General features: G+C 50.7%; 2 protein-coding genes across 4 annotated transcripts in view; both read left to right on the top strand.

Moving 5' to 3' along the window:
- The first annotated feature begins 14,713 nt into the window (after positions 1-14,713).
- On the top strand, positions 14,714-41,757 carry Slc13a2 (solute carrier family 13 member 2). The gene is made up of 12 exons (XM_059269554.1): positions 14,714-14,901; positions 31,772-31,900; positions 33,775-33,911; positions 34,006-34,205; positions 35,066-35,237; positions 35,358-35,480; positions 38,049-38,267; positions 38,459-38,547; positions 38,847-38,968; positions 39,835-39,996; positions 40,627-40,764; positions 41,225-41,757. The coding sequence occupies exons 1-12, from the start codon at positions 14,800-14,802 to the stop codon at positions 41,390-41,392; spliced, it is 1,761 nt and encodes a 586-aa protein (XP_059125537.1). The 5' UTR covers positions 14,714-14,799; the 3' UTR covers positions 41,393-41,757.
- A 23,909-nt stretch (positions 41,758-65,666) lies between these two features.
- Foxn1 (forkhead box N1) overlaps positions 65,667-66,358 on the top strand; it is a 14,065-nt gene continuing 13,373 nt past the window's right edge. For 2 of the 3 annotated variants that reach the window (XM_059269552.1, XM_059269551.1), the window contains exons 1-2: positions 65,667-65,789; positions 66,201-66,358. The exon at positions 66,201-66,358 is cut by the window's right edge and continues 304 nt beyond it. In XM_059269552.1, coding sequence (XP_059125535.1) covers positions 65,667-65,789; positions 66,201-66,358 — 281 coding nt within the window. The remainder of the gene's footprint in view (positions 65,790-66,200) is intronic. The other variant, XM_059269553.1, reaches the window with a different exon arrangement.

Genomic DNA, 66,358 nt, shown 5'->3' with positions numbered 1-66,358 from the left:
TGTTCCAGCTAGTCAACACTGAGAGGACCAGAGAATGAGTCTATGTGAGTGAGGCTGGTACCAAGTGCCAGGGTTTGAATGTCTCCTCTAAAACACATGCTGAGAGTCACTTCCAGAAATGCTGGGGTAGCTCAATAATAGAGTACTTGCCTAACACAGATGAGGCCCCAGGGTCAATTCCTAGCACTTCACAAGAAAGAAAGGAAAGGAAATAAGAAAGAGGGGGAAATAGGAAAGATAAGGGGAAAGAAAAGGGAGAAGGCATGGTAGTAGAACCTTTAATCCCAGCACTAGGGAGGCAGAGACAGGCAGATCTCCTGAGTCTGACGCCAGCCTGGTCTACACAGTGAGTTCCCAGCCAGCCAGGGTGAGCCAGCCATAGTGAGAGCCTGTCTTAAAAAAAAAATTGCAATAATTGTTCTTATGAAGGATTATGTGGTTTATTTTTGTTATTTTAAATTATATGCATGCATGTGTGTCTATTCATGGGGGTTAGGGTGGATGTGTGTGCATGTGCAAGTACAGTGGAGGTCAGAGGCGATTGATCCCCCTAGTGCTGGAGTTACAGGCAGTTGGGAGTCAGCAGATGTGGGTGCTGGGAACCAAACATACGGCACACACTATATGCAGAGCAAAAAGTGCTGTTAATCACTGAGCCATCTCTCCATTCCCTTTAAAGGCATTTCAATAGTGCCTTGCTATTCATAAAATGGTGTTTCAGGTGGGGAAAAATCTTTATATACGTCACTATCGTTATCCCGAAGCCAAGGTGCTGAGAAGGTAAACATGCTCTTAAAGCAGGTGTATGGCTTGCGTTGCCTGAGGAGTCCAGCAGGGGGCGTGATCCGGTGCCAGGCTGGGGTGTGGAACCCGCTGGGCGCAGAAGCCTCCCTGGTGTGTCCCAGCTGGGTCCCAATTGCGCTGGGCAGGGAGCTGTCCTACTGCATTCCTAGGAGAATGAGGTCTTATTTACATGCTGTGTAAAGCAAGGCCATATTCTGCCAGAAGGCCGCTGTTCTGGCCTTTTGCCTGCATTGGTGCCTCTTACCATCTCCAATGGGCCTCCCAGCCAGGAGTGGGAACTGACTCTCCCAGCTACCTTCTGGCTTCCGCATCGCCCAGGAGAGGCTGTAGGCATGGCGGAGAATGATGATCAAGTCTCCATTAGGCCACTGGCTAAGCAGGAGGCCCGGGGCGGTGAGGAAGCCGGGAAGAGGAAGCTTGACCAGGGGACACAGTCTACAGGAGTCGTAAAATAGAGAAGAGAGAGGGCTGCGAGTCCAGAATGTACAGCCTTGAGACTTCATCGTCCGGGCCCTGGCAGGAAATACAGCCTTGAGACTTCATCGTCCGGGCCCTGGCAGGAAATGCTCTCTGGCGTCATCCAGCAGCAGGATTCTAGAATTCTCAGAGCATATTCAGAGAGTGTAGTGTGTTAAGGGTGTCAAGGCTAGAGACAGACCCACAGATGAAAGAAGGCCCTCTACCCTAGACACCTATATGCTTTGCAAAATAAATAAGATGCTACACTTGGACCTTCACTCATTCTTTTCTTTATTTTTATACGTCTGTGTAGACTAGGCTGTCCTTGAACTCACACCAATCTCCTTGCCTCAGTCTCTCAAGAGCTGGAATTACCAATGTCAGCCACCATACCCAGTTTGGGCATCCTTTTTCTTTAACCATACTGTTTTAATTTCTTATGATGCCGGGGATTGAACACGGTGCTCCATGCCTCATAGGTAGGCACTCTAGCACCGACTTGTGTCTCTTGCCCTATTTTGACAATTGTTGAAGGAAGTAGGTCACTATGCATGTGTGTGTGGGTGGATGTTGCGTATAGGATAGTGGATGAGGAGGTCCAGTGTGTTTATCTGCTGGCCATGCACAGTGTGTCTGTCAGTTGGCACCCACATTCTCCAGACTCTGTTTCCAAGGGCACTGAGCTACGGCACACACTGAACCTCTACCAGAGAGGTGAATCAGAGCCCTGCTCTCTTCCCCAGGCTCTCACAGTCCCATTGGGGACCTGCCAGGGACAAATGTAACCAACCACCCAGAGGACAGTTTGTGCCAGAGATCAGAGCAGCCTGTATGTCCTAAACACTTCGGTCAAGATGAGCCAGAACGTCAGACAAGGCTGGCAGCCAAGGGTGCGCTCTTGGGGAAGGGGAGGTTTTCATGGCAGAAAGCAGGTGGGTAGTATATTCTAGAAGCCCAGGCCCTGTTCAACCCAGTGGTAATGAGCACGGGAGCCTGAGGGAGGCTGGAGGGGGCACACCTATGTAAACGGAAGCTTGAGAATAAAGGAGATGGAGGGAGGAAGAAGGGGCTGCCGTTGCCTGGGAACCTAGTGCGCGGGATGCTCTTCTTGCATCTTCTCACACAGGCAGCACACCTGCCCTAACATTTTTCTCATATTCATATTACCAATGAGGCTTCTGAGACTCCACAGAGCCAAGGTCAGAAGTGAGGACTTCAGCCCCGGACTCCCCATCCCAGCTTGGAATCTGCTCCTGGGCTACAAAGACTGAAGACCAGAGGCTCCTCACAGGACACGGCAGTGCAGAGAAGGGCCACTCCTCTCGGCAGCTTTCCAGGACCTGTCCTCACAGAGTGCAGTACTTGTCTTATCTCTGCCTCCACCCAGGGCAATCTGATCAAGGCCTGCTGTCATTAGGGGAAAGTCCCTCTACTCTTCATAAAACTTCAAGGTCAGAACTCTTTTTTTTTTTTTTTTTTTTGGCTTTTTCGAGACAGGGTTTCTCTGTGTAGTTTTGGTGCCTGTCCTGGATCTCGCTCTGTAGACCAGGCTGGCCTCGAACTCCCAGAGATACGCCTGGCTCTGCCTCCTGGGGATTAAAGGCATGCGCTACCACCACCCGGCCAAGGTCAGAACTTCTAATACCACAAGGGCAAAAGCAGACAGGATTCTGCTTACCTTGCCAACAGCTGATGATCTCATAGAGAAATAATTGAATTTCCAGGAAACATCAAGACTTTTTGTTTTGTATTTCCCTTCGAGGTAGGGTCTCAGTGTTTATAGCTCAAGCTAGCCTCAAACTCATAACCCTTCTGCCTCAGCTTTCTGAGCCCTGGGATCACAGATGGGCACCAACATGCCAGCCTAGCATATGTTTCTTATATTTTTGGTTGTGAGCCTAGCCTTTAACAGCTGAGCCATCTCTCCAGCCCTAGCATATGTTTCTTGATCGTGACAGTCAGAAGGCCCGGGAGAAGCTTGCATCCACCCAGTGCTGGCCTGAGAAACAAACAGGCAGGCAGACCGTTTCCACGGCATGACTGGTTCTTCCAATAGCCCAGTAGGCCTATCTCAAGCTTTTTTTTTTTTTTTTTCTTTTTTTTCTTTTCTTCTTTTTTGCAGTGCTGAAGATACCTTGGGTGTGGTAGACAGCGCTCTCTTTTGAGCTGCACCCCCAGTCCTCCGCCCTTGTCTTCTAACACTGTCAACTTTCTCACAGAGACAGAATCGGAACCCGGGAAGGCTGACTAGACCAGAGTCACACGCGCTTGCACAGACGAGCCTGCTTGATCCTGAAGCTCTGCTATTCCCTCGGTGAATGAGTGCTGGATGAGTGAACACATGAATGAGTAACTGTGCGGATGCCTAGTGAGCGGACCGAGTCCGGGCTCACAGACCCAAAGACTGAAAGGCAACATTAATCTTGTAAATCCTTTTCCGGCTCCCTGGCCTTTTCAGTGTGATAAGCTAGGTGGGATTAGGTTAAAATAAGTATCAAAGGCAAGTTTAAATGGGAAAACAGGTCTCAAAAGAGCCAGGCAGGTGTCTCTAAGGAAACAGAGAACAGAGTGAGACATCCGTGCAGAAGGGGAGGGAATGCTGGGTGTGTTGATGCACTCTGAGGCTGAGGCAGGAGGACTGAGAGTTGAGGCCTCTACAGTAAGAGCCTGTTAAAGAAAGGAAGAGAGGGCCGGGCAGCGGTGGCACACACCTTTAATCCCAGCACCTGGGAGGCAGAGTCAGGAGGATTTTTGTGAGTTCGAGGCCAGCCTGGTCTACAGAGCTAGTTCCAGGACAGGCTCCAAAGCTACACAGAGAAACCCTGTCTTAGGAAAGAAAAAAAAATGAAGAAAGAGAGCTGTTTTGGTGGAAGCACTACCTCAGCCCCTGGCACCCATATACCCAGAGACTGGAATGTTCTGGTGGAAGCTCTGCCTCAGCCCCTGGCACCCATATACCCAAAGAGACTGGAATGTTCTGGTAGAAGCTCCACCTCAACTCCTGTCCCCTATCTCTCTCTCCCCAATCCCGCCCCCCTCAAAACCTACCAAACAGCAGCCCCTCCCCTAGAGCTGCCCCCTCAAAGTCTACCAAAAGCCAGCTCCTCCCTGGAGCTGCCCAAGACCACACCTACAGGCTACTTAAGGCCTGGTAGCCATATTTGCCATGTGACTCTTCCTCTGCCTTTACAAGGGTCACCCTGGATTGCTTTGCTCTGTTCATTAAACCTGGATTTATTCCTTTGGTTTGATTTGACTTATTACATCGGCTGTGGCTGTGGTGGCAGTGGGTACCCAGCAACCGGGGATTCAAAACTTATCAAGGGCAAATCTTTGTTTGTATATCTGAGAAGAGGCTAATACCTAAACTATATGAAGAACCCCTACAGTTTAACATTAACAACAGAAATCTCTATGTATTTAATAACATTTCTCCAAGGAAGATACGCAAATGTCTCCAGCGGATATATGGAAGATTGTTCAACATCACTATTCATTAGAGAAATTGAAAGAAAACCACAATGAAATATTTCCCCATACACAGTAGGATGGCTCCTTAAAAAAAAAAAAAAAAGGGGGGGGGCTGGAGAGATGGCTCAGTGGTTAAGAGCACTGACTGCTCTTCCAGAGGTCCTGAGTTCAATTCCCAGCAACCACATGGTGGCTCACAACCATCTGTAATGGGATGTGGCGCCCTCTTCTGTATACATTATAAATAAATAAATCTTAAAAAAAAAAAAAGATCCATTTATATAAAATAAATAAATAAATAAATAAATAAATAAATAAATAAATAAATACAAGTCAAATTGGGGGTCTGGACAGGGTAAGAGCACTGGCTGCTTTTCCAGAGGACCCAAGTCAGGTGGTTCAGAACTGCCTGTAAGCTCCAGGGCATGTGAAACCCTCTTCTGACCTCCATGGGTACCTCACATACACATAAATAAAAATGTTTTTAAAATCAAATAACAAGGATGCTGCATTTGTGAGAATGTGGGGCTTTGGAACCCTGCATGCTGCTAAAGGAGTGTCAAGTGTCACAGCCACTGTGAAAAACAGCACTGTACATCTCCCAAAAGTAAACAAATAGCACATGCCTTTAATCTCAGCAACAGGGAGACTGAGGCAGGAGGATTGCTGTGAGTTGGAAGCCAGCCTGAGCTACATAGTGAGTTCTAGGACAGCCAGGGCTACATAGGAAGCCCTCTCAAAACAAAACAACAAAATATAAAATACAATTCCTGTAACCTGTACCCAGCTGTAACACTGTGTGTATGTATTATTTTCCCCTTGCTGTGACCAAATGTCTGAACAGTGACTTAAGGGAAGAAGGTTCAGTCCGTTAGGAGAGAAAGGCACGGAGCTGGGGGTGGCTGGCAGCAGTGTGAGGCTGCCACACCTCAGGGGAACAGACAGCCCAGGGCTGTTGGACAGTTCTAACCCTCTAGTCATACACACACAGCTACACCATCTCCCCAAACAGTCCTCTCGGCTAGAGACGAAATACTCAAGTGCATGAGCCTGCAGGGGGATCTCACATTCCAACTCTAGCGTCCTGATCCTGGCCCCAAGAGGCTCGTGGCCATCCCATTATGCAAAGTGCATCCAGCCCAATTTCAAAAGTCCCCACAGTCTCATAGTTCTAACACCGTTCCGAAGTCTAAAGTTGAAAGTCTCCTCGAAGACTCAAGACAATCTCTTAACTGCAGGCCCCTGCAAAATCAAAAGACAAATGATATACCTTTAAATGAAAGGTTTTCAGATGAGTTATACCCAGGAGCTTTCAATTGGAGTCTTGCCCTTAAGACACATTCCTGTTATCCCAGGACCGACTGGAAGGTTTCTCTTTAAGGGCACTAATCTCTTTAACATTTCAGCCTCTGTACACATTCTCTGTCTGTAGAAGGCACAGCGTAAAGAAAGCTTAGGAGGAACCAGGCTTGTTAAACTCTCGGGCCTATTTTCTTCAGTGGAAGGTAATGGCTGATGCCTGGTCATCCTGAAGGCTGGAGTGGATGTCATCCGGCAACCTGGTGATCGTTTTGCTATTCTATGGAGCCCACCTTCCGGAATCCCCCAATATCCTGAGCTTAGTCTTTCGGTGAACAGAACCCATCCTTAATGAAAGTGGTCCCATGTACTTTGTATCCTCCATCAATAGATTCCTATTACAACCCTTCCTCCCTAGGCCCTCAGCCTGAGCACTGTTTATTAACCAACAGAACTCTTTCTTATTGTAAAGGTGCTTTGCTACTTTGCTAGGGAGTTTCTATGTAGCAATGTCTAAAGCTTTGTTCTGATAATTGTCACATGGAACCTTTCCCAAAGTTTTATGGTGTTGAAGTGTGTAAGATAAATAAACACTGAATTCCAACCCTGGAAGTTTTTTTGTGCAGATTCAAGTTTCATTCTTTTTCACTTTGTGCATTCCGATTTTCCTGTAAGGCTTGCTGGGTCCCAACACCTGACTACAACATTAATCAAGTTAATCAGGTTCCTTCTCCTTTCCTTACCAAATCACACCCTTTTCACACCTTTCTGTTTCCTTTTGGAGACAGGGTCTTACTATGTATCCCTTTACTGGCCTGGAGTTCACTCTGTAGCCCAGGCTGGCCTCAAACTTACAGAAATCCACTGTCTCTGCCTCCCAAGTGCTGGGATTAAAGGCGTGCTCTACTATATTTGGCCTCTTTCTGTTTCTTTTCTTTCTTTTTTTTTTTTTTTTTTTTGTTTGTTTTTTGTTTTTTGTTTTTTGAGACAGGGTTTCCCTGTGTAGCTTTGCACCTTTTCCTGGAACTCACTCTGGAGCCCAGGCTGGCCTCGAACTCACAGAGATCTGTCTACCTCTGCCTCCCGAGTGCTGGGATTAAAGGCATGTGCCACCACTGCCTGGCTGTTTCATTTTTTTAATATCTCTCTCTCTCTCTCTCTCTCTCTCTCTCTCTCTCTCTCTCTCTCTCTAAACACAGTGAGTGATAACCATGCCACAGCCTGAATGTTATACTGTCATGAAATTTCTTCTGCTAAAGAAAAGAGTCCAAGCCGGGTGGTGGTGGTGGTGGCGGCAGCGGCGGCGGCGGCCTTTAATCCCAGCACTCAGGAGGCAGAGCCAGGCGGATCTCTGTGAGTTCGAGGCCAGCCTGGTCTCCAAAGTGAGTTCCAGGAAAGGCGCAAAGCTACACAGAGAAACCCTGTCTCGAAAAACCAAAAAAAAGAAAAAAAAAAAGAGTCCATTACTTTTGGATTTAGCCTCGCTCAGATTTTTAGGATATGAGCAGAATGTAGATAGATCCTTTGCCAGAATTTAACACGAGTGGACAATAGTCTGGGTCCTTGTCAGAATTTAGACAGAGTTCTTGTGAGCTGATTCTTCACTGTCTGCATACTATCAGTATTCTGGTCCTCTAAATTCCTACCAGAGGGCTGGAGAGATGGCTCAGAGGTTAAGAGCACTGCTTGTTCTTCCAAAGGTCCTGAGTTCAATTCCCAGCAACCACATGGTGGCTCACAACCATCTATAATGAGATCTGGTGCCCTCTTCTGGCCTGCAGGGATATGTGCAGGCAGAACACTGTACACATAATAAATAAATAAATCTTAAAAAAAAAAGACATTTGTTTATAAAAAATAAAAAAATAAAAAATAAAAAATAAAAAAAATAAAAATAAAAAAAAATTCCTACCAGAACTGCCCATTTAAGTTCTCCTTACAGAATCCCGGACATCTCCAGGTTCTCCCACACTCCTCTCAAGGTTGAGGAATCACAGGGTCTGGCTTCTCACAGCAATAACTCCACTTCTTGGTACCGATTTTCTGTATCAGTTATTTTTCTCAGTATTGTTACCAATCACCTGGCAAAAGACAGATAAAGAGAAGAAGGATTTATCTGGCTCACAGTTTGAGGGGACACAGTCCACCACGATGGTGAAGGTGTGGACGCAGGTGACTCCATATCAACAGGAACACAAGACACCTTAGTCTTATCTTGGTGGTCAATCAGGAACAGACAGTACAAACAGAAAGGGGACCTGCCTGAGGTACAGAGTGAGTTCAAATCCAGTGTGGGCAACTTAGTGAGACTCTGTCTCAAAAAAATAAAAATAAGAATAAAAAGGCGGGGGTGCAGCTGTTTTGCAGCGCTTGTCTATCGTGTACAAGGCCTTGGGATCAATCTCTAGCTTGATAAACCCTTTGGCCTCACCCCTACACCCTTACATTTGTCTGCCAGCCGAACCCCGTGTCTAAAAGGTCCTACAACCTCTCAAAACCGTGTCACCAGCAGGAAAACAAGTGTTCAAATACATGATGTCTGTAGAGGACTTTTTGCATTTAAATCATATCAACACAGCCTGAAATATTGAAAGCAGACTCTTACAGATGTCTGAATACTCATTATGATAGCCACGATGTTTACAATAGGCCAGAGGTGAAAAGAAGCACTCACTGGCAGATAGATGGATGAGTAGATATGGTGCAGATCTACAATGGGGCATTATTTGACCTTCAGAGCAAAAGACATCCTGAGACCTGGTACATCATGGATGAACCTGGAGACATCATGCTGAGGGCAATAAGCTGGTCAGCTAAAGATAACCACTGTATGATTGCATTCCTAGGGAGTGTCAAGAACTGTCAGACTCACAGAAACCAAAAGTAGAATGGCAGTTGCCAGGAAGTGAGGGAGGAAGAAATGGAGGCTTGTTAATAAGTGTAGAGTATCATGTTTGCAAAACGGAAAGGTTCTGAAGTTGGTTGTGCAACAATGTGAGTGTACCTAACACCTCTGCCCTGTACACAGAAAAGTGCTTAAGATAATAGGTTTTTTTGGAGAGGAATGGACTAGATGGGAAGAACTAGATTGAAGGGCTAAAAGAGAGTACTAGAGGAACAAGATGGAAGATGAGGAAGAGCCAGATGGGGAAGAACAAGACGAGAAAGGAGGAGATGGGAGAGGAGCTAAGATGGGAAGGAACTAGATGGATGAGAACCTAGATGGGGCGGAGCTAAGAAGAGAGAATTAAGATAGAACTTAGAGGGGACAACGGATAATGTAGAGAGAAATCAGGCAAGAAAGGAGCCAGGCATGAGAGCAGAATAGAAGCTGTGTAGAGAGAACTGACACAGAATAATAAAGTGTATGGACTAACAGAAAAAAAAAAAAAGATAATGGGTTTTTTTTTGTTGTTGTTGTTTTTTCGAGACAGAGTTTCTCTGTGTAACAGCCCTGCCTGTCCTGGAACTCGCTCTGTAGACCAGGCTGGGCTCAAACTAATAGAGATCCACCTGCCTCTGCCTCCCAAGTGCTGGGATTAAAGGCATGTGCCACCACCACCCGGCCAAGATAATAGTTTATATTATGCTTATCTTATCACAGTTTCAAAAACAGCCTGGCATAACAGACCTTATAATACAGAACTCTCAGATCTTCAGGAGGATCAGAAGTTCAGACCTACCTAGGCTACAGAGTGAGCACAAGACAAGCCTGAGTGACTTACTGAGAATCTGACTCTTAAAATTAAAACAAAACAGAAAAATGACAACAGAAGAGGATGTCGCTCAAAGGTAGAGTGTTACCGAGTGTGTGAAGGCCCTGGGTTGGATTCCCCAGAAACCCCAGCCCCCAAAGGAAAAGAGCTGGGCAGCGAGGCTTCAATGAGGAGGGGGAGCTGAAGGATGGCTCAGTCAGTCAAATGCTTACCGTGCAAGCACAAGGACTGAGTTCAGAACCCCAGCACCCACATGAAGAGCTAAATGTGGTGACACACAACTTATACTCTAAGTGCTGGGGATGCAGAGACAGGAGGATCCCTGGGCTTTGCTGACTACCTAGTTTATCCAAATCAGTGAGGGAACCTGTCTCCAGGTTCAGTGAGAGACCCTGTCTCAAAAACTACTGAGGAGAGTAATTGAGGAAGACACCTGACATCTACCTCTGGCCTCTACACAAACACATGGAAAGACAACTTGGGCCTTGCTTCCTGGCAATTCAGGGAGGTGGTCCTTGGGCTGATTGTATGTAGATGAGCCTTGGGTCCCTTTGAGAAATGAATCCAAGTTCACTGTGGTCTTGCTTCCAGAAATTACTTTCTCACTCCCCATGGGGATTTTGACAGAGGTAAAAAGTCATCCACTTCTTTTCTCTGTTGTGTGACCAACGACCCCAACATACCCTACCCAAGCTCCAGTATGTGCTAGAAAGAGGGCTTAGTTCTCCAGCTTGAACCTTAGGGATTATCTCGTGGGAATACTATCTTATTCAGCTATCATCTACCCATGCATTCAGTCAACATCCATCTGTTGGGTACCAGCTTTTGATGAAGCATGGTCTGGTAGAGGCCCCTCACAGCACATAAGAGAAGATGCAGTGCGGTATGATTGATACATACCTTGATGGAGCTGATCCAGGGCACTGAACAGGGGCCCTGCCTCACCCTGTCTGTGCTGAGGATTCACAAAGCAAGTTCAGTCTTCATCTGAGACTTGAAAGATCAACAAGACTGAACCAGTAAAGTAGGGAGGAGGAGACACAGACAATGTGCCTAAGCGACACAGAGCATGGGAACTTCCTGGAGACTAGGGAATACAGAGCCCTGCTAGGGATCTGAAAACAGAATCTGGTTTATTGAGTGAGAGGCAGGGATGATGAGGACCAAGCCTAGGAGCAAAGCCAGCAATGGGTCCCACAGGACCATTTAATCACCTTCAGAGCACTTTGTCAGGTGTAGGGTTAGGGGTGGATATGAATATTTATAAACTAAGTTGTGTGGACCCAGTGGGAGAGGCGAGAGAAGGTGTGAGGATGGTCAAGGATCCTCCGAGCTGTAGCTGGACACCCACGCCTCACTCCCTTCTCCCTACCCTCTCAGAGCAAGCTGGTCTGTGGGAAGACGCTTCTCTCAGTGAGGAAGTGGTTTTCCTGACAACAGCCCCAAGCAACCTCCCAGCTTCCCTGATCTGTGGTCCAGTCTTGGCCCTTGAGACCATACTTGCCCTCTTCTCTCAAGATGTGGTGGCTTCATCTGGCCTTCTCTGCTCTGGACTGCACAGTTCCATGTCCTATGAATCATTTCAAGTGTTGGTGTATCTAGCCTTCCCTACCATTCTCGGGGCTTCAATGGGACCTTTGAATGTCCTCCCCATACCTGTCCAGGTATGAACTTGCCAAGAACCACCTTTGCCTCCCCCCCCACCCCCCAGTCCAGATCTACCTCCAGCTTATCAGCCATTTACTTTTGAGGACATGCCATCTCTAACAATCTGTGCACATCTCCTATCCTCCTAGACTTTCAGCTGTCTCTGATGGCCTTCTCCAGAAGGCCACTGGGTAAAGCATGAGGCAGATGTTTCCTGATTCTGACTTTCCCCTAAGATAGGACACAAGGCTGGCCCAGGCAAGGCCCCCAGCAAAGACTGAAGAAGGCTGGTCTCCTACTTATATTGCCCATGATCCATCAGAAGTCATACAGAACATTTACTGAAGGAGGGCATGGTGGCGGGGCTTCGAAAATGAAAAAGGCCTTGCAGGTGGGGCCCTGGCTTAGTTGCTAAGCAAGGAGTGAGTTCTTGTGATATGTGTGACAGCTGGAGGCTTCCCACTACCCTTGGGACGCTGACTTTGAGATAAATTAATCATGGGGTTGAGGTGCCTAGATGCTTCTGATTCAGTCATTTCCCAGGACTGAACCTCAAAAAGAGCATCAGAGGAGGAGGCTGGAGAGATGGCTGAGTAGTTAAGAGCACTGGCTGCTCTTGCAGAGTTCCAGGGTTCAGTTTATAACCGTCCAGAACTCCAGTTCCAGGGAACCTGATGCTCTCTTCTGAAGAGCAGGCATGAACGTGAACAGACATGCATGCAGCAAAACGCTCATATGCCTGAAATAAATAAATCTAAAATAAATTTGTTTTTAAAAGACCAGCAGCAGCAGGACTGGAGAGATGGCTCATTCGGTAAGGAGCTTGCCACACAGCCACAAGCACCTGAGTTCACCCCAGCATCCCTCTAAATAATACTAATAGTAATCTGGGCTAGAGTACACACCTGTAACCCCAGTGTTGGAGTACAGAGGAGGATCTCAGGGACTCCCTGGCCAGTCAGACTAGCCTCGTCTTCAGCTCCAGACCAGTGAGAGACCCTGTCTTTAAAAACAAGATCGGAAAATAAATAAATAAATAAATAAATAAATAAAAACAAGATCGGACAGCTGCTAAGGAATGACATCTTGGGTTGATCTCTGGTCACATGTGTGTGAGCACTCACACACATCCACATGTCTATACACACATGCACACACATGCATGCATAACCACACACATACCAAAAGAAGAGGAGGAGGGATAGGAGGAGAAAAAGGGAAAGGATCAACCAAGGCCCCCAAAGTCCATGGCATGGAAGAGGATTATTGGGAGAAACAGTTTAAACAGTAGCCCACTATGGGAAATACTGAGTTCTGTCCCAGCTCCATCAAAGTAGTCCAAAACAATGGAGATAACTGAACCAAGGGCATAGGCAATACCAGAAAATGAACCTGACTTCCTTTATTCCCATGCTGGGTGACACCAGACAGTTGCCCTCACTGCTCTGAGCCTACGCTTTAGGCTGGTCTGGAGGAGAATTAGGATACAGATTTTACAAGTAGTAAATGTTGTTCTTGGTGGAAGAGAGCCCAGCCTGGTGGCTGTGGTGGCTCCTCCAGAGCCCTGGGCCATGGGAGAGGCTTCCTTCTAGGAGAACTAGAATCAGGGTATTGTCCTGCGCATCTGAAACTCTTTGTCTGCGGTCTGCCTGCTCTTGCTCACTTTGGCAGCTCTGCAGGAGTAACCAGGTCTGGGAGCTGGCTGCTGTTTGTGTTACTGTAACTTCTCATCCGTCCTGGCTCTGCAACCCGGACCCATTCACACCTCTGCAATCATCTTGCAAGGCATTGGGGGTGTCTCTTACACAGACCCCCCCCCCAACTGGGTCCAGGAGTGCGTTGGTGGCCTAACAGCCTGAAAACATGACTGACAGCTGTCAATCCCATCCTCTGAGTGCACCGTGTGGCTTTACTGTCCTCAGCTCTACACACATGTCTTTGTCAGACTGTGTCCCCACCTAAAACAGTCTCTCTGGCACCCTACCTTCTTAGCCTGGCACCCACAGGTCACCATACTGTGATGTGATCAGAAATACCCATCAAACACCTACTGTGTGCAGTGTGGGGCCAGGAGGGATAAGGGCACATGAGAGACATTTCCACTAGATGCTGCACACTGCAGTGTGCACCCCAGCACTCCCCGCCAGCACACCCACTGCCTGCTCACCACCATCTAAGTCCCACTTTGCTCTTCCCTGCTGTGTCCTGTGCCCCTCCTCCTCCTGCCCTGTGACCACACTCTAGAGCCTGGACCCACACGGGCTCTCCCCGAGGCATCCTTGTTGGGATGTCTCCAGTGCTCACTCTTTTCCCAAGCTTCCACACTGGGTTGGCACCCCGCACCTTGGGGCACTTACAGAACATATTTGAAGTCTGCCTGGCTCTGTGTCTTCAGGCCTCAGTATTCCCACTTATAAAATGGAACAGTAACCACCTAGTGGTGGGAACTAAATGCTGGGGACATCAGGCCCTCATGTGCAGCATGTTAATCTCTGTATCCTCAACACCAAACAGTGCCCATGACTGGTGCCAAAGGCTTTGTGGGGTAGATATCTGGCTGATGTGTGAAATGGCTGAATATGTAAATAGAATATGAAGCAATATTTGCTGTTTTCCCATGGCAGTTAGGGGGTGGGGACCAGGAAGATTCTGAAAGAAACTAATCTTTATTGTCTACCTATCACACATCAATGCTCAGCATACACAAGAAAAGATTACTGCAGAATGAGAAAGCGGCTGGCGGCTAGAGTAAGTCAGTGGGCCAGTCTCGTGCAAGGGTACGAAGAACTTGTGACTTTGACAGACTCCTTGATAACTACAAGGAGGGGACATGCTTGCTTGCTAGCTAGCCAGATGCCCCTAGGCCTCCCAGGACCGATCTTAGGCTTTGGAACTCCTGAGGACGGGATGCCTGGGTAGGCAGGGTAGGGGCAACGCCCAGCTCCAAGGGTCATGTGTCAACTGCTCAGCTGGAGAACTTGGCTTTGGGTATCCAAAGGCTAGAGGTGGGCTGGGCTGGAGGGAGCGCTTGGCTCCTGTCCTGTACAGCCCCGGCTGGGGGCTCTTCAAGCCCAGTGCCCCCAGCAGCCTCTGTGCCCAGCAGGAGTGAAGTCTGGGCAGCTTTCCTCCGGTAACCTGAAGCTTTTTGTTCTTGTCTTTCCTTCCCTGGCCGCGCTAAGTCTTCCTGGTTGTTACGCCTCCTGACGTCCCCTCCTCCTTACTCCCACCTCCTGATTCCAAAAACACTCTGATTGCCAGGGTGGGTCAATGGTTAACACTCAGCTGCCTTTATATAAGCTGCCCCAGGCCACCTACTGTTCACAGCCTCTTCAGTCCTTCAGTTTCCGAGACTCCTGGAGGCAGCTGCTGTGACAGCCTCAGCCCCGACCGGCCGGTCCGCACTATGGCCACCTGCTGGCAGGGCCTATGGGCCTATCGCTTCTACTTGATTGCATTATGTCTGCCCATTTTCCTGTTACCTCTGCCAATCATTGTCCAAACTAAGGTAAGGACTGCTGGGTCTCCCTTGGCATAGGTAACTCTAGGGGCGGCAGGGAGAGATCACTGGGGCCAAAGTGGGGGTATCCTTAGGATTCCCTTTTCACTTCCTCTCCCCAAAAAGTGAGGCCACCGCCTCCTGGTCTTCCCGGGAGCCAAGGGTGGTTTCTGCAGGGCATTCAGCACCCAAAGTCCCTGTGCCAATTGCTCGGGGACATTGGAGCCCGCTGGCTTGAGGACCGAAAGGCAGTTGCCTAAAGGAAATGCAGGATCGGACGGATGAGTTTCTCTAACTACTGTGTGTTCACTCAGCCTGAGCTCAGTGCCAGCCAGGGACAGGAAGAGGCAAGAGCTTTTGAGAAGGAGACTAGGAGAGAGCTGGCCTCAGGCAGTTATGCCTTCCCAGGTAGAAATAGAATAAGTAACTGACCTGTAAACAAGAAATCCATAATTTTTAGTGAAATGATCCCGGAGCTTAGGGAAGGAAGCCCCCAAGAGGGTCTCATACCTTAACTTTGCAGTCTAGCTGCCTTTGCAAACGGCATGGATTGGAAAAGGCAGAGCTGGAGGTGTGGCCCTGTCTCTAAGGCTGATATTGAATCTTGGCCCTGGACCATCCCACACCCCCAGGACTGCCCAATGAACCACTACTTACTGCTACAGATAGGGAAATCAAGGAAGGCCTTTAGGTTATGTTATCTCTGAGGAAGGAGGCCCAGGATATGGCCCCTAACACCTGCCTAGTCATAAAGCCTGACTGATTTTTGAGATGACCTTCTCAGACCAAAACCAGTGGCGTCTCTATGCCGGGAATCTATCAACTAGATTCCAGACAGGCTGGGACATGTGTGACAGCACCACCATCCTGAGAGAAGCACACACAGCTTGGAAAGAGGGTCACATGGTGGAGAAAGCCCGAGTGGGTGTGGGAAGCTGTGTCTCTTGGTGGAAATGCAGTGTGTTAGGAACTCCAGAGTTTGCCCACTGTTCCTGGCTGGCCCTGCCACCTGCCTCTGGCACACAGCCTCTGCGTACCCTCTCCTGACTCAATCGACGATCCTGAGAGGCCAGGCCCACCTCTGGGTCTTGGGTCCCCACCCCACTCAGGAATTCTATTTCTATATGATCAATTTTGCCTTCCCTGCTTGACCGAGCCATCAGCATATAAATAAGCTATTATGTGTCTCATGTGGAACAAACAAGACCTTTTCCTTCAGCTCCCATTTACTCCTTCTCTGGTCCCGCCTTCCTCCTCTATGCCGTTCCTAACAGCAAGCCTCAGTGTGCCTGCATGCATACCCATGTGCTTTCTCCCATCTCCTCTGACTCTGCTGTTCAAATTCCCATCAGCTTCCAGGGTCCCAACCCAAAGCCCATTCTTACCTTTCTCAACCTTGCAGCAGGATTTGTCCCAGCTGGTCACACCCTCTTTACCATGTTGTCTTCACTTGACTTCGAGGACACCTCATTCTGCCTTCCCCACATGCCATTCCCGGGCTCCTTCTCCATCAGATTCTCTCTCTGCGGGTTTCCCAGCACCCCTCCTGTGCCCCTCCCCCCTGCACCCCTCCCTACTCCGGGCCAGGTAATTGTATGCTGCCTCATGATTTGAAAAGCATCTCCCTAGCCGGGTGTGGTAGTGCGTACCTCTAATCTCAGCCAGGCCGAAACAGCAGGATCATGAGCTCAAAACCAGCCTGAGTGGTGAGAACTTGCCTCAAAAACAAAACAAGAACCCCACCCACCACCCCTAAGTGTCTCTGTGCCCACAAGTCCTGGAGGATCCTACTCCAGCCTCTACAATTGTATTAGCCCGTTAGCTCGGTCCACACGGATATTTCTCTGTATGAAGCCTGTGCTTCCCCCCATCCAACTCGAAGCTCAGACTGCCATCTCCAGAAGACTCTTCCCACCATCTTACTGAGAAATGTGTCAACTTACTTCCTTTCAATGCCAGCCGTGACTCAGGTCATTCTGGATGGTCACTTTCCTCCATCTGCTCACACACCAGCAGGGCCTGTGCACTCACTGTCCCCTCAACACGCGATAAATGTTTCCAATTTATGATCGGACCGAGTGCCAGTAAACTCACCCTAGGTTGATACTTTTATAAGTGGAAAACACACTGAGTGTGCCCACTAACACCCACCCACTAACCACAGCCTTGCAATGCAGCTTGGGGATAGGCATGGTTTGTAGCTCTTCCTTACTCTGCCCAGCAGCTGTGGTTTGCTACCACCACCCCATATCACCTCAGATGATCTTACTTACCACAAGTCACCAGCCTGGGGAAAGATCAGGACGTCACCTTTGCACCTCCCTAAAAATCAGGAAATCATAGGTGGAACTGTCAGAAGTCTGGGAGACCTGTGTTCTGAATGGCAACAGTCCCCACCCGGGCAGACTCTCTACTCTGTCTTTTCTCACCTGTCCCTGGCTGCCTGACATCACCCACCACCCTACTGTCAGGGGGATCCCCAAGACCTCCTGCCAACTCCATACTGCCTTCCCATTAAACTTAGAAATCAAGTTTACTTAACTTAAGATGCCCAGTCCCCGAGGCTCCACACCGGCAGACCAGTCACCCAGACTCCTTTCCCTGCATCTCACCTCTACTACCTGGGGCTTCTCTCTGTTTGGGCTCTTCTCCCAGAAGCATTCTTCTCCTTTACAGTTCCACTTAAATTTGTTTCAGAAGCCCTCTGTCCCACACTAGTCATTCTGGCATTTTATTTACAGAGCAATCCCTGTTTAAAAGAATGTGTCTGGGGCTGGGGATGTGGCTCCGTGGGTAGAGAGTGCTTGCCTAACATGTATGAAGCCCTGGGTTAGTCCCCAGCACTGCAGAAACGGCATGGTGGCACATTCCTGCAATCACAGCGGTTGGGACATGGACGATCAGAAGCTCAGGGTCATCCTTAGCTACACAATGAGTTTAAAGCTAGCCTGGGATTTATGAGGTCATGTCTCAAAAAAACAAAAACAAAAAACAAACAAACAAACAAAAAACTTGTATATTGGTTTACTTTCTTCCTGTTTTTTGAGGCTGGGGCTTTGGCTTACTCTCTGCAGACTCCCATGGCCAGGTGTATCCAAGATGCCCAGAAAATACTTGTTAGGTAAATAAATGAAGGGATGTGGGCAAAGGGAAAACATTTCCTGAATTCCTATTGAGCCTTACTCTCTGTAATTAGCCCATGAACTTAAAACTTAGCCTCTGAGCCGAGGCAGGTCCAAGCCCCTCCCCGCCACACCAAGGCTGCACAAGGTGCCACACCGCAGGCACCGGGCTCCCAAAAGCCTGCCCATGCACCAAGGATGGATCCTGATCCCCCCCCTCTGCCTGGGTGTCCCCCAAACAGTTTAGGCTAAAGAAGCTCTGCTGACTCCCCATGGGAGACCTTGATTTGGAGAATGTGGGGATGGGGTGTGGCTTGGGAGGGAGGGCTGGGGGTGGGAGGAGGGAGGAGGTGGGATCTGTGGGTGGTATGAAGGGTGAATAGAAAATTTCTTAATAAAAATTAATAAATTAATAAATAAAAGAAAAAAATAAATATTAAATATAGTACTTGACATAATCCAAGTACTTTCCAGAAAAAAAAAATTAGCCTCCTAACTCTGGCTCCTCACATGGGAAGGAGAGCCCCCACCAAAGCTCAGCCCTCTGTAATTTATTTATTATATTATTATATTATTATTATATAGCTAATATTTATTGGATGTGTTTTATGCACTTGGCACAGGCATCAGGCCTCGAAGCCTTAGCGCCCTTGTTTCCCACGGAGGCCTCTGCTCAATTGTGATGTTGCTGCTACTGTCTCCATTCCACAGACATGTAAACTGAGGCCCAGAGGGAGGATGTAACTTGCTTTTAATGCCATCTAGAAAAAAAAAGTGGAGGCAGTAATCTTGGGGTCTCTGCCTGAAGCTGTCTGGGGAGGCGAGGGGGCCCCCTTACATCCCCTCTCAAGCCTTTCTCATTCATGACCAGCCGGCCAAGTGTTCCACGTTCCCTCTGTCACCAACATTTGGGACACCCTTGCTTTTTCCCAAGGGCAACTGGACAAAAACACAGATGTGCTGCCCCTGACCTAGCTAGGGTCCCGAGGAGAAGATAGGTGTTTGTGCCACACAGATGTAGCGAGGGGGCTGAAGCATTCAGAGCAGGCAGTGGCTTCTCCTAAGGAGTTGAGGTGGACTGAGTAACCCTGAAGGCCGGGGGAAACCACAGCTGCCAGAGGCCCACAGAGGGCAGGCAGCGGGGAAGCACGAGGCCAGCAGTAGCCATTATGGAAAAGAGTGACCCCCTTAACTGCTGTCCCCTTAGACAGTGCCAGCTGACGGCATACAGCGCGGCATTTGTCCAGCCCTGCAGGCACAAGCACCACTGTACGGCAGAAATCCCATGCCCACTCATCTCTTCCCTTGTGGGTGAGCCTCGTACTCAGTGCTGTGGGGCAAGTACCATTTGTGTGTTCTGGAGAGAGGATGTGGGGGAGTTGCCATTCCTATAGGGGTGACGTGGGGACACACATAAGAATGTGCGCTGCCCAAGCTGTGGGAGCAGTATGGCAGGTATCTCCATATACGACCTGGGGAGGAGCTGCCCTCAGGACAGGGCTCAAGTAGGGCCTCCCGGGGAGTGGACAGTTACCCTAGGACCAGAGTGGCTGTAAGAGCCAGCTCAACCCAGCTCTGGGTGAAGAGTTGTCCAGGCCGAACCTGCAGCAGGTGCAAAGGGTTCACACAGGGGTGAGCTTGGCTCACGCAGGGGTGAGCTTGGCAAGCTGACGGGGCAAACAGCAGTGCTGAGCTAGGGGCCCGCGCCGTTACAACTTCATGACAGTCAAGTTCAGAAAGGAGGGGAGAGGGCAGCCTATGGCAGCCCTGTGAGCTGGGGAAGAAATGAGGACTTTGTGCTTCCGGCAATAAGGGGTAAATAGCGTGCTCATGTCTCTATAAACGTCAATCAAAAATGCAAAAGTCTCTTGGAGCTCAAAAAGATCATCTGTAGAAAACAGTAATGATGCCATGTTGGCCAGAGATCAGCTGAGATGGACATGTCTGTGTTAAAAATGGAAGAGAGCAGCGTTTCTTTTTTTCAAAAATTATATTTATGATATTCATTAATTACATTAATTGTATTGATTTATTATATTCATGATATTATGTCCTGATACTACTGTCCATTTGTGGGGGTTTTCCATCACACAAAACAGAGATTCTGTACTTAGTAAATCATTGGAAAGCAGCGTTTCTTAATCGTGGGCACAGGACGCACAGTCCTGTGCACTTTAGAACTGGTGATAAGCATCCTCAGGACAAGCGGAAGCCCAAAGATAGAGGACATCTGTACAAGGAATTTAGACCCTCTATCTTGAGAGACCAGGATGCAGAGAACAAAGCATGACTTTTGGAGCCAGGGAGATAACAGAGGGCACTTCAGAGCATGTGTGGAGTATATGCTATCACATTATCTACAGACCTTCTGATCACCAACGCTAGGAGGAGATACAACAGCCAGCATCATATTATCCCATCTCTAGGGCTCCATAAACCCCACATGGCTTCCTGTCTGCCACTGGCTCCCAGAGAACATAGAAGGCCTTGGGCCCTGTGTGGACTCACACTTTCCCACAGCTGCTCAGATGAGCTGTTGGCCCCACCAGGGCCTCAGATGCTCCTGTCTATGAAACAGAGAAGTGTGTTTTGTCACATAGCCCCAAGTGGTGAGCTGTGGTCCCCAGGTGCAGCAGAGAGTGGCACCTGGGATGTATGGAGATAGGTTTCACATGGAAGGATGAGTGAAAGGGGACTCCCCACCCCCCAAAAAGCCAGGAGGTCCCTGAAATAGAGACAGGAAGTACTCTGACGTAAGACTTTACACCCTGATTATTAAAGCATGACCTGGGTCACCAGCACCCCTAGGAGCATCGTGGGAAGGAAGGCAGAGTCTTCAATGGTAAAACCTTGTTACAGTGCAGATGGGCCCCTCGGCTTCTGTGAGGACCAAATTCGCAGAGGACTGTGGGAACGCCAGTTCCCGTCACTCAGCTTGACTGAGTCCACTCTTCTGTAGATACAGCAGGGCCTAGGTCCAGGAGCAAACTGTGATGTCAGGAGTTGTCCCCAAAGCTTTGTTCACAATCCTGTGACAGACACTGTGAATCCTGTGACACTGCGAATCCTGTGACACTGTGAATCCTGTGACACTGCGAATCCACTGTTTCAGCCTGATGTGCCAGGAGTCCCAGCTACTTGGCAGACCGAGGCAGGAGGATTATTTGAGTCTAGTTCAAGGCCATCTTGGGTAATGATAGTGAGACCTGGACATGGAGAAAGGGAAAGAGGAAGAGAAGGAGAGAGGGGAGGAAAAGAGAAAGAGATATCTCTGACAAAGGCACAGCTGTATTTAAGATTTTGCTAAGTGATTGACTAAGACTTCGTGATTGTGAAGAGTTGGAATGTAGCCGATCAAGAATTACGGAATTAGCCGGGCGGTGGTGGCGCATGCCTTTAATCCCAGCACTCGGAGGCAGAGCCAGGCGGATCTCTGTGAGTTCGAGGCCAGCCTGGGCTACCAAGTGAGTTCCAGGAAAGGCGCAAAGCTACACAGAGAAACCCTGTCTCAAAAAAAAAAAAAAAAAGAATTACGGAATTATCTGTAGTTCCCTTAGTGGCCATTTCCTACCTGCATCAGCATCTGACTTAACATCTTCTCAATGGCTAGGTAGAGCTGAGGGAATGGAGTTCCAGGTCAGCCTGGTCTACAGAGGGAGTTCCAGGAACAGCCAGGGCTACATAGTGAGACCTTGTCTCAAAAACACCAAGAAAAATAAAAGTGACCTCTCCCAAACCTTCCCCTGGCCAAGGATGCTCACACCTGGCCAAGAATGCTCACACCTGGAACAACAGATCCTTTTTTTTTGGGGGGGGGGGGGGTGAAAGAGCTTTGTTTTGGAAATGCGGGGGTGGGGGAATGGGTGTGGGGTTGTAGAGAGAGAAGAAGGCTGCAGACTCTCCCTCGGTCCTCAGAAGGTAGTGTGAAGAAGCCATTCAAAGAGGAACCAAGTAAATGGCACTTGCCCAAACGCGAACCATCAGAGGCTGTAGCTGCCGTTTTGGCAGAGCCTCAAAGGCAGGCTGGGGCACCGGAGGCTTTGGAGTGGATGGTGGCTTCAGGTGTCCCTAACGGAGGCTGCTGGCATGGGGAGGGTCTAGAAGAGGTCCGGCTGGTCTGGAATTGGAAGCAGGAGGCAGGAAAAGGACACACTCCTGCTGCGAGTTGAAGGAATTGGGGGGAGGGTAGGGGTCTGAGCCAGGTGGATCAGAGACAAATTTTCAAAGCTGAACTGGCCATTGTCCCGTTTGAGATTTTCATCTATGCAGTCATCAAAGGTATTGGGCAATTAACATCTGCCTGTTATGCCTGGGAAAGATCACACACACACACACACACACACACACACACACACACACACGAGGTTCTTTCCTCATTTCAGTAGAGTTGGCTTTCTTCACAGTCCTGGGTTATTTTACTCAGTACATTTTAAAAGCTTAGTCTGAGGAAATGCAAGGCTTCTTCAGGCTGTGACGGGGTCCTGATTCCTGCACAGGGTAAGAAGCCCCCAGAGGTTCCCATATGTGGGTACAAATGCTCTCACACACCCCACCTTAGCACCCACGTGGCCTTCCTTCGTTCCCTCCTCCTTTCCTTCATCGTCTTCTTTTTCTTCTTGGGCTGAGACAGAGCCCAGAACCTCTCGTGTACTAAGCACAGATTCCGAGTGTACTAAGCACAGATTCCGAGTGTACTAAGCACAGATTCCGCTGCCAGACTTCCCCCAGCCTGTGTACAATCATCTAATTAAAACACTGGGCTGGCTGGCGCTCCACTCTCCCTCCTTCAGTCCTTCAAAGGCCTCCCATTTCCATGGGACTGTCTTCTAGTTAAAATCCTAGATCTCTCTTAAGGCAGACAGGATTCCTTTCAAGTGTACACACCTTCAGGAACCTGACCTTTCTGCCTCATCTCAACCCCTCTGTACTTACTCTCCCCACACCACGATGGCCCACCAACCAAACTGCTACACATTCCTCAGCACCCGCTCAGCATCTCCTCCCTGGAAGTCTTCTCCAGTCTAGCAGTATGGGACTCAGGAAAGGTCATTTCCCCTTGGGACCCTCACTCTTCTGGTCTCTCCTTTGCCACCGAAATGTCCCAGCTTGCTCCGAGCCCTGAGAATGTCCCTGCACCCTGCCAGCAACACCCTCATTTTCTGGAGTTCAGGGACAGTGGAAATGGCTCGCTGTAAGCCTACCATCTCCACCCCAAGTTAACCTTCAATCACCAGGAGGAACAAGCTGAGGCACCTTTGAGACTGTGGGCATTTGCTCCTGCCTCAGAGCCATGCGCTGTGCTGGGTCTGTGATGGGTAAAGGCCATCATGTCCACAGCCCTTGCCCTTCCCTGCTTTTGCTATTCCCCAGGGTCCAGAGTCTGCCCTGGCTTCTCTGGCGCCCTCATTTCCACGTGTGCCTCAGATAGCCACCTGATTCTCTGGAAGTCCAACGCTACTCTCTAATGAACCCTGCCCACTCACTGTTCACTAGGTACATCCCATTTCCACACATCCATACCTGCTACCCACTTCCTCCTTAGCCTATTCCCACCAGGACAAAATGTTTCTTTTCTTCCTATAAAGGAGACACACGTACATATGGCTGGAGATGCTTCATGGTGTTTTTTAGGGTAAAAAATAACCCAAGAGAGGTTAAGTGACTCGTTCAAAGACACACGATGTTAAAGCCGGGTCTGGAGACTTGGGTTCTTTTCACTGTGAAAGCAGTAAGCCTCCAACCTTGGCTCCTCTAAGGAGTTAGTCTTTCTGCTCACTGCTGACTTGGCAGGCCAGCCCACCTAGCCAGCCCACACAGACTCCCTGGAGGCCAAGCTGGGCATGAATCATATCTTTTGAGGTGGTGCATTTGTTCATTCTTTTGGCAGAAACAGATGTGGACAGTTTATGGTCCGATGACAAAGATTAATACTCTTTTATTTCCTAAAACTAAATGTTGCCAAGCAAGGTGGCACAGATGTGTGATCCCAGCGCCTGAGAGGCAGAGAACAAGAGATCCCATCAGGGCCCATAGAGTGAGCCTCAGTCTCAAAAAAGATGGGAAGGGGCTCCCCTTAGGTGGGAATACCCAGCTAAGGTCTAGGAATGGACTGTCAACAAGGCAAAATGGGGAGGAAAAGGAAATTCAAAGAGAGGGACTTGTGTGCAAAGGTCTCTGTGACCAGATAGGGTACTTGAGGAAATCGAGGGAGACCAATGTCTGGCCAAACTGGAGCAGAGTGGGCAAGATAGGAGTGTTGTGTGTAAGGCATCCAGACCCAGGTGTGGGGCTCAGTGAACTTGGGCGGGCAGAGCATGCCCCCCAGCACTGAACCCTTCCCCAAACAACAAAAAATAGTTACTAAGACAAGAATACATTGCTTTAGTGGCAGTGAGGACCCAGAACTGGGAACAGCTCCCCTCCTGGCCCGAGAAAGAAGATAGAAAGGGCTCAGTACAAAACTCTCTGATGTTTACTGAGCCCTGGGCCCATCGACAACCCTAGTACAGGCTCTGCCTTCACTGAAATGGGAACTGTGCCCCTGGGATCTGTGCCACATAGCAGCCCCAGGGGGCTGCCAGAGACCAGGATGTAAGCCACTGGAGCATCATGTCAGGCTGCCCGGTCACAGTTCTCATCTGTGAGACAATGAGCTCTAGTGTGGCTTGGAATCCCTGGATTCCCCATTCCTGGAGCTGGGGGTGCTGACCTGGAATCAGACATGCTGTGGGGCAGAGGAAAAAGTCCCACCAGTGTCCCTAGCATTGCCCAAAGGGTGGCACCTAACCACAAAACCTCACAGAACCCTGGCAGCACACCAGCTCCAAGCTGGACCCTCCCACCTTTAACAGTGCATCAAGGTGCCGTCAGGCCTCCCTCACTTCTATGTTTCCCAGAATATTACTTGCAAAGGAAAGCAATTAGGAATCCAGGTTTCCAGGAAAACCCCATTGCAGTTTAAAAATAGGTGTTTCCTTGTTGGTGCCTTAGAGAAACATGTAGCATAGAGACTATTGTCATTCCCGAACAGTGACGGTGTAAACAGTATGCTGAGATGGACTGGGAGGTAACTGCTAGAATTGATGTGGGCAGGCAGCCAGTGTCTGATAGCTACAATCCAGTATTTGTAACAGAGCCAGGCCTGGTGGCACATGCCTATTCCCAGATACTTGGGAAGCTGAAGTGAGAGGGTCATTTGAGTCCCAGAGTTTGAGGCCACCATGGACAATTTATTGAGACTCTGTCTCAAAAGCAAAATATCTGTAACAAAGTCACCCAAAAATAGTGACAACGGGGAGCTGGAGAGACCGCTCAGTATGTAAAGAGATTACAGCATAAACATGAGTTAGATCCCCAGTGTCTGGGTTTAAAAACAAGTGCAGTGGCACACATCTGTAATCCTGAGTTTAAAAACAAGTGCAGTGGCACACATCTGTAATCTTGAGTTTAAAAACAAGTGCAGTGGCACACATCTGTAATCCTGAGTTTTAAAAACAAGTGCAGTGGCACACATCTGTAATCTTAACACCTGTGATCTCAACACCTGTGATCCCAACAACACCTGTGATCCCAACAACACCTGTGATCCCAACAACACCTGTGATCTCAACACCTGTGATCTCAACACCTGTGATCTCAACAACACCTGTGATCCCAACAACACCTGTGATCTCAACACCTGTGATCCCAACACCTGTGATCTCAACACCTGTGATCTCAACACCTGTGATTCCAACAACACCTGTGATTCCAACAACACCTGTGATCCCAACAACACCTGTGATCTCAACACCTGTGATCCCAATAATACCTGTGATTCCAACAATACCTGTGATCCCAACACCTGTGATCTCAACACCTGTGATCCCAACACCTGTGATCCCAACACCTGTGATCCTAACAACACCTATGATCCCAACAACACCTGTGATCCCAGCAACACCTGTGATCCCAACAACACCTGTGATCTCAACACCTGTGATCTCAACAACACCTGTGATCCCAGCACCTGTGATCTCAACACCTGTGATCCCAACACCTGTAATCCCAACAATACCTGTGATCCCAACACCTGTGATCCCAACAACACCTGTGATCCCAACAACATCTGTAATCTCAACACCTGTGATCCCAACAACACCTGTGATCCCAACAACACCTGTGATCCCAACAATACCTGTGATCTCAACACCTGTGATCTCAACACCTGTGATCCCAACACCTGTGATCCCAACAACACCTGTGATCCCAACAACACCTGTGATCCCAACAACACCTGTGATCTCAACACCTGTGATCCCAACAATACCTGTGATCCCAACAACACCTGTGATCTCAACAACACCTGTGATCTCAACACCTGTGATCCCAACACCTGTGATCCCAACACCTGTGATCTCAACAACACCTGTGATCCCAGCAACACCTGTGATCCCAGCACCTGTGATCTCAACACCTGTGATCTCAACAACACCTGTGATCCCAACAACACCTGTGATCTCAACACCTGTGATCTCAACAACACCTGTGATCCCAGCACCTGTGATCTCAACACCTGTGATCTCAACACCTGTGATCCCAACACCTGTAATCCTAACAACACCTATGATCCCAACAACACCTGTGATCTCAACACCTGTGATCTCAACAACACCTGTGATCCCAGCACCTGTGATCTCAACAACACCTATGATCTCAACACCTGTGATTCCAACAACACCTGTGATCTCAACACCTGTGATCTCAACAACACCTGTGATCCCAACAACACCTGTGATCTCAACAGTGTGGAGCTGGAGACAGGATCCCTGAGGTTAGGTGCCTGGCCAGTCCAGCTGAGTCAGCAAGGTCCAGGTTCAATGAGAGACCCTGTCTGAGAGAAACCTAAGGCACAGAACAACTGAAGAAGACATTCAATCACACACACACACACACACACACACACATACACGAACTTATGCACACAAAAAGTGAAAATAGTGCAGGTAAGTCTCAGCTTCATAAACCTGTTTTCCTTTTGTTGTTGTTTTGTTTTGAAACAAGGTTTCTGTGTGTAGTCCTGGCTGTTCTGGAACTTGCTCTGTAGACCAGGCTGGTCTCAGATTCACAGAGATCCGCCTACCTCTACCTCCCGAGTGCTGGGATTAAAGGCTTGTGCCGCCACCGCCTGACCATAAACTTGTTTTTAGTTGAAGCACTTACAAGCTAACACGGACAACTGTCTTACCTATCTCAGACATGCGCAGAACACGTCATTTGTCTACATGGGTAAATTCATCCAACACAAGCTTACATTTTTGTTGTTGGATTTTGAGTTATTTTATATTTATGTGTCTGTTTATATATTGTGTGTATGCACACATGTGTGCGGTGGTACACGTGGAGGTCAGGGAACGATTTGTGGGAACTGGCTCTCTCTTTCCACCATGTGGATTCCAGGTTTCGAACTCAGATCATCAGGCTTGACATCGAGTGCTTTCACCCACTCGGCCATCTCTCTGGCCCTGTTTGACTGTTTGTTTTCATTTTTGTTTTGCTTTAAGTAAAGGTCTCATGTAGCCCAGGCTTGCCTGGAACTCCCTATGTAGCTGAGTATGGCCTTAAAATCCTGACCCTTCTGCCTACCACACAAGTACTAGGCTTAGACACATGCACCGCCACACTGGCACAAAGTCTACGTGGTAAAATGTGTTGGTATGGGAGGGTATGGTAAAGTATGGTAAGGTTTGGTAAGGTGTGGTAAGTAAGGTAGGGTAAGGTATGGTAAGTATGATAAGGTGTGGTAAAGAATGATAAGGTGTGGCAAAGTATGGTAAGGTGTGGTAAGGTATGGTACAGTATGGTAAAGTGTGGCAAAGTATGGTAAGGTGTAATAAGGGATGGTAAAATATGGTAAGGTATGGTAAAACATGGTAAGGTGTGGTAAAGTATGGTGAGGTGTGGCAAAATATGGTAAGATGTGGTAATGTATGGTAAGGGATGGTAAGGTAGAGCAAAGTATGGTAAGGTGGGGCAAAGTATGGTAAGGTATTGTAAGATGTGGCAAGGTATGATGATGTCTGGTAAGGTGTTATAAGGTCTCGAAAGGTATGGCAATTCATGGTAAGGTGTAGTAAGGTATAATAATGTGTAGTAAGGTATGGTTTCTAGTGAATGCTTATCAGTTTGAACATTATGATACAGAGAGCCCATAATGGAGCCATCTGTGAGCCAGGACAATCTATGCTGACCTTGCTGCCTATGCTCATAATCGTCATAAGATGCTCCCAGAGAGACAGCATAGTTCTCCCATCTAAGTTTGTGGAGCCCCAGGATTCCACATCCCAGCTGAGAACCCATAATCCAGGAGGAACAAGCGAGCAAGGTTCACTATGCTTTGGCAGACTGCTAGGGAGGTGGATCAGGGACACAGGTCTAAAGCCACCAGGGCCAAGGTGGGGCTTTGAGAACAGATACACTGGCACAGCCATCAAGGGTGAGGGTGGGAGCCATGCGGTAAACATACAGGTGCCCTGAGCTCTCCAGGCTGCACCTTGACAGTGTGCTCACGAGGTCTCAAAAATGAAGCACCTCACCTGGGTGTGGTGGCATACACCAGAAGGCTTAGGCGGGAGGGTGGCATGGCCCTGGAGTATGCCTCAGCCTCCCAAATGCTGAGATTACAGGCACGAGGCAACCCCATACTGGGTGAGGGCTTGGGGATTAGTTCAGTTGGTGAAGGTCTTACCACACAAGCATGAAGACACAAATTTGATCCCTAGCACCCACATAAAAATCCAGGCATGGGCTGGTGAGATGGCTCAGTGGTTAAGGGCACTGGCTGCTCTTCCAGAGGTCCTGAGTTCAATTCTCAGCAACCACATGGTGGCTCACCACCATCCGTAATGAGATCAGATTTCCCCTTCTGACTGCAGGCATACATGCAGGCAGGACACTGTATTATACATGATAAATAAATAAACCTTAAAAAAGAAACAAATCCAGGCATCGTGGCACATGCTAGTAACCCAAGTGCTGGGAAGTGGAGATGGGATCCCTGGGGCTCATTGGACAGCCAGCCAAGCCTACAGGTAAGCTGCAGGCCCATGAGAAAACCAGGCTCAAAAAAAAAGGTAGATGGCTCCTGAGGAACAACACTGGATGTTGACCTCTAGCCTTCACACACACACACACACACACACACACACACACACCCCAAAGCGAAGCCCCTTGTTAAATCCAGGCAATAGGAGGTGGCCAGCCCTGAGAAGGTGGTGATTTGGTTTCAGAACTCCAGTTCATGCCTCTACCTCTCCAGTCACAGGGTGTCTGAGCTTCCTTCAAAGGGGAAGAACTGAGCATAGGTGGAGTGTAAAATTGACCCTCAAGACCCAGATGGCCTGGTTTGCCTACTTACTATTTGCGTGACTTTAACATGTTGACCTAATTAATCTGCATCTTTCTCTTTTCTTTCTTTCTTTTTGTTTTTTGTTTGTTTATTTGTTTGGGGGGGTTGTTTTGGTTTGGTTTGGTTTGGTTTTTGGTTTTTTTGAGACAGGGTTTTTCTGTGGAGCCTTGACTGTCTTGGGACTTACTCTGTAGACCAGGCTGGCCTTGAACTCAGAGATCTGCCTGCCTCTGCCTCCCAAGCACTAGGATTAAGGGTGTCCACCACCACTGACTGGCTGCATCTGTATCTTTTCATCTGGGACCTCAAGGAACAACTGAATGTTACTGAAAAGCATTCAAAACCCACAGGTCATGGGGCTTGGCAGGAAGACAACTTGGGATGCTCCCAGGGCAGTCTTCTGGAATCCGCAGTGGTGACCCCTAACCTCCTTCTGTCTCTGGCCAGACAGTTCTAGGGTTGGAGCCACAAGAGTCCAGAGGGGATGGCCTGCCCTTAGTCCAAGGGGTGGGTAGGCAGTTGTCTGTCCGGGGCAAGTACAGTGGAGCAAGAAAAAACTGGCACCAGCAGAAACCAGCTGGTCGAAAAAGGAGGTGGATCTCTGGTCAAGGGTCATGGGGACCTACCCCTGAGCTAACGAGTTCAGGTCCAGTGCTAGAAGGGGTAGAGGTTGAGTGTTCAATCAGTACCTGGCATCACTAAATAAATGAGAGCTTGCCCAGAAACAATCAAGAGCATGGCACACGGTGCAGCTCCAAGAGCGAGCACCTTCCTATCTATTCCCAAGGGCGTGTTGTCTGGAGCCCTTGGCCTTATGCAATCCTGCCACTCAACCCGAGTGCCTGTCCTAACTCTGCCACTCCTTAGCTCTCCTGAGACCTTGAGCAAGCCACTTGCTCTCGGGCACATCCATAAAGTGAGACCACCACACCCACCTTAATGGTGCTTATGTTTTCAACCCAGAAGTCCTAAAGTTGCTCAATAACAACTTCCTCTTCCCTCGGTCCTCTCCTCCTCACTCTCCAAGAAACTCTCTCCCAGCATCAGAGTACCAAGGCTGCGGGGTGCTAAGGGCGAGCCTAGTGAAAAAGGAAGGCAAACAGTTGGGTGGATAAGAGAGGAGGGTCCTGGCCCACAGCCTATAAACGCCCCTGCTGTTCCTTCCTCAGCAAACAGTCTGGGCAGGCACACCTGCCCAGAGGCCTCCCTCTGGCTAATCATTCCCTGGCCCTGGGAGGGGCTTTGCCTAGGAGGCTGGACCCCTGATGTCTTGGGCCCATGTCTCACCTCCTTCTAGTCTAGGCTTGAGGTCAGGACCTGTGGGCCTAAAGAAGGAAAGGGGGGAATTTCTGGTACCCAAAGTCTGTGTCTCAGAGTCAACCCAAATTCTTTGCACAATGCAAGGACAAGAGAAGCTCTTAAATAAACTGGAAAATTGAACTGTGCCTTGGTTTGTGTGCTGAGCAGCCCAAGCAAGAGGCAGATCTTCCTCCCAAAACTCCAGTCGATTCCTTCCCTTGGACAAGATTAGCTTCAAAACTGAGGCTCCAAAGATCCAGATGCCACCAAGCTGACCCTGTCATGGGGTAGAACTCAGAGGCAGAAGGCTTGCCTAGCGTGCACGAGGCCCCAAGTTCAACTCCGACCCAAGAACCACTAAGTAAAGAAATAAACATGAGATGAAGAGGATCAAGGTCCTGGGCGGGATGCTTTCCTCCCGCAACCCTCTTCTCAGCTGCCTCCCCGGGACCCCTGGAGTCTTCTTGAGCTACACGAGGCCTGTTAAAATGCCCAGGCCCCAAGCTCAAAGACAAGAGGACACTTTGTCTTGTTTTGTTTGGCACGGGGTCTCATTGGTAGCACACACCTTTAATCCCAGCTCGTAGGAGGCAGAAGCAAGGAGAGCTCTGTGAGTTTAAGACCAGCCTGGTCTACATAGTGAGCTCCAGGCTAGCCAGTGCTACACAGGGAGACTCTATTTCAAAACAAATAACAACAAAGATGAATGAACCCAAGCTCGAGACAGCATCTCATGGCTAGTCTGGGCTGTCCTCAAACTTGCTGTGTAGCCAAGGATGAGTTTGAACTCCTGAACAGCTTGCCTCTACCTCCTGAATGCTGGGTCTTACAGGCTAGGTGGTGTTTGAGATTATATACAATGCACTATGCATGCTAGAACACTCTACCAACTGAGCCACATCCCTAGCTTCTCTTTGTTTATTTCCATTTTGAGTTGGGGACCTTGGACTTGGGAACCAAGCATTCCCAAGTTCTCCTCATGCTGGTACAGATGGCCTGCTTTCTCTGGAGGGCAGAAGGGAATGCAGCTGCACCTTCTAACCTCTCTCTGCCTCTCTCCCCCTGCCCACAGGAAGCCTACTGTGCTTACTCCATCATCCTCATGGCACTGTTGTGGTGTACCGAGGCCCTGCCCTTGGCTGTCACCGCCCTATTCCCCATCATCCTCTTCCCCCTGATGGGTATCATGGATGCCTCTGAGGTGAGTACCCCCATCCACAGGTGGAAAGGCTACAGGGAAGGAGGGAATCTTCCCTAGAGCCTTGGAACCAAGGAAGCCACTTCACAAGGTCATGGAAGAAGGCACAGGGTGTAGGAAACAATCAGCGAGGAAGCAGAGAGTATTCTAGAAACACGTGTGGTTGCTGTGAGAGTTCCTTCACAATAGGAGGGATGAGCCTTGCCAGACAGGTACAAAGCCTGCAACAAGTTGGCGATGAAAGCCAACGGAAGAACTCCCCCAACAGCTGGTCCCGCTAGCACATTGCTGCAAGCCTGGCACTGGGAGGCTGAAACAGGTCTTAAGTTCAAGACCAACCTGGGATACCTAGGTAGACCCTGTCAAAAGCAAACAAAAAGATAAACTGCCATCTGTCTCTGTATCCACAGAGACAAAGTGAGGGTTTTTTCTAAGACACCCTTTAGATGTCAAGATCCCAGGATTCTCAGTTCTCTTACTTAAGATGTATAGTGTCTTCATAGAGCCTCAAACACCCTCCTTGTGATACCCAAATGAGTAAATCAATGCTATAATGTATTGTTTAGAAAACAGGACTGAGGAGGTGCCACTTGCTGCCTGGCCTCACACTGTGAGTTCAATGCCTGGGATCCACTTAGTGGAGGAAGAGACCGACTCCTGCAAGATATCTTCTGACCTCCACACTCTAGCCATGGTACAGGTACACACACACACCATACACACACACACACACACACACACACACACACACACACACACACACACGTAAATAAATGTAAAACAAATTTTAAAGAAAATAACGAAGAGGAAAGTCTGTACACATTCAGTATAGATACAATTTCTGCCTGAGTGTTTTCTGTACAAGGGTGCCTCGTCCATGAGGGCAGACCCCATATACAAAAGTCTAACAGAGGGCCAGCTATATATATAGATAGATAGAGAGAGAGATAGATATAGATATAGATAGATAGATAGATAGATAGATAGATAGATAGATAGATAGATAGATATTTAAAGATTTATGTATTGGATGTGTGTATTTCATCTGTGTGTATGTATGTATGTGCATCACATTTGTGCCTGGTACCCTCAGAGATCAGAAGAGGAGACTGGGTCCCCTGGAACTGGGGTTAAAGATGGTTGTGAGCTGTGGTGTGGGCACTGAGAACCAAATTCAGGTCCTCTGGAAGAGCAGTGAGTGCTCTTAACTGCTGAGCCGACCCTCCAGCCCCCGACCATATACTTCTAATGTAATGGCTCTTAAGTTTGAACCGCACCAGAGCGCCCTGGACTGAGGAGCAAAACAGACAGACAGGCCTACCTCTGGGCTGACTCGGATCTAAAGGGGTTTTCATCTCCATCCTAACCCCCCTCTTTCCTTTTCCTCCTCTTCCCCCTCCCCCATTCTTTCTCTTCTTTTTTGCTTCCTCTTCCTCATCTTCTTCCTTCTCTTATTCTTCCTCCTTCATTTTAACACTGGGTGTTGCCGTGTAGCCCAGGCTAGCCCAGAATTCTTCCTGTTCCTGGGGTCTCAGCAGAGCTCCCAGGCCTAGCTGAGCATTTTGTTTATAACAAGTCTGAGGTGATGGGGATGATACTGGTAGAGACCACACATACTGTCCAGAAAGAGCAGGGAACTAGTTCTCTTCCAAGCACCTGGATTCAGGCTACAGCCTCCCAGTCTTGGAGAGGACAAAAGTGGTGAGCTTGGCGGGAACCTGGCTCCTGTGGAGTGACTGATTGCCCAAAGGCCATTTCCATTTGGTTCTGAGATCCCCGGGGAATACCAGTTTGTGAGGATGTCGTGACTGCTCCGCTTAAGCTTGGTGGTATCAGGGAGGAGACCCCAGCGTCTCAGATACACCCTCACTCCCCAGGTCTGCGTAGAGTACTTCAAGGACACCAACATACTGTTCTTCGGGGGGCTGATGGTGGCCATTGCCGTGGAACATTGGAACCTGCACAAACGCATCGCCCTCCGAGTGCTCCTTATCATTGGAGTGCGCCCTGCCCTGTGAGTCCGTGTGATTCTGGGTGGGAGAAACATACCGGCATCCCATGTCTTGAAGGAAGCTGGAATGGCGGTGTGTCTGTCTGTTTGCCTCTAGGCTGCTTCTGGGCTTCATGCTGGTCACAGCCTTCCTCTCCATGTGGATTAGCAACACGGCCACCACAGCCATGATGTTGCCCATCGGGCACGCGGTTCTGGAGCAGCTTCATGGCTCACAGAAGGAAGTGGAGGAAGGCACTGATAACCCTGCCTTTGAGCTCCAGGAAGCAAGTCCCCAGAAGGAGGTGACTAAACTTGGTAAGAGACCTGAAGCAGATCCCACCCCCAGACCTGAAGTAGACCTTGCCCCCAGACATGACTGCTATTCCCAGAGGCCCATGGGGAAAAAGACAGGCAAGTGATCAACAACCCATCCAGGTCTTCCTGAGGCTCCCCCACATTTAAAATGCCAGTGGAGTCTGCTGAGATATGTCAGGAGGTAATGGTGCCTGCCACCAAGCTTAAAGATCTGAGTTTGAGCCCCAGGACCTACATGATGGAAAGAGAGAACTGACTCCTGAAAGTTGTCCTCTGACTTCCATATGTGCGTGTGGTGTGTGTGTGTGTGTGTGTGTGTGTGTGTGTGTGTGTGTGTGTGTGCATGTGTGTAGTAGTAGTAGTAGTAGTAGTAATGTTTCAAAAATATTAAATGCCAAAATCCATGGGCTAGGGATGTAGCATGTGTGAGACCCTGGATTTTATCCTCAGCACCACAAAATAGTAATAATAACAGCAACAACAGTAATAAAGACTGACCACAAAGCTAGGCATCCTGTGCTAGCACATCCTTCATTCCTAGCAATCCAAGAGTTTGGTGAGAAGTGGGCTGAAGTCTGGGGAACAGGAAATGCTCTGGGCTTCATCCCTCCTGCTTGATCTAGGTAACCCTCTTCGCTTCTCTATGCCTCAGTTTCCCAAGAGAAGTTGAACCAGATTGTGTCTGAGAACACTCCCAACCCAAAGCTCCAGAGAATGCCGGAATCTGGGCACAGTCTCTGTCCCCCTGGCAACTCAAGTCCATCTGTTCACTGCCCAGGGGCCCTGGAGGCCACAGGACCCAGCCAGGATTCCTGCAGTTAGCCTTGCACCTGTCCCCATGTGCTTTCCCTTGTTCATAGATAATGGACAGGCTGTATCTGCCTCTTCGGAGTCAAGAGTGCAGAAGACCCAGGACCATCTCCGCTTCAGCCAGGGCCTGAGCCTGTGCATTTGTTACTCGGCCAGCATCGGGGGCATCGCTACCCTGACGGGCACCACCCCTAACCTGGTGCTCCAAGGCCAGGTCAACTCGTGAGTGCCTGAACTGGGGGAGGGCATGATGAATGGGGACTTGCACTCTTGCTCAGGGGAAAATGGGACCAGGCAGTTTCAGGGACGATGTCACACAACAGCCCATGTCCTCTTCATCAGGCTCTTCCCCCAAAATGGCAACGTGGTGAACTTTGCTTCCTGGTTCGGTTTTGCCTTCCCCACCATGATCATCTTGCTGATGTTGGCTTGGGTATGGCTGCAGGTCCTCTTCCTGGGTTTCAAGTAAGTGGTGCCATAGGTAAGAGAAGCCCAGTTCTCCTGCCTGTACCCCTGGGAGCCTCTGGCTCATCCAAACAAGGTGGGGACCATGCCATGAGAAGCCCTCTCTCTCTAATGGCTTGGCCTCCCATGCCAGGGAATGGGCAAGCTGAGTCTGGAGGAATGGTGAATTCTGGGATTGAAAATCATGTCTCTGTGTGTGTGTGTGTGTGTGTGTGTGTGTGTGTGTGTGTGTGTGTTCTTATGTATGGACAGGTGCATGTGCACATGTTTATATGAGTGTGTAGGATGACTAGAGGTTGACATTAGCTGTCTTCAATCATTTCCCCCCTTATTTTTTGAGACAGGGTCTCTCAATGAACCTAGAACTCATTCAGGTTTCAATGACTAGCCAATGAGCCCCAGGGACCCTTTGGTCTCTGCACCCCTGGTGCCATTTTTTATGTACAAGGGCTGGGGCCTGAACTCAGATCTTGACGCTTACATGGCAAGCATCTTACTGACTAAACCGTCTTTCCAGCCCTGAAAACCACATCTCCTATTCCCCCCACCCCTAACCCCACCAGTCAGGCACCTTCCCATAATGCTCCATGGTCCTAGGATGGGCACTTGGGGATTCCACACAGTCAGTTAGAGAAGCATTTGAGGTGATCCTTCTGTTTGCCTGTTCACGGACTGGACACCAGGACTCCTACACCTTAGGCAGTCTCTATCCTTGCCCTGATGAGTGGTGATGCAGTGGGAGCCATAAGGGAGGGGAGCACAGGGAGCAGGCATTCCAGAAGTTCCTGGACATGGATCTGAGTCGATTCTTGCAGGACTGATAGCAGCCAGGTATAGAAGTGGGGGAAGGCATCCAGGCAGGAGAGGCATGAAGCACAGAGGCCAGAAAGACCTGGGTGTGTCTGAAAATGCTGCTTCCCGGGGGTTGAAGTGCAAAGAGAAAAATGAAATGCAAGAGGCTGTCAGGGGACAATCACAGAGGACTTTGTGTGTCACATAGAATTGGGACCTTGTCCTTGAGGCCAAGATAAGGAGGTAAATTTTATTCTACATGCAACCCTGAGTTACTCCTCCTTCCAGTTTGGAGACCTATGTTGAGAAGGATTAGGTAACTGGTACATACCTGTCATCTCAATACCTGGGGAGCTGAGGCAGGAGGATTGTGAGTTCAAGGCCAGCCTGGGTTACATAAAGTCCTGTCTTAAAAACCTAAAATGAGCCGGGCGGCAGTGGCTCATGCCTTTAATCCCAGCACTCAGGAGGCAGAGCCAGGCAGATCTCTGTGTGTTCAAGGCCAGCCTGGTCTACAGAGCGAGATCCAGGACAGGCACCAAAGCTACACAGAGAAACACTGTCTCAAAAAAACAAAAACAAAACAACAAACAAACAAACAAAAAACCCTGGAGTTGGGGATTTAGCTCAGTGGTAGAACACTTGCCTAGCAAGCACAAGGCCCTGGGTTCAGTCCTCAGCTCCGGAAAATAAAATAAAATAAAATAAATAAATAATTTTTTTAAAAAAACCCTAAAATGAAGTAAATAGTCAGAGACTCTGCTAAGGCTCAGCTGAACTCAAGTCTGTAATCACTTAGTGATGTCAACTGGGCACACAGACCAGAGTGGTGATCTGAGTGTTACTGGGGTGTGAGCCATTCTTCATCCATCCTTCCCAGGCAGAGGGGGCCACAGCAAGCTGTTAAGCTGTACTTTGAACAGATCACTTGGGCAGGTGCAGGAAGGCTGGATTGAGGTTGGGAAGTGGTGTGAGGCAAGGGAGGAGTTGGTGAAGTCAGCACAGGATTGGATACTGTGAGGAGTCAGGGATGTGTGGAACATGGTCTTTGCCCAGAGAAACTCACAGACCAGCGGGTGATAAGATTTATCCACGTGGAAAGCTAAATGCCAGTAGGAGTTAAAGCAACAGCACAAGGAGGCGGGCGAAGCCTTCTGAAAGGCTAAGGACTATGAAGGTTTTGCTGAGGCTGGCAGGGATACCCAGGGAGGGAAGGGAGCAGTTTCTGGAACATTAATGAGAGGGGAAGCTCAGAATCAGGACCTGAAGGACACTCGAGTCTGGGCCACACATCCTTTTCACTCTGGGCAGAAAGGTCTCAGCACAAGAGACCCTTCAGAGGAAGGGTGATCACGGGGAAGATGAAGAAAATCTAGCTTTCTTGTTGAAGGAAAAAAACCCCATAATCCCAAGCCGGGAATGGTGGCACACACCTATAACCCCAGCGCTCAGGAGGCTGAGACAGGAGGATCAGAAGATGGAGATCAGCTCAGGCTAAAAACAAAACAAAGGCTTAGAAATGCAAGACAGTAGAGAGTTTACCTAGCATGCATGAAACCTGGGTTTGGCTCCAGTCCCACATAATCTGGGCATGATAATGTAAGCCTGGAAATCAAGGTCAGCCTGGGCTATGTGAGACCCTGTTGGGGTGGGGAGTGGGGAGGTACCATGCCATGATGCCTCTCTGGGTCTTGGACTCTTTTCTAGAGCTTAGGGTTTTGCCCCATGCTGGGTACAGACCCTTCACACACTGCCCCCCCCCCATTCTGCCTGCAGCTTCCGGAAGAACTTTGGCTTTGGGGAAGGGGAGGAAGAGCAAAAGCGAGCAGCCATCCAGGTCATCAAAACTCAGCACAAGCTGCTGGGCCCCATGAGTTTTGCAGAAATCACCGTCACTGTCCTCTTTATTATTCTGGTGGTGCTCTGGTTCACCAGAGAGCCAGGCTTCTTCCCAGGCTGGGGTGACACGCTTTTTGCCAACGAAAATGGGCAAAGGTGAGACCTGCCACTGGGCAGGAGGGGAGACTCCCCGGGACTCCACACTAGAGAGCAAGGAAAGGAAGGCAGAAGAGGGGAAGAGAGTTGAGAGGGACAGGATGTCTCCCCTGGGGCCTCTCACCAGGCATGCTGACGGCAGGGATCCTTCTCTGTCCTCTACTCAGTCTTCCTTCCTACCCCTCCCACAGCATGGCATCAGATGGGACAGTGGCCATCTTCATCAGCCTGGTTATGTTCATCATGCCCTCCAAGATTCCAGGACTGACCCAGGACCCAAGTAAGCACCTGACCCGGGGCTGGGAAGGGTCTCCGGCGGCCCCTGCCTGCAGGTATATAGTCTACTGCCTTCTACCACATCGGCAGGAGCTAGCAAAGCCTAGAGGGTTGGGGGTGACCTGCCAAGACACAGGGACTCGGGGACAGAGTTGGGATACTACAGGGATGGAGACTGAGGGACACCCTTCTACCTGCTTAATAGGAACCCACTTGATAGGAACCCACTCAGGAAGACCTCAAGTGGCGGGGAGGGAAAGCCTTTTGACTTTTGGTGACCACCCTTGTCTGCTTGGGGAGTAGAAAAACCAGGGAAGCTGAAGGCTCCTCCTGCCATCCTCACCTGGAAGACAGTGAACGATAAGATGCCCTGGAATATCGTGATCTTGCTGGGTGGGGGCTTTGCCCTGGCCAAAGGCAGTGAGGTGAGAGCCTGTCTGAGGGAAACCCTGGGATAGTCCCACACCAGCCTTAGGTACCTTTCCCCAGTTGGGTTCTTGAAGCCCAAAGAAGAATAGGCCTTTCTCAGCGATGCACCCCACCCGCACACCAGCCACGTATTCCTGAAGCCAATGCGATAAGCCTGAGCACCCCCAATGCTAGCATCGGCTTAAAGCAGTACCGGATGCAGCCTCCAGGGGGCGCAAGATAACAGTCTTCCAGGAACTGGAGCGTCTTCCTCTTGACCCTCCATCCAAAAGAGCTGAAATTCCGGATCCTGCTGAGCTAAGGGTTGATGCAGGAGACGCCTGGGTCTGTGGTTAGTGTACCCACAGACTGTGCCAGACACTTTGCTTGATGTGGAGGAGACAGGAACTCAGCGCTGGGCATAGCATTAGTATCAGGTCCCACAGCCTGGCATGACAGTGCTCAGGGACGGACCGGGGGCTCTTCCTGCCCTGGGATTCACCTGTTTTCCCAAGAGCCTCTTCCCTGTCTCTTCAAGTCCCACCACCACCACCAAAAGCAAGGTCCCTTCAGCCCTAACGCTTAGCAGGGAGAGGGCTCAGGCGACCCAGGAGCTTCAAGAGAGTCAGGAAAGCAAGGTGGTCACACCACAAATGGCCAGGTTTCCCTCTAGAACTTCTGCCCCCCCCCCCATGCCATCCTACTGGTTCCAAGGAGCAACAGCGAGGCCCCTTGGACCTAGCTGGGTACTGACTTCCTTCAGAGTTGTTTGACTCGAAGGCCACGAAGCGCGGGCAGGGCCAGGGCCTCCCAGAGTTCCAGCTGAGGACCTGGGGACCCCGGGCCATTCTGCCGCATCAATGTCACCCCCTCCCGCCATCAGCGATCAGGGCTGTCTGAGTGGCTGGGAGACAAACTGACCCCGCTGGAGCGCATACCGCCGTCGGCCACAGCGGTCATCCTCTGTCTGTTGATTGCCGTCTTCACCGAATGCACCAGTAACGTGGCCACCACCACGCTCTTCCTACCCATCCTGGCCTCCATGGTGAGCTGACACGGCAGCTTCCTCCAGGAAGCCCTCCTGCCTGTTCTCTACCCGCCCCCCCCCCCCCAACTAGTCAGAGTGGCTGGTCTAAACCTCCTCTCCCGCATGGAGAGACAGTACACACACACACCCAAAGTTCCCCCTTCTCCAGATGTTGAGCTCTTAGGTCCCAAAGCCTTCTGGCCTCTGAGTCACCTGTCCCAAGTGACATCACTCTCTGAGTATCCCAGTGGGGCTGGCTGGAGGCCTCACCCACCTCCCCACCCAATCCCTGTTCTGGTCATTCCAGATGTGATGGGGGTAAAATTGCTCCCTGGAGCGTCCCCGGCCCCTTCCTCCTCAGGTGTGTTCCCACAGCCTTTGATGACACCTCCCGAGCCCCTTTGAGATTGGTTTTATGGGCCCCTCCCCTCACTACACCCCACAGGGCAGGGCAGCACATTCATCTCCTCCAAGAGGTCAAGGGGCCCTCTCCAGGTCACCCAGAGCACTCTGCCCAGGAACTGGGTTCATGACCAGAAGGGGGAGGGGCGGAGCAGCCCCCTACAAAGTGAAGAAACTGAGGAACTGGGACCCGGCCTCCTCCCTGAGCTTGGACCGGGATCGATTGTACCCACTGTCACCCTCCAGGCACAGGCCATCTGCCTTCACCCTCTCTATGTCATGCTGCCCTGCACCCTGGCCGCCTCCCTGGCTTTCATGCTACCCGTGGCCACGCCGCCCAACGCCATTGTCTTCTCCTTTGGAGGCCTCAAAGTGTCCGATATGGTGAGTGGCAAGCAGGTCGGAGTGCCCCAGCCCTCCACCTGCCCTGTCTCAAGGTACTGTAAAGCAGCTGAAGGACACTGAGGTTCCCAGAGAAGAGCTGGCCCTGAGGGTGGGAGACAGCAGGAGCTGTCATCTTTGTGTTCTACAATCCCAGGTCACAAATGAAGGGAGGGGACATTCGGAAGTTCGGGGACGGGGGGCGCGCGGGGGGGGGGGCAGCATCCCCACTTAATGAAATTGCCTAAGAGAAAACAAGGCTCAAAGGCCCAGAAGCTTATAAGGAACCCCCACTTTCCCTGTTAGGATGGGCAGTCAGATAAGTGACAAAGACATTGCCTAACACTGCAGTTTAGACTGAAGGCTGGACCTTCCCAAGGAGGGCTTTGCTGATGGGAGGGGTCCTGAGCACCCTGACAGCTGAGGAGAGGCCTCTGATTCACTTTGGTTTGCCTCGCCCTAGGCCCGTGCCGGATTCCTGCTCAATATCATCGGGGTGCTGGCGATCACACTGTCCATCAACAGCTGGAGTATCCCCATCTTCCACCTGGACACGTTCCCCTCCTGGGCCCACTCCAACACAAGCCAGTGCCTTCTCAGCCCGTCCAACTCCACCGTACCAGGCCTCTAGACTAGGCTACCACCTAGCTCTGCTGGGGAAAGCCCACCGGTGCCACTCCTCAGAGCCAGGAGAGGGCGCCTCAAACGCCAAGGCCCGGGCCAGTGTTGGAGAGTCGGCCGGCGCATGTGCAATCGTGTGTTCCTGTGTCTGCAAAGATCGTGTGTGTGCTCTCTCTCTCTCTCGGGTACAGAGGAAGATGCTCGTGTTTCCGTGGGCTGTGCGGGACGCGCGTGTGTGGTATGGCCTAAGGGCGCCTCGGGGGTTTTATGCATGGTGACAGCGCCCACCCTCTGTCTCCCAGCTAGGCCTCCAGACCTCTTTGCACTGTATTTATTGAAACTCTGGGCTGGAGGCGCCTGGGAGCCGGAACTCCAAGGTTCATTAAAGACTTTTTCAGTAGAGTCCTGGTGATTTTTCCCGGCGCTCAGGGCCTGGAAGCAGAGGTCGCGCACCCCTGCCAGGCCGTTTGGAGTGGGCGCAGCCACCCAGCAAAGCTGCAGTGACTTCACCAGCGGCTAATTGGGAGCTGCCAGTCTCTGCGTGCCTTTGGGAAAACCGGCCTCCCCGTTCCCAGAGCACTCCCTGGACATTTACATAAAACCCTCTGCCCCTGCCAATTCCTCACCGACCCTTCCTCCGGCTGGAAAAACCGGTCCCACTAGACCGGAGGAGACAGGCTGACCCATACCGGGTGCTCAGAAAGATGGACCCTCATCCAAAATGGCAGCCCACAGGAAGCTAGATAAGACACATAGGCATATAGGAACAGGGCTCAAACCTGCTGTGGCCTTCAGAGTCCAGAGCCAGACAGTATACAGCATCTGCCTCCTTTCCCCATCCCACGCCACACTCTCATAGACCCCAGATACCAGTATCTGGCAAGGTGGGGATGGATGATACCACATCACCAGCCATTCTAGCATCAACACCTCTCCTAGGTTGGAAGTCCATCTCTGTGTCTGTCCTAAGTCTCTCAGTGTGGATGGTGCCATGTAAGCCTGGGATTCATTTGGGGAGTTTCCTAAGGCTTACCCAATTCCCTTCTGCAGCAGAGGGAGAGAGAGAGAGAGAGAGAGAGAGAGAGAGAGAGAGAGAGAGAGAGAGAGAGAGAGAGAGAGGGAGGGAGGGAGGGAGGGAGGGAGGGAGGGAGAGAGAGAGAGAGAGAGAAAGATATTTGCAATCTGCCTTGTGTTCAAATGCAAAGGAGGTACCAGCTGTGAAAACAGAAAAGATTTCATTCTCTTCACCATCTTTACAGAGCTGGGGACCCGACCCATAGGGAGAGCAGCCAGGAAAGAATATGGCCATCTCCGGGAGACATGGATCCTGACAGAACATGCCAGGGGGAGTGAGGTGTGTTAAGAGAGGCTCTGCCCCCAAACTGCCCCTGCAAGCTGGCATTCCTCACACATGAAGTACAGCCATAAACCACGTGAGCCCCCCCACACACACACAAGGTCTCAGGGGACAGTCCCCAACAATGTAATGGGTTCCCAGGAGGGCAGTGAGAAGGATCTTCTCTGCTACTATGGGTACCTGAAGCCCAGCCCTGGCTGCGGAAGGCCTTACAGGACACAGGACACTGCCTGCTCATTGGTTTGAGTTTTGAGACAGTTTCTGCACACAGCCCAGGATGGCCTGGAACTCACGATGTAGACTAAGCTGGCCTTGAGCTCACGGTAATCCTCCTTCCTCAACCTCTTGAGGGCCACCAAATCCAGCCGGTGCCCTCTCAACTCTATACCCTGTTAGCCCTGCTCAGAGGGGCAGGTGCAAACTGAGGTCACACTGCCTGCCCAGGGGCAGGTAGGCTTGCTGGCCCTGTCTTTTTTAGGGCAGATGGACACCAGCCAGGCTAACACCAGTCAGAGTTGGTGGGCCATGCAGGTACTGTCTGAGCCTCCCCCAACTCCTCAGACACTCCCTTCCTCAGCAAGCTGGGTTGAGGAGGGCTGGGCTGCTGCAGCCCTTGTCGGCCTAATCACCATCATTAGCTGGGTAATAAAGCACATGGGCTGGGCTGGCCTTTGCAGGAAGGGCCTATCAGCCTGGGTCAGGGCCATAACAGCAGCCTAGCCACTCCAGGCTGCAGCAGGTAGATCACGCCTGCTAACCGAGGCTCCCCAACCACCCTGCTAGGCATGCACACCCCATCACTGCTGTCTTCAGGGACAGGGTAGCCAGAGGTTTGGGGTGTCTCCTGGGCAGCTGGAACTCAAGGACTCAAGACATGAGTTCCCCAGTCCTGCGGAAAATCAAGAAACGGGAACGCTTCACCGTGGCCTGCCAAATGGAGCCTTGTCCCTAGTTTCTTCACGCGGCCTTGTACAGGGAATGTCATATAAAGCAACGAATGTACCAGGAGCACAGAAGCACTCCTTCCCTCAGAGGCCAGCAGGACACACTATCCTCAAAACCCTTTCCAAGTTGCCTTATGGGCCACACTTTGAGACCATGAGGCACTGTCTTGACCTCTTGGGCCTAACCTCACTTTAATCTCAGCAAAGAGGCCCAGATTTCTGAGCCAACTTTAGATGTTTCCCCATTCCTGTGCCCTGAGACCCTGAGGAGGAATGGTCCCTGTCTCCTACTCCTCCCCCTGCCAGCTAGCAACAGTCTCTATGGGCAGCCATAGCAACCAGACCACGGAGGCTCCTGCTACTAAGCCTGTCAGACAGAAAAGAGCTGGTTGGGTAGACAGGAACAAGCCAAGTCGTCCCCATTGTCATGGTATCATCACCTGAAGCACTCTAGAGGTCAAGATCAGCCCCTCCAATTAGGCCCTCTGTGGGGGTCTCTGCCCCCCAGTCTCTGAAGGAGGGAGGGGCTGGGAGAGGTAACAGAGCAGCTGCCTAAAGGGGTAGCCTGCCGCCTCCACCCCGGCTGGCTGGAAACAGGGGGCCTAGGAAGGGCCAGCCTTAACCTGCAGGACAGGGGTGTTGAAAGGAACAAGGGGTGCAAGACTGTGACAAGAGTGGGTGACCCTGGAAGGGTGGGTGACCCTGGCCCAGAGCCCTGGAAGATCTCAGCACTGTACTCACACACATTCCTGTGCACTCACAACCCCTCACACACACTGTCACAAAACCCACAGTCACAAGCATCTGTACATCAGTGCTGCTCAGACCCACGAGTCCTTACAAGTGTGCTGAGGCTCACAAAGGGCCAGACACACCCAGACACACACAGTAGCTCCATATCCCACCATGGCCATGAGTAAGCCTGAGAGAGAGAGGGTACCTGTGCATTCTGCAGCAGAAAAACTCACTGTTCTTAGAGACACTTCTGACCTCCTCTGATCCCAGTGGGGAGGGATTAGGACCTGAGTACAGTAGCCATCCTGCCTGGAGGACTCTGCCCCGCTCCTCCTTCCACCCCCCAGACCCTCCCCACCAAGCTTGGAAACTCCCTGCACTTCCCAAGGGTCAGCCAACCAGAACAGGGCGGACCTCCCTGGCCAGCTCCCCCAAGGCTCTGGTCCAGTTGTTCCACCACCCAACCAAGCAGCCACCGCTCCCAGCATGCCCACCCTGTGACGAATCCCTCCGGATCCCTTCAGCCAGCCTCTGCGATGAAGCCTGGCCTTCAGCATTTCATGCCAACTGTGACTGAGATGGGGTCAGCAGAGGGCAGTGTGCAGGGGACCTGAACCTCAAGTATGCTAAGTGCATGCTTTACCTGAAGGCCTGCCCCAGGACCCTTCAGCAGACCTTCACCACCACTCGCTAGGCGGTGGTGACACATGTCTTTAATTCCAGCACTCCCAGCACTCGGGAGGCAGAGGCAGGTGGATTTCTGTAAGTTCGAGGCCAGCCTGGGCTACAGAGTGAGTTCCAGAAAGGGCTCCAAAGCTACACAGAGAAACCTTGTCTCAAAAAAAAAAAAAGAAAAAAGAAAAAAAAAAGAAAAAAGAAAATAAGAAAAGAAAAAGAAAAAAGAAAGAAAGAAAGAAAAGCAGAACTCAGCCTACAGAAGTAGAGATGGACAGACTGGTGGACTATGCCTATGATCCTGGTCAGGGGACTTGCTGCAAACTCGCGGCTGGCCTGGTCCACATAGAGAGTTAGAGGCCAGCCAGGTCCACAGAGTAACACTGTGTCTGAAATGAAAGAAAGAGAGAGTAGGGGACTGAGAGTGGGAAGAAGGCTCAGTCGGTAAAATGCTAGTCACCTGAGGTCAAGCTTCAGAATCACGTAAAAGTCCACTGCAGCAGCTGGCCACCTGAACCCCAGTGCAAGGGGGTCTCTGGAGCTTCCCAGCCAGTCAGTGCAGCCAAATAAGTTCTAGATTCAGTAAGAAACTGTCTTAGAAAATAAGGCGAGGAGAGAGTGAGGAAGACATCATACATTGACTTCTGGCCTCCATCATGCACCCAAACACACCCACACAAACACAAGCATACACACCCCACCCCAACCCAATCCCTCACACACGTGCATAACTTGATACCCACTGGCCCATTCTGATGGAAGGTGGGATGGCCCATTCTCATGTAAGGTGAGGATGGCCCATTCTGATGGAAGATGAGGATGACCCTAGCCTGCTCCATGTCGCAGGTGCTCCAAGCATGGAAATTGTTCCTCCTGCTTGGGTCTCTATAGTCTTTTTTCGACTAGAATCTGCCAGATTTCCATCCCTGCCTAGCTACCGGCCAGAGCTTGGCAGGCAGGTCACGGTTCTAACCCCTTGGCTTCCCAGGCCTGTTCGAACACTACCTGGGGCCAATTGTCTGCTAGAGGTTGGGAATGCTTTCTGAGTCCACAATGCAAATGCTAGAATTGAGGTGAGTGCTGGGATTGGGCTGCTGGGCCTAGGGGAGAAGCGAGGGTCTGGCTTGATGAGAGAAGCCAACAGTCCTATCTGTCATCAAGAGAAAGATCCTCACTCCACTTGTTTGTTTGTTTGTTTGTTTGTTTGTTTGTTTTTGTTTTTCGGGACAGGGTTTCTCTGTGTAACAGCCCTGGCTGTCCTGGAACTCACTCTGTAGACCAGGCTGGCCTTGAATTCACAGAGATCCTCCTGCTTTTGCCTCCAGAGTGCTGGGATTAAAGGTGTGCTTTATTGTCCGTTTTTCTGAGAGATGGCATTTATTTCTTTGGAGGAGCTCTTTATCTATAATGAGTACTGATCCTTTGTCATTAGTATTGCTCCAGTTTCTTCTAGGTGTTACTTTTGTCTTTTAACTGTTTATATTTTAATATCAATAAATTTTGAATTTTTACTTAGTAACATCTGTCAGTATATTCCTGTATGGCTTCCTGATGTGAGATCATGCTTCAAGGTGTCTTCTCTATTTCATAATTTAATAAAATATTTTCTATTTTTATACTGATTTATATGGATCTCCACTTTGTAATCTATTATGTGCTTGGGTGATATGCATTTGGTCTGTTTGTTTTTGAGTTTCACTCTGTAGCTCAGGCTGACCTAGAACTCACTATGTAATTCAATCTGGCCTTGAACTCATGGCAATCTTCCCGCCTCAGCCTCCCAAGTGCTAAGATTCCAGGTGTGAGCCACCACACCCGACTTCCATCACTGTGTTGGTTTGTTCTGTTTTCTTGAGACAGGAGTTCATGTAACCACAAGCTCTTGACCTTCCTGCCTCCACATCCCATCATAACATGTAACATGACGTAGGACAACTTTCTTAACTATCTCAGGTCTATTACCTCAACCCCATTTATCATACTGCTTGTGAGTTAGCTTTTTATCACATGCTCAATTCTCAGAAATATTCTACTTTATCCTGGACTCTTTTCCATTAATTAATTCATTTATTTATTTTGATACCAAAATAAAATTAATTTTTTTTATTTGGGGGTAGATTTTTTGCATGATTTTCCTTCATGTATTTATTACTGTTGTGGGGGTGCATGTGTGCCATGGCACATGTGGGGCCCAGAAGACATCTATATGGGGTCAGTTTTATCTATCTACCTTCATGAGGGTTTTGGGGCTCACACACAGATAGCAATCACCTCTATCCCATGAGCTATCTCACCAGGCTAGTATTGTTTTTATTTAGTTTTGAGTCAAAGTCTCGCTGTGTAGCCCAGGGCAGCCTCAAACTGAAGCTCCCCCTGAGTGCTTGGATTCTCTACCTGCACCTCCATGCCTAGCTCCGAAATTCACGCGAGCTCTCACTGGGAGTCTGAAGATTGTCCAGGCAAATTTCAAAAGCTCTAAGCTATTTGCATGTATTTATTCTTCCTTAGACTTCAGACTCTACTTGTCAAGTTCTAAGGGCCAAGGAAGTTAGGTTTTGAATTTAACAGACGTTCTGTTTAGAGGTTTTTCAGACAAGAACCCACTTCTGTACAACGCCATGTTCAGCTTTCTCGTTCTGTAACAGGACACATATTTCTGTAGACCTTATTTTTGTGTCAGCCAGTAAAAGCCTAAGAGAATGAGAAAGACCTGTAACATTGATCTCTAGCCCCCGAATACAAATCACCCATGCACACGTGTATGCGCGCGCGCGCGCGCGCACACACACACACACACACACACACACACACACACCCCAATAGATAAAATATTTGGAGATGTCTTGGTCTCGGTGGAGGCTGTTCAGAGCTCAGTAGAAAGCTCTGTGGATTCCTCATGTGGATTCCTGATTCTTATTAAACATATTCATGGGCATTCTACAGTGTCATTACTGTGGAGGCATGGGTCTTCTGTGTCTCTTTCCAATTCTAATATGAGGTGTGGCTCTGTAGCCCAGGCTTGTCTTGAATTCAATCCTCCGGTTTCCAGACTGAGTTTACAAGTGTGCAACAACACACTGTTTTCTAGCTTGTTTTCAGTTGCATTGGAATGATTTTGACTTCTGCCGGGTGGTGGTGACGCACGCCTTTGATCCCAGCACTCAGGAGGCAGAGCCAGGTGGATGTCTGTGAGTTCGAGGCCAGCCTAGTCTACAGAGTGAGATCCAGGACAGGCACCAAAACTATACAGAGAAACCCTGTCTCGGAAAAAAAGAAAAGAAAAGAAAGAAAAGAAAAGAAAAGAGAAATGATTTTGACTTTTACCAATGTAACTGCTATCCAGCTACCCAATGAAATTCACTCAACTCCTCTGGTGGTCCTTCCTCTGATTCTCTTCAATTTCTTAAATAAATAAGCCCCAGCACCTCAGGGCTTGGTATAGGGAAGGGAGATGCACATTTATTGACCATCAGCTTGGCACTGTGGGTTATTCTGGGAACTGGGAACACACACATTTTTAATCCTTCCAATCCTCTTGTAAACAGACAAGGAAAATGAGACTTGATGGCCAAGTGTGGAAGACCACACAGCTAACCATCATGGACAAATGGGACCATTGAGCCGGAAGTAGAGGAGCATGCCTGTGATGCTACAGCTCAGGAAGCTGAGGCAGGAGCATTATAGAGAGTTCTAGGCTACAGTGTGAGACCATCTCAAAAAGCCACCAGATGGCTATACAGTCAGCCACCGGCAGCATCTTTCTACTGAGCTCTGAACAGCCTCCACCGAAACCAAGATATTTCCAAATATTTTATCTATTGGTGTGTGTGTGTGTGTGTGTGTGTGTGTGTGTGTGTGTACACGTGCGCATGGGTGATTTGTATGTGGGGGCTAGAAATCAATGTTACAGGTCTCTCTCATTCACTCTCCACCTTATTTTTTGAGACAGGGTCTCTCACTAAACCTGGAACTTGCTGTTTTGACGAAACTGACTGGCCGAGGATCCTCTGTCTTCCCCCGGTTATGTGTGTGTCCTGCCAGGCCTGGCTTTTACATGGATGCTGGGGATCCAAACTCAGGTCCTCTTGCCTCACTCTCTGGCCCAAGACGTCTTCACGTGTTTTCAGTCCATTCGTACTTGTGCTGCAAGACCTGAACCCCAGAAACTGTGTCCCAGACCCCACAAGGCAGTACCTTTACCATATCATACCGGCCCTTAGCTTCAGGAAGAGGTACAATTAGGCAGAGAGGCCGGACAAGAGGAGGGACGGGAGGGGGGGGGGAGTCTGGGGACACGAAAGAGAAATGGGGCCCAAAAGGCTGTGGAGGAGCAAGGACAGGCCCTAGGCCTAATCCAGGTGGGACCCATGGTGGCCAATTCCTAGACCCACCAGGCACTGCACGCCCACTGTGGACCCTGAGGGGCTGGGGACCAGCAGCCAGTCAGATACTTCCATCCCGTAGATCATGAAGAGGCACTGTGGGGGTGACGACACAGAACTAGACAGCCTCCATTTCCACCCACACCCATACATGGGGCAGGGTAACCCAGAGCAGAGGAACATGGCTGTAAACTCAAAGCCGACACGTAGCAGAGAGACACAGGCCTCGGTACAGGAGGAAGAGTTACAGATGCGCAGACAGACAACCTCCGGGAGGACCCATGGACAAACAGGTAGAGGGAGTCTACAGACATGCAGAGGAAGTCACACATGGACTTGGGGGTGCACACCTCCACGCACAAGGAGTCAGAGGTAACATGACAGGCAGATGGGACAACCCTGTACACCTCTCTCAGAAAGCACTGGGTCCATGAGGGGTCCCAGTCACTGCCCGTCCACACTATGCCTCAGAAGACTCAGAGCTGCAACCATGTGCTGCTTCCCAGAACCCCATCACCAGCTCCGCGAACACACATGTGGCAGCTGGGCTCTCCTGACACACAGGTGCATGTCCCAACAGGCCTGGGCCCCACCCGTGGGGGCTGACATCTCTGTTCTGGGGTGCAGGTGGGGGCCACAGAGCCACCCCCTCCCCCGCAAGCCACAGGCTGTGCCCGCTGGCAGGGACTGGGGGCCCTGGCTGGTGCAGGAGGGGAGGGCTGGGGGGCCGGGCGCGGCCAGGGCGGGCACAGGAGCCGGTACCTGTCGAACAAGAGCTAAGGAGCAAACGAGCTTCTTAGTCACCTTTCTCTTCTCCCCGTTTTTGGCAGCAACCCCTCGGGGCAAGGGGAAGCTGATATCATAATTATTGGCTCACCCAGCAGCTGCCTCCCCTCACCTGATGTCAGCGCAGACCCAGGACAACCGGGCTGACGGACTGACAGACAGTCGGAGCTCCTGGCCCCCTAGACCCAGGCCCCCACGCCGACCTGCTTCACTGAGCAGGTAAGAGGAGAGCTGGCCCAAGTCAGCCGTGGAGGCCAACAGGGGAGGGGGCTTGGCTTTTTTAATGGGCCCCAGAAGGCATTGGGTGCTCCTCAGCGTCTCACTGTCTCTCAAGGGAGGCTCAGGATCAGGGTGAGTGCCTGGAGGCTGAGGGAACCCCTCCTACACACTCTCCTCTCTCTTTTTCCTGGCCCAGGTCTTCCAAGTTTGACCCTTCTTGCTGTAGTGTAGGACTCCCGTCCTGCTATGCATGGTAGCTCTGCGTGGTGGCTCTTCATAGTGGCTCTGTGTGGTGGCACCCACCCTGGGCTGGGAAGCGATAATGACCCCAGCTGGAAAGCCAGAGCTCAAAGACAAGCAGGCAGATCCCCCGCCAAGGACTGAGTGGCTGTTTGGGTAGGACATGGGGCACCCAGCTCTGGCGATTCGTGCCATCTCTCCGGGATGCCTGGGCTGGGGTCTGTGCGTTCCGTTCCGTATTCGGTGGGGAGAATTGACTTGCAGAAAGGAGATTGTCGCAGCTGGTGCAGGAGCAGGCAGGTGACAACAGGTGCCGTGGCTAGGAGCCGATGCTGAGCTGGAGGCCCACGTCTCTGAGGGCCAGAGACATTTCTCTGCCTCATCCCTGCAGCAGAAAGGAGTGGCAAGCAGACCCGAGACAGACAGAGAGTTCACAGATGCTCCCCCAACCTAGAATTGGGGTGTCTAGGAAGTGAAGGCCCTCGGGGAGCAGCCAAAAGCCCCTCCAGCTGCTGAGACTTCCCTCTGCCCCCTACCTGACCAGGCAAAGTCCTGGATTTTGCTGTGGCGCCCCCCCCCCCCCCCCAGCTCTCTCTCAGTGTCCAAAGAAGCAGACTGAGTTAAGGCTAGAGTAAGAAGTGGGTGTGTTTGCCTCTTCACTCTGCACCTACAGGCTCAGGAGACATGTCTGGGTATGTGCAGTGGCAGGGCACAGCTGCTCAGCAAGAAAGGACCAGATGGAGAAGATGCCCCCCTTTGGGACACCATCTCATCTCTTCTGTCCATCCTCTGTCTCTGTGCTGGGCAGGTCCCACGCCGGATAGAGCTTGGCCCTCCCTGTTTTCTAATCCCCTCAGGAAGGCACTTGATGAGTTCCCTCACAGCCTCTCTGAAGTCTCTGCGGCTGCACGGTCCATCCCTACCTTCCCCGTGTCCTTCTCTTTCTGCTACTGACAAGACCCTGTTCCCCTGAATTGATTGATGAGTGTTGGGGGTAGAGAGGGTGGCAGTGAACTCCAGTCCTATCCCAGGGGACTTGGAGAGAGCCCTTTTCCATCCTGACCCACAGAACAGGATGGGATGCCAGTAGTATAGGGCATACCAGTGATGAGGCACAGCCGGACATCTTGCCCGGCTCTTCTCTCTTGTGGCTCTGTGAGGGGCCTGTGGTGAGCTAAGCTAGGACAGAGTTGAGCCGGGTCCTGGGGAAGAACAGAGGGGCCAAGGGCTGCCCTCGGTTGAGGAGGTTCCTCGGGGGTGAAGATGCCACGGGGAGGGGCACTTGCCCTCCCAGCTCTCCACCCAGCCCCGCCCGCCCGCCCGGGCAGCCTATGCCGAGCTCAGCTCCTGGTTGGGAGGCCTGCCGAGGCACGCTGCACCCCCCAGGCCTCCTGCCTCACTCCGGGCCAGGAACCTGTTCTCCCGGGAACGCCAGGGAGTTCTCTCTCAGAGGACTTTAGTTCCCAGGGGTTTAGGGAGCCCAGAAATCCTCTGGACCAGTGAGTGAACCCTGGAAAAGTAAGAGGGATGGAAAGGTGAGGGGGCGTGAGTGTCCATTGCTGTCCTCGTGGTGTCTGTTCACACACAGGTCCCACACTTCCTCCAACTGACAGCTTTATTGCTCTTCATGAGAAAGAAGCCTTGGGACGGTGAAAGACAAGAAAAAAAAAAGCCCCTCGTGACACATGCTTTCAGTCACATGCCATCCTTTGCTCCAGGGAAAGCCTTCCTTTGGCCCCCATGGAAAGTCCCTTCTACTCTCTTAAGAAAGTCACAGGGCATCATCACACTTGGACCCTCCAACTCCCGGCCAGGGAGTCTTTTCTGCTGTGGAACCCTCCTCGCCCCCTGCCCCCCACTCCCTGCCCTGAGTCTACACACACAGCTAATGCCTGTTCCTCAGTCACAGATAAAAGCCCGGGGAATTCAGTGTCTGCTACCCTCTATCATTCCCCCCAACACCATATTCTGATGGAACTGGGGCCACTTTTGTTTGCTTTTTTTTTTTTTTTTGAGACAGGATCTTCCTATCTAGCCCAGGCTAGCCTTGCACTCACAGTGATCCTGCTGCCTCAGGCTTCTGAGTACTGGAATTAAAGGTGTGCGCCACCCTACCTAGCTTATGGGCCACTTTTTGTTGTATATCGGGTGTGGGTTCACACAGGTCCATGGAAAGAAGTACAGAGGCACCTTAAGGATGAAACTTTTTGCCTTTCCAGCTGCAAGGGGATCAGTCTCTCGGACTGACTCACTTGCAGCTTAGCAAAGGGTTTTTTTTATTGTTCTCTAATTTACACCTTTAAGCAAGTTAATTTCCAGATCCCAAAACTTCTTATCTAAGCTCCCCAAAGGGACAGTGCCAAATGCAAAGTCTCAGTTAAGGACTATCACGGTTTTCCAGATTGTTCCCCAACAGAGTTTTGCACAGGCTTTGCACCTTTAGAAACTCTCAAGATGAGATGCACATAGAAGGTACTGAGACAAAAGGTACCTTTTGTCACAAAAGGAGATTAAAAGCTAGATGCTAACACTCTGGAATCAAACCAGCTGCAGCTCTGCAGGAACTCCCCCAACAACTTTTGGTTCCCCATATGGAAGGGACAGGAGGACAGGGGATCAGAGGGCACCATCTCTGTCGCAGCCTGCCAGGCTTCCACAATGGGAGAGCATGACCTCAGGGAGATAGCTCCGCGTTTTAAATTGAATTGTACCAGCCCGTGTAACCCCAGCAGGTGGTTTCCTGGGGAGGACAGGCCAGCATTGATCTGGGGCGAACTGAGTGGGATGGGGTTGGCAACGTGCTCAGAGCAGGATAGGCTGACCTCTGACAGAGTGCAACCCAGAAGCACCAATCAGATGATCCCTCAGAGATTGGGCCCCTGTCACTTCCAGCCTGCCCTGGTCCCTGCCTCCTTTCCCATCCCAGCCCTAAACCCATTCCCTTTTACCAGCTCTCTTTATGCACCCCAGGCTCGACTTAAGCTGGAGATTCTGCTGCGTCAGTCTCTTGCTGCTGAGGTTACAGGTGCAGCCATGACACTGGCCCTCCCTCATGCCCACTTGCAGCCACAGCTCAGCCCCTTCCTTTCCACTCTTCCTCCCCATTCTCAACTTTGCCACAGTCCCTACAATCCCAACTCCCTCCTATTCCCATTCCTTATTCTTACTCACCTCCCTAGCTCCCCCTACTCTCCCTCCTAGCCCCATGATCTCTTCAGCACCCCCACCCCAGGATGGATGAGCATCCTTGTGCATAATCCCCTGGGAATCTAGAACTCCTCCCAGCATCCCCTACTTTATTCTCTTAGGACTGAGGAGCCCAGAGCCATGCCCCAGGGACAAATGGATTGTATGGGATCATCTCTAGAGAAGCTCTCAGCCTCCTGATCCCATGTGGGCTTTAAACAGCTGGATGCTAGCAGACAGTAAAACAGAGTTCAGCTGGAGTATAGTTCAGTGGAAAATCCTGTGCTTTAGAGGCCTGAGGTCCTAGGTGGCAGCCTCAGCCCCCAAATAAAAATGAAACCATCTAAATAAGTTCAGATACAAGATGAGTGAGGTCTGGATGCTGCAGCGTGTAGCAAAGTGGGGAGGCCGGAGGTATGACTCTCTGGTCAGGTATGGCCAGACCAAGGCAGGAAGGTGGACAGAAGCTGAAGCAAGGCTGCCTGGGTTGTTTAGGAGTGACTGCCACTGTCATGAGTATCCCCCAGCCTCTACCCCGCCTGTGGCTCTTGCTTAGTCAGCTCAGATTAATGGGACTGGGAAAGAATTAGCTGAATCGTGATCTCTCGGGGGAACCAGAGCCTGCTGTGAGTCACAGGGAAGGGAACCTGAGCTTTCAGGGATATTCTGGAGGCTCCCTGGGTGTGTGTGGGGGGAGGGGGTTTACCCCTCAAGACACTTCCTCTCTGAGATGCTACCCAGAGCCTTCTAGGAAGCATAGCCCTGACCCTCCACCCCAAGCTTGCAGAACAATCTGTGGCCAGCCAGCTGCCAACCCTGCTCTCACAAACACTCCAAGGGCCTTCAGCACCCCCTGCCCCAGCCTGAAACCACCATTTCTGACAAACTGCAGCCAGCCCAGGCACCAACACGTCGTCAGTTTACGTGGCACCAACACACACTCAGTCGGTATACTCTCAGACACCCAGAACAGGCGTGTCCCTGGAACCGGATCGCCTGCAGACAGATGGAAGTCCCACCTACACTTGTAAATTCCACAACCATGTCCCAGACTGCACCAACCTATCAGGTTCAGAGGAATAGGATGTGAACAAGGATGAACACACCACACACACACACACACACACACACACACACACACACACGCACGCACACCACTGTGATGTAAAGACCCAGTTATCACATTTGTCTACCCTCCCCAGCACACAGCTGAAGGTAATACAACAATGTTTAGTCAGTGGGAGCCTGTACCCTGACCCTCTCTAGACGGGGTCCTAGAGCCTACCCTGGGCACCTACAGAACAAGTGACTTAGAAAGGTGTCTCTTCTAATCCCAGCAGTGGGCAGGCTGAGGCAGGAGGATTGCTGTGAGTCTGAAGCCAGTGTAGACTACATAGTGAGTTTGAAGTCAATTTGGAATCCACTGTGCGACACTGTCTAAAAGAAAAAAGGAAAACAAAAAAACAAAGAAGAAAAAAGAAAGGAGAGAGAATCTGACCTTTGATGGATCTTTCCATGCCTATATGCAAGATGCCTGGAGTCAGGGGGAGGGGAATGAGAGAGGAAATTTGAGGGGGATGGGAGTGCCAGAAGGATGCTGCGAGGGAGTCTCAAGGGTGGAGGCTGGAGCCAAGCAGCCAGAGCAGCTCAGAAAGCCCTTCCGAGCCTGTCACGTCTCCAAGGGCATGATGGGATCTCAGAGCCAGCCCAACATGGTCCAGGCACCCAGAGGAAGAAGTGGTGTGTACAACAAGCCTATCTGGGAAATAATCCCTAGACTGAGATGGCAGTGCAGACCTCTAATCCCAGCTACTCAGGAGGCTGAGGCAGGAGAATAGTGTGTTCAAGGCCTGTCTGGGCTACAATAGTGAGTTCAATGCCAGTTTAGGCAATGTAGTGACTTAACTGTAGTAACTTAATGAAGTGTCTTAATTTTTAAGAAAAAGAGCTGTGTCCAAAGCTCATTGGTAAAGCACTTGCCTAGCATGGGTAAGACAGACAGACATTCAAGCCTCAGTACCACAAAACCAAACAAAGCTCTCCTTCTTCTTGGTGGGACTTCAGGTCTCCCATCTGTCACACCGAAAGAGCCTGGAGTGGGAGCATCTTCCAATGGGCCTCTCCCTCCAGGTTCATGCGTCGGAGCCGATGGCCTGCCGTTTGCTTGGATGTGAGGGCAGGAAGTGCCCTAGTGTGTGTTCACCTTGTGCTAAATCAGTGTTATTAGCAATGGTGGCAGGATTAATACCCCTAATAACAGATCAGCAATGATGAGCAGTGTTGGTAATAATATGTACAGAGAGAGGCCCTGACCGAGGGACACTGGAATCCTGGGCTACCTGAGGCCCCTACTAAAGTAAGCAGGTAAAGGGCAGCTGACATGCTAACACTCCTATAGGGAACATCCCCGCGAGGTGAAAAGCTCTCATGCAGCACCAAGCCTCCCTGGGATCCCAGGAGAGGAGGCAAGAATGTTAAATACTTCTTCATGGTTCTCACCTGGTCCTAGGGGACAACGGGGGGGGGGGGGGGGGGGGGAGCCGCAGGGGGAGTACGGGGGTAGGTGGAGAACGGGGGACGGACGGACTGTGAGGCCAGAATGAAGTTACTATTTCACAAGGGAGGAAGTAAGCTTCATGCCAGTCACTAGCCCATGCTTATGACAGAAGGCTTTCCCACAGACTTTACTTAGAAGGACTCCCCGAGAAAGAAAGGGGGGTGTCTACAGCAAGCTGGGAGAGTCCAAGCTTTGTGAAGCCTTCAGGAGGGAATCGCAGGCTAGAGGAGATGGCACAGGGTCCCACCATCCCTGCCAGGTTTACAGACCAAATCCTCAGCTGCCAGTTACTGACATAGCCAATTGGCTCTGCACCCAATTTGGGGGAGCGGGGGTGGGGGGAGCCGGCTCAGTTCCAGATGATGTCATTGTGGGGCGGGGTTTCCTGGCCTCAGAGACTCAGAGCTAATGGGTGCTCAGAGGCCAGCATCAGGCTTCGCCCTTCAGCTCTCCCCCACTCTCTTCAGCAGATGTGGCTTGTCATAGGAAGGGTGAAGGTGAAAATGTCCCCTGGCTCTCCAGTCCTTCCCGGTCTATATTTCCCATCTTTGGCGCCTTTCCTGGCTAGGCAGACTGAGGTCTTGAGGCAGCCTCCGTGTCCAAGGTCCCAGACCCTGTTCTCTGCAAGGTGCATCCAGAGAATTAAGCAGATGCCCCCACCCCAGCTCTCCATTTAGATCCCCCCTCTTTTTAGTATATTATTATTGTTATTCTTTTGGTTTTCTGAGGCAGGGATTCTCTGTGTAACAGCTCTGGCTGTCCTGGAACTCTCTCTGTAGACCAGACTGTCCTCAAACTCACAGAGGTCTACCTGCCTCTGCCTCCCCGGTACTGGGATTAAAGGCATGTGCTACCACTATCCAGCCTATCATTATTATTATTATTATTATTATTATTATTATTATTATTGATACGGGGTCTTACAGTGCAGCCCAGGCTGACCTTAAATTTGTGATCCTCCTGCCTCCGTCTCTTAAGTACTAAGAGTACATGTCATCAGCCCAACTAGGACAACAGTTCTATCCCAAATCCTTTGTCAAGCCTATCTCCACCATTCACAGCTTCAAAAATCCCCCGGAAAGGTGGAGCTGGGGGCTTTTCCCTATCTGGCTATCCAAGGGTGTCATGTTCTTGAATATGAGAATGCCTGCTAACCCTGAAGGGGAAACCACCTTGCTCCTGGAAACCAGATCTAGGGGTAGGCTCCTGGTCTCAGAGCAGGTAGGCAGGAGGGAGGAAAAGGTAGGTCGTAAGTGGCCCCCAAGAAGAACAGCAAAGTTCCTGTGAGGAGGACAGTTGGGTGGACGTGAGAGGTCTCTAGAAAGAGGTCTCTAATGAGGGATAGTCACAGCAAGGGGGAAAGGAGACATACAAGTCTAGAAGGATTGGATGGCAGCTTTGAGGGACAGCCTTTCCTGTTTCTTTAAAATGTCTTCCTGACCATTTATAAGACAGGCATTAATAGGTATGTCAAAGATATCCATCCATCCATCCATCCATCTATCCATCCATCTACCTACCCATTTACCCATCCATCAATCCACCCATCCACCTGCTTATCCATGGCCTGCCTATCTCTCTTCATCCATCCTTCTGTCTGTCCATCCATGCATCCACCCATCTATCCATCCACCTATCTAGAGAGGTCAGGGCTACTGGGAAGGGCCTGTGGTCCTGTGGCATTTATGGGGCATGTGACCTGCCTACCTGGCCTGGGGAGGCAGTCCCACCCCTGCCCTGGGGCAGGGGGCCGGTCTTGGCATGTGGGAGTATTTATACCAGGATGGAGGCTCCCCTGGCTACAAGCTGGATGACTCCCCAAAGCCAGGATGGTGTCCATGGCCCAGAGCCCACTGTGAGTGTTTAGATTTGGCTTCTTTGGGGATCAAGACTGGGTGGACTAAGATGGGGAGAGGCTGGAGAGTGGGGAAGCTACCCAGAGGTGGCCAAGGACTATGGAAAGAAAGCGTGCTAGGCAGATGAACAAACAGGAGGCTGTCAGCAGCGGACATTCTCAGCAAAGCTGGGACCGTCCCTCGAGAAGGGATGAGCCTATTTCCCTTAGCTAGCAGGGAGAGGCCCTGGATGCATAAGACAAGTGAACAAGATTGTAAGAATTAAGACCAGCCAGGAGGTAGAGGTGCATGCCTTTCATCCCAACACTCAGGAGGCAGAGGCAGGTGAATCTCTGAGTTTGAGACCAGCCTGGTCTACAGAGCAAGTGCCAGGACAGCCAGGGCTACACAGAGAAACTCTCAAAAAAAAAAAAAAAAAAAAAAAAAAAGAATTTAGACCAAATATCTAGAACTTCCAGGTCTGCCTGGGGCAGAGAGGGTAGCTCAAGAGCCTCTTCAAGACAAGCCTAGCGAAGTGAAGGATGCTTTCTCACCAGCCTGCTTGATGAGCCCGGGGGATGACTGAGATAGCTTTGGGAAAGACCTGACTTGGGGATGACTTAGCCACAGGAGTCAGTGGCTCAGAGAACACTGCAAGAGGGATATGGTTGCTTTTCTTATTGCATTTCTCTCTCTCTCTCTCTCTCTCTCTCTCTCTCTCTCTCTCTCTCTCTCTCTCTGTGTGTGTGTGTGTGTGTGTGTGTGTGTGTGTGTGTGTGTGTGTGTGTGCATGTATGCCACAGCAAGAGTGTAGAGAACAATTTGCTGTAGTGGTTTTCTCCAGTCATGTGGGACCTAGGGACCAAATTCGGGTTGTCAGGGTTGAAGGTGGGTACCTTTTTCCTGCTAAGCCATCATGCCTGCTTTTCATTCATCACTCTTCACCAACCTAGGCAGTATCCAGAGCCAGAGAGTCCAGAGGGCTGCCTTCAGGACGGTGAGAGGAAAGCCACTAGAAACCCCTTCTTGACACCCCTAGACTCCCAGAAACCTGAGATGTGCAAGCCTTAGGCACAGTCCCCAGGTCCTTCCCTGCCACCAACCCCAACGAAGTAATTAGGGACCTGCTCCAGGGAACCTCTCCCAGCAGCCAGGCAGGTGGAACCCCGGGTGGGGCTGCAGGCGAACACTGGGCACAGCCCCACCCCTCATAAAACATGCTGCCGCAGCCAGCAACAGAAACCATTAAGGTGGAACCGAGCCGGCTCCGCCTGCTCATAAAGGGCAGGCAGGAGGGCGCCGGCAGGTGGGAGGGGGAATGCAGAGCCCCCTGTAAGAACCCTTGGCCAGGCAGGAGTGATTGCCTAGCCTCTGTGACTCAGCTGCCAGTAGGGGCTCCAGGGACAGACCCTCCCAGGGAAACCTCCACCTTGTTGAGGCGGGGCTGTGTGGTATAGTGGTTAAGGAGATTAGCTTTGAAGACTGGGTCTGAATCCTGGGGAGCACAATTTACTAGCTGGGGGACTTGGGCGAGTCAGGTTAACCTCTCTGAGCCTCAGTTTCCTGATCCATAAAAGGGGGTGACAATGCAGTTCCTTCCCCCTGGGACGTAACCAGAATTCCTGGTACAAGCCTGGCAGTCCACTCTACATATACATATACTCTCTATATATACACATATATACACTCTATATATACATTATATACACTACATATACATCCATAGGAGCAACATCAGCACCTTAAGATTCAAATGATCCCTGGGCTTCATTTTGCCTGTAGAAAAACTGAAATGCAAATGAGGAAATAACTTATCTAAGACCACAAAACCAGAAAAATGGGTGTCCCCCGACCTCACCCTTAAATGGTCCCTTCTGCCTGAGTCCTGAGAAGACAGGGTCTAGGAAGCAGATGTACCAATGGCTAGAGGCAGTACGAGGTAGGGATGCCGGGCATCCAGGGATACAGGGCAGCCCTGCAGCAATGACTACCATTGATTCATTATCCCTCCAGCTAGCAGTTCTGGAGGGGCTTCCTCCCAACCTCTCTACTCAGGGCCAGAGGGCCACTTCTCTCTTCCTTTGAGTCTAGGGCCCACTGGGTCTACGTTTTCTGTCCCCAAACGTTTCCTTCCCCTCTCCAGGGATCACAGGAGCAGCTCAGAGGGCAGAGGGTGGCAAGGGTGCCCAGATGGTGGCAAGGGTGCCCAGAGGGTGGTAAGGGTGCCCAGACCCTGAGAGGGTCTTCAACATGTCTTGCTGACTGCAGCCCTGGATAAGTGTGTCTGGGGCTCTTGAGGCACAGGAGACAGGATTTCCCATTTTCTCTGTGTGGACCTAGGCATGTAGTTTCTTCTCTCTTGGCCTCAGGTTTGTTGGTTTGTTGTTGTTTTTCCCATGAAAAAAGGAAGCGAATGTCCTTGTTTCTCTACCTACAGTGTGCTGGTAAATTTTCATCAAATATCAGTTATCAAAAAGGGGAAGGGGAAATTCTGGTTTGGTTTTTGTTTTGGTTGGGTTTGATTTGGGGTTTTTTTTTTTTTTTTTTTGAGACAGGGTCTTACTATGCAGCTCTGGCTGTCCTGGAGCTCACTCTGTAGACCAGGCTGGCCTCACATTCACAGAAATCCACCTGTCTCTGCCTTCCCAGTGCTGGGATTAAAGGCGTGGGCCACCACATCTGGTAGGATTCTGGTTTGTAATGTTTGAAAATCTGCATGGGCAGCAATGTGGCCATGGCCAATTTGTCCTTATTTTGCTAAATGTAACATTGGAAGTGATGGATTCAGCTTGTTCCCCTAAAGCCCTGGCTCCAGCATTCTGTGCTCACTGTCCTTGGGGACCACAGGAGGAAGAGGTGAGGTGATGCTAAAAACAAGCGACATGAACTTCTGAGTGCTCCAAATTGTGGGTCTAGAATCATGGTCTTACAGGAGAAGGGAACTTAGGTCACATCTTCCTCCCTGGTCTCCAGCCCATGAAGGAGATGGGGTGGGCAGAAGTTGGTTCTAAGTGATGGGCCATACGTGCTCTGGACTAGGTCCAGGGATTCTGCATTTGGGAGAGGGGGAAAAGGGAAGGGAAAGGAGAGAAATCAATTTGCTGATATTGGTGTACATCCCATTGCATTCTCTGAAACCGGAAGAGACAGGATTAAGGTTTGATAGCAATGAAAATTTCCTTCCAAGTTCCTAGGCCAGTGTCAGGACACTGGGGCCACCATGGATGCCTCCTGAGGCAGCCAAAGCAGTAGGGACACCTTATCTGTTCCATCCCAGGCCATTGAAGTTTCTGGAGCCACTGGCTCTACTGCAGGGGAATGAACAAAATGGCCTCAGAGGCCAGAGTCAAGAGGAAGTACAGTCTCTGTCGGTGGAGGAAGATGATGTCAGGGAGATGATGGTGGGGGACAGGAAAGGGCAAGAAGAGGGAGTTCCCTCCCCCACACTGGAGCTCATGCCTTAAATTAACTCTGTCCCACTGCTAATTATTAATAATAGCTATCATTTATTGAGTACGTACTGTGTGTTAAGCTATTTACAAGCAATATTTCATCTAATCCTCCAAAGAGGTATGTATTATTAGCTCTATTTTACAGAGGAGGAAACTGAGGCCCAGGGAAGGAAGTTAAGCAATGTGTCCAACCAAATTCTCATCCTGATTAGGACTCAGACCCAGACCTGACTCCAAGTCACCAGCCCTAAGAACTCTACCCACGGCCCCAAGGAAGGGCTGCGGCTAGGACTCCTCTCTCTCCCACCTCTCTGTGCTGAAAGGACCCTTCCCAAATACCAACTAAGGGCCCTTTGTCCAGCCACTGAAGCATGTGACCCCTTTAGGATGAAGTTGATTAAGGGCTCATCTTTCCCGGACTGTATGGCTTTAGAAGAGTCAGTTAATTTCCTAAAGGGACTCCTAGACCGAGGTTTCAGATCCGCAGACTAAAGATGCACCGTGGTCACTGTTTTGGAAGTCAGTACTTGTAGAACCCACCCAGAAGAAAGCCAGGGTGAGGACCACTCCGGGACATCTGCATCCTCAATGCAAATTAAAGGGCAGCCTTCTGAACTCAGCAGAGACCAGCTCAAATCCCAGAAATGGGGTAGTGGGTTTGCAGAGCCAGAGTGTGCTAGTGCTAGCCGGGGACGGAGGCTTCTGACACAGGGGCTCTCCACCAAGGTTTATACAGCTAGCTCCACCTGGGAAGGAAGGATTGGGGAGCGAGGTAGGGGTGCCTCTAAGCAAGACCGATCTTCAGGAGGGGAAGGCCCAATGGAGCTCAGGTGTCCCTACCCCTGGGGTTCAAGTCTGTGAAGCAGCAGGGCTGGTGTCTGAGTTTTCTGAGGTCACACTAAATGAAGACCAGGCAGACAGGGAAAGCCAGCAAGGGCGGCTGCCACCTTGGGAACAGCATCATCAGCGCCTCCCCTGGACTACCAGGCCTGAAGCAGTCAGGCCATCAAGGAAACTATAGAGCCTGGGGTTAGAGGCCCTTGGGTCCAGCTGCACTTGGTCAGTTGAGGCCAGAAGTATGACGTGTGTCCCTGAGCGTTTTCTGGGTATCAGTATCTTATGCACACATGTCCCTTGATCGTCAAGAGGCCCCAGTGAGATAGGTCTACACACCCCATTTCTCAGGTGAAGAGAGCGAAGTTTAGATTTACACAGTGTGTTCAAAATCACATAGCCAGAGTGTGACAAGGCTTGGCACTGAAGTCAGATCGACCTCAGGTGTAACCACCAGTGCTCTCCCCTCCCCAGACTGCAGAGTCTAAGATCTGCAGGGAGAAACCCCTGCTCTCACACCTGGAGGGGGCTGGGATTGTATCTGGAAGGCAGGCACCGAGTTCACAGGACACCCAGTCCTCCGGGGAAGAAGGCAGCTCTGAGCTGGGGTGAGGCATGGCAGGCCCGAGCTGTCCAGGGAGCATGGGCCAGGGCGGGCAGTCATGCAAAGCTGGAGATGGGGTGTCCTCACCCCTGCCTGCTCCTTTGAAGTGTCCAGTTACAGCCAGCTCCACGCTTCCCGGTCACGCCACATTTAGCGTTGCTGAGGGTGAGTCTGCGCAAGGATATAGAGAAGGGGTGGTGGGGACTCTGAGGGGTGGGAGAGAACCTCTCCACCCTCGAAGCCATCTACGTTCCAGCTACCAACCCCCTCCCAGCCTAAATCTATGTGGGACTCTGGACATGTGCCTCCCTCTTTGTCACCATTAACCTCTCTGGAGATGGCTAATTCATCAAAGACATGTCAACCATTGGCTGGGCCAAGCCCTCCCTCACACATTTCCCAGAACTGCACAGCTACTCCTCTGTGGCTTGAGGGGTCTTGGGTAGACAGAATAAGTGCAAAACTCTGCCTGTTCTTGCTGCTTGGCTCTTGGAACACCCCACCCAGCATTGACTCCCATCAAATATAGAAGTGGGGAGAGAAGCTAGCCAAAGCGTAGTTCAAGTTCTGATTCTGTGAGATTGGGAAAGTCACAAAATCCCTCTGGGCCTCAGTTCCCTCAGCTGAAAGACTGGATTAATAATGTGCCATCCTTACAGGCTTGTCCCCGTAAAGCAATGAGCTTGGGCATGATGGCTCATGCTTCAAATGCCAACCGTTGGGTGGGTGAGGTCAGAGGATTGCCAATAGTCAGGGTTAGCCTGGCCTACATAGTGAGTTAGGGGCCAGCATAAACTAATGGTGAGACCCTGTATTAATAAACAGCAGAGGGACCAGGCGGTGATGGCGCACGCCTTTAATCCCAGCACTCGGGAGGCAGAGGCAGGTGGATCTCTGTGAATTCAAGGCTAGCCTGGTCTACAGAGCGAGTTCCAGGACAGCCAGGGCTACACAGAGAAACCCTGTCTCGAAACAGGGGCTACAGATATCTCAGTAAAGTAATTGCCCATCATGCAAGGAGCCCTAGGTTTGAACACAAAGCTGGACATGAAGGTGCATGTCTGTAATCCCAGCACTGGGGAGGTGGAGAAAGGAGGAACCTAAGGTCATCTTCAGTGTATGGAAAACCATCCAAAGTGCTGCACAGAACCTTCCCTCAGTAAACCATGGCTGCTGTCAGAGATGAACTCAGGGGAGGGAGTTCAAGAGTTGTTGCCCTTTGCAGAGATGGAGGAAGGCAAAGACTCAGGCTGATAAAGGACGAGCCCCAGCGATAACATGATTAATAACAAGAACTGACGTGGGTCAAGCCCTGGGCTCTGCTCACACTGCGCTCCATGCTTTCTACGCATGATTTCACTCCACTCTCAGCGCCCTGTGTGAGGTTCTGTCACTCACCTTACTTGTAGATGCTGCTGTGGAAGGGCCGAGAGCTTTGCTGACCCAGCCTCAGATGAAAGGCCTCCCCTGGCACGGAGCCCCAAAGCCTCCAAGCCTCTCGACAGTTCTGGGGTCAGGGTTCCCGAATGGTTCAGAAGCGGTCAGGCCTCAGATCTAGTCCAAGCCTCAGCTTTTCAGAAAGAGGGCAGTGGCGGGGGCTGGGGAGTAGCTGGGAGCACTGGGTTCAATCCCACGCAGGACAGGAGGGGAGAGGAGAGGAGTGGGGATAAGGAAAAGAAAAACAAAGGACAAAGCTTGGAAAAGTCACAGCTGAAACAGCTTGAAGGATGGAGGTGAAAACACTTACCAGATATCCCATGGGCCCTAGCAACAAGGCCCCTAGGTCACCCCACTGGGCCAGCCTCTGTATCACCAGAATTACTGTCATGTGAAGCCTAGGCATGACGCCCCCTAGATCCCCCTTCTCTCAGAGCCTAACTAGCCACTGGTAAGATCACCTATCATAGACCTAGGAGACCTAGCAGCCAGGGCTCCCGGGGACCAGGGGCTTGCTGACTCATTTGAGCCAGCAAAGCTTGAGAATAGACAGCACCCCCTACTCTGAGTATCTGGTTTCTCTCTCTCTCTCTCTCTCTCTCTCTCTCTCTCTCTCTCTTTCTCTCTCTCTCTCTCTCTCATGATCTTTCTGCCTCATCCTCTTCAGCATTTGCCTACCAGCATGTACCAATGTACTATCATGGCTATCATCTATCTATCTATCTATCTATCTATCTATCTATCTATCTATTTATGTATCTAGCTTTCTTCCTTCCTTTTTCTCTCTCTATCTCTTCCTTCCTTCCTCTCTCTCTCTCTTCCTTTCTTCCGCCCTCTCTCTCTCTCTTCCTTCCTTTCTTTCTTTCTCTCTCTTTCTTCTTTCCTTCTCTCCCTACCTCCCTAATCACACGGCTAGCTGCAAACAGGGTCTCAGCCTAGTGAAGGAGTGGGAGTAGAGGTGGTGAGCCTGGGGTCGGCCACCCCTAGACGTTGGTCCTCGTTCTCATTGTAGCCGGCTTTCTTCGAGGCCAGGACCGGGTGATGGTGTCGCTACTCCCTCCGCAGTCTGACGTCACACTGCCAGGCTCCACTCGACTGGAGGGCGAACCCCAAGGGGACCTCATGCAGGCTCCGGGCCTCCCAGGCTCCCCTGCACCACAGAGCGTAAGTACCCGGTGCCTAGGCCTAGCATTAGGACAAGCCTGGTAGCTTGTCCAGAGAGTAGACAGTCACTGCCCCACACAAGGACCTCCAGAGTCTACTTTGTCCCTTACACCAACAAACTGACGACTCTAGACCCAGAAAGGCTCTGAGCCCACATGGATCTCTGTTCATCCCTTGGTTTGGTGTTTCCCAGGGCAAGGTAGGGAGCCCCCTCGGCCTTGGGGTGCCACACATTTAGGAGAAGTATGCTTGTATCAGGTTGGGGTCTCAAGAGCAGCTTATGTCTTTCCCATCAATTTGAGATTCCCGAGGGCTCAGTCACAGACTCTATTATCTCAGCACAGAGTAGGGTCCTGGCAGGTCTCCTGGTCCCACCTCCATTTACAGGTTCTCTCCACTCTGTCTACCTAGAAGCATGCCAACTTCAGCTGCTCGTCATTTGTGCCTGAAGGCCCCCCAGAGAGAGCACCCTCACTGCCCCCCCACAGCCCAAGCATTGCATCTCCAGGCCCAGAGCAAATCCAGGGCCACTGCACAGCTGGACCCGGCCCAGGCTCCTTCTGCCCCTC

Source organism: Peromyscus eremicus, chromosome 8a (assembly GCF_949786415.1).
Source record: "Peromyscus eremicus chromosome 8a, PerEre_H2_v1, whole genome shotgun sequence".
NCBI classification, from domain to species: Eukaryota; Metazoa; Chordata; class Mammalia; order Rodentia; family Cricetidae; genus Peromyscus; species Peromyscus eremicus.
The sequence above is the reverse complement of the archived record's forward strand: the minus strand, read 5'-3'. Positions and strand labels throughout refer to the sequence as shown.

Excerpts from the sequence above, each read along its gene's own strand:
- Slc13a2 (XM_059269554.1), top strand. The coding sequence starts at position 14,800 with ATGGCCACCTGCTGGCAGGGCCTATGGGCCTATCGCTTCTACTTGATT. Across the intron at positions 38,268-38,458 it reads GCCAACGAAAATGGGCAAAG|CATGGCATCAGATGGGACAG; the intron begins GTGAGACCTGCC and ends CCCCTCCCACAG. Across the intron at positions 39,997-40,626 it reads TACCCATCCTGGCCTCCATG|GCACAGGCCATCTGCCTTCA; the intron begins GTGAGCTGACAC and ends GTCACCCTCCAG.